Consider the following 60,948-nt stretch of genomic DNA (forward strand, 5'->3'; position numbering starts at 1 on the left):
ACTCCTTCTACATCCCCGATCGCAATACAAGAACGTCAAAAGTATGTTCGAAACTCCTATCAATTTTCTGAATTGAGCTGAGAGCAATATTCGATGCATTGATATGGATTTCTGAAAATTCCATCGAACGAGTTGCTATTCTGAGTGACCCTTTGAGTGCATTTCTGTCATTAAAAAAACATATTCGTGAAAATAATTGTATTACCAATCAAATATTAGAACTGACAGATCATCTCTTGCATGAAAGCAATAGAGACATTTCTTTTATACGGATTCCAGGACTCTGTGGTATACAAGGGAATGTATTCGCTGACCGACTTGCGAAAGAGGCTGCTGCCCATGACTTCAGTGACCAAAGTGTAGACCTTACATCTAGCGAGGTCAACTCATTGATTCTAAGTCACTGCAGGCAAGACTGGAACCAACATTTCATCGAAACCGCCGCTGGAGCACATTTCAAGCAGTTCTGCTCTGACATAGCCTATACACGAAACTAACAACTATAACCACGCCACGCCGTGCCGAAACCACCATCTTCAGATTGCGGACCGGACACTGTCGTCACAACTCCCATCTTAGCAACATTGGGTGTTCCGATACCCCTGATTGTACCACATGTCACGTTGAAGAAACTGCAGAGCACGTTATTATCGAGTGTGCGAAGTACGCCATCGAAAGTGGCCAGCTTAGAGCTGCCGTACTGGACTTCAGAGTAGCCTACCCTTCACCATGGAAAATATGCTAACTACCGATTATATATTACCTTTGCTGTGGGAATTCATAGCGAAGACAAAGAGACAGTACTAAATGTTTAGTTGACTGTATTTAATTATCGCAATATCTATTCGATTAGCAACTGTTTAGTCGCGACGCAAAAGACCATAGTTTTTATATGCGTCACTAATATTATAATGACAGCTATAGTACGTAGATATTTCGTCAAAGGAGTTTTGTTTACCCTATATTTTCTATTGCCAATGTCAATCCACAGTGACGTCACAATTGAATATTCGTGACGCCATGACTTTAAAAAACATGTTTTGAACAAGGGCCTTGTTTTAGACATGTTTGTTTTAAATGCAACCCTACTGCGAAGTATTCGAAACATCGATTACACTGGTCTACAAATTTCGAAAAAAAATTGGCGCCAAAAATGTTACTGATAGATTTAGGCTAATTTAAAGTTGCTGAATCCGAGTCTGTGCTCAGAATTTCTCCATCACGTCAGTTTTTTTTCGTATGAATTTTTCTCATTTTCATAAATTAATCAAATTTCGGCTTTCGTTAGTGACATTACGGTCAGCGTACAACAGCACCAGATCAAATATTGTTGTTGAGATCATCTATAATGATGAAACATGGGTTGTTGTAGAACAGAATAACATCACGGTAAGCATGCAGCAGCGACAGATCAAATGCTGTATTTGAAATCATCTATCATATGACCTGGGTTGTTGTAGTACAGAATGAGCGAGTTTTCGGTGAACTTGAATCCAGTGATTCTCTATCTTCGTTCAATCAGAAGCTTTTTTCGACCCATAAAATGGCACTGGTCTACAAATTTCAAAAATATTTTGCCCCAAAAATTTTAATGATTTATTTAGGCTAATTTTATGTTGCTGAATCCGATTCTGTCGTCAGAATTTCTCTATCACGTCAGATTTTTTCGGTATGTATTTTTCTCATTTTCATAAATTAATCAAATTTCGGCTTTCGTTAGTGACATTACGGTCACCGTACAACAGCATCAGATCAAATATTATTGTTGAGATCATCTATAATGATGAAACCTGGGTTGTTGTAGAACAGATAACTGAGTTTTTGGTGAAGTTGAATCCAGTGGTTCTCTATCTTTATTCGATCAGAACCTTTCGACCCATAAATTTATAAGTGGATAAAACTATTTCTAGTCGGTAGCAGTTATCATCTTTATATACAACTCTTCGTTTAGAGATTGTGATTAGTAGCTCCGTACCTAATTTAGTTCCATACGTTATCTATCTTGATACATCCGCCCTGCAGAATTAATCGCTCATTGTAAATAAACATTGTCTTTTTGGTATATTTTGTAGAAGAGAATTATTCACTCTGGTACATGCCCCGAATATGTGGCACATTAAGCTTGTTTTGAAACATTGAAAGAAACAGGATGTCTGCTTTTCCAAAGAAAAAAGTGCTTATCGTGATAACTTGAAAGAATTTATCATCATTAATCTCCACCTGTATTTATTATGCTAATTCTTCTTCTCCAGTCTCCATATATTGTCACATTTTATCGGAATCGAGGAAAGCTGTCTCTGAACTGTTTTTCTTTTGGTTTATTGCCATGATATAAAGGACTTCTTTTCCATTGTCTATTATGGACAACAGATGAATGGAGACTGCTTACTAACAGCTCAACACGAAACCTGAAGTGCGTGTTACTTCACAACAGAAATAGATACGTATCGGTTGTAGGACAGTTGATCCCTCTCGACATAGGGCATTCTGTGGCCTACACCAAATACCACGTGTTCTATGATGGTATTTTAATTGGCTAATTTCGAGGCTTTTTGTTATTGTTGTGCATGATTAAACGCCATTTCTAAATACAAAAATCTTTACATTTTTGGTGGTTTCTCATTTGCTGTGATATTTTACTATGAACCAGGGTCGATCGAAGGGATCAGCATTGCTACTCAAGTAGAACAAGCAACGCCTTACATTTCTTATCAATTACAAGTAGAAGTAGCCATTTCTAAGACATGTCAAAACGACTGGAAGACGAAATGAAAGGCCTGAGAATTGCTAAAAGTCAGTAAATATCTAAGCATATTTGGTCGGGGGGAGGGTGGTCGTATACTTTCAACAGTTAGTCGGAGGTGGCTACATACGAAATCGAAAGATGTATCGCCGCATGTAACGCAAAATGACTATACTGACATCGCCCATGGGTAGAATCTTTGAAAAATGATATTCAGGTACGGTGATTATGAGGCTATTCTACGCGTTTCTTATGACAATTTAACTCATGACAGTGGTGCAATATTATCCCTGAACTACTCTCTACTTTACAATAACCAAATTGCAAAAGTAATTAGTTCATCCCGAATACTATTCCTGTATATGTTGAAGTGGCTGTAAAACATTACCACTTCAGTAAGTACTGCAAGTAGACAAAATCTACTGAAGTAGCCTACCTTGAAAAAGTAGAAATATTCAACATAAATAATATCTCAAAAACGTGACGTGATTGAGCAAAAATAACGTCCGATTCGTATTCAGCGCCCCCAGATTAGGTTTGATTTGGGGTATTCATGGTGTTTGTCGACTACTATGGTCATTTACACCAGGCCGACATTCTTCTTATTTTCCGTAACTGCCGACTTATAGCACGTCCCACCTCTCGGCTTCTTGTAAGACACCGCTGACGCGATGAGGTGGCGAGAAGGAGCCTATAGGTAAACCTCCAACACTTAGATATCGGAATTCGGAAGTCGACCTCGGTCGGACTCGATTCCGCACCCATTGGTGTTGCAGCCGCGGATTATACCACTGCGCTATCTCGCCACGGCCCCTAAATTAGGTATAATGGACCCAAAGAAGTCCTGGCGCAAAAATCGTGTAGACCAGTGTTATTCATTTCATGGTCATGCGTAAAGGCGGGAAACTCATTGAAAATACTGTATTGTTGCGTAATTAATCAATTGCAGCTGTGGTATGCTGCGGACATTGTCTCTGATCGCATAGAACGCACACGATATATAGCTACTGGTTAGCTGTGTCGTGTGTTGTATTGTACCGTACGTCGAAACCAAACGATTCCAAGAATACTGTATATTGCTGTGTATGAAACACAAATGGAGTTAAGACAATACGGTAATTCTTCACATACAGTATTAAGCCATGCAGCAAGTACTGAAAAGGTAATTAAACATGATGAACGTACACCGCAGGACAGTAAGAACTAAAAACAAAAGGCTTTTATCCGGGAGGAAAATTATTTATGGAAATCTAGCAACGCTAACTGAAGTCTAAATCCCCGAACACAATGATTAGGTGGGCCTGTACGTTTGCGTCATAGTTGTGGCTTATTGAAGAACGCGTCAAATGAAGTTTAAATAACTGAGGATCACACGACTTGAAGCTGATACAGCCTTATATGAGTTCATTGTCGATTGCTACTGTATGAATCGTTGTTGTTTCACTAAAATCACTCAAAGTGCAATTGTATCTTGTATCAAAACTAGCGAATCGCTGTTTATTGTATCATGACGTAACGATAGGGATTTCCAACCGGTGTCTGAATTAAGCGGATAATTGTCCGAATTAGAGTTCAAATTGTCTAAACAAGATTTTTGTTACGTGCAATTTATACTTATACTTTATACTCGGCATATACAGGAGGCATGCAGAAGAATATATTTTGTTGAAGATCTTAATTCCTCTGAACTGAGATTATATATGATCGGGTTGATGGACTCAGTAACACTCAGAAGGCCACGCGATAGTAGATATATGATCGTGTGAACGCGGGGACTTTTGAAACCAACTAAATCCCAAATGAAATTCGTAAATCTTGGAATGTAGCCGATCAGAAAAGAGGCTATAATCAGAGATAGTTGAAACAACGCCTGTTTTTCCTCATTTTGAAGATCGTGCTGTCCTGTAAGTTCTTGTCTTTTCATTTTCTGCCGGAGAACATCAAAACCTATAGCGATACTAAGCATGGAAATCAAAAATATCGGAATCAAATTCAATATTACGACTTCTACGGAATAGTAAACATAAGCGACCCACATAGTCTGCTTTTTTGGGAAGCAAACCGTCTTTCCAGGATCCACATACGAATTAACAATATCCGAGAAGTACGCAGCTGGAGGCATGAGTGTTACCACCGATGTTACCCAAGCAAATGCCATGATTCGCTTAGCCCTCGTCAACGTCATGAAACCACGCGCTTTGTGAGGACGGCGAACAGCATAATATCTCCAAATCGACAATGCAAGCACAAGCTGAATTGTAACGGACCTTGCTGCTGACAGCATCGGGGTCACAGTCTTGCAGATGAAAATATTCCACGGGTAATCTTTCTTAGCATTGGAGTATATGAGTTGAGAGACAATGAACGGTGAGACGAGGGCTGGCAATATATCGGAACAGCATAAGCCAATAATGATCACATTGAGAGGAGTTTGTTTTGTTCTACCTAGGGCTGTAATCGTGAATACATTAGCAACCAATCCAAATCCCCAAGTAATGCCAAAGACTATCCAAATCACGAGAATTTCTCGCTCGCTTAAACTTTGTGAATGTTGCGAATCCGTGACGTCAAGTGGCATGGTTGTGCTGAGATTAGCTGCGTAAGATGTTGCGTTCATTTTTCATCTGATCCGCCACCATTGACAAACTGTAAATATAGAATACGTTTGGTGTAACCAATATGACGTTAGTTTTTACGATTTTAATTATCCGGTCTTCAAAACCATTCAAAACCATTTTCAAACAAGGGCTCGGCTTAGACCACGGTTCCTAAACTTTTCAGCTCGGATTTGTAGTGCAAATCCACGCACGTTAGTGGAAATGACATATCTGTGAATTCGTAATAAACTCACAGCATTGTCTGTTGGTCACAAATTACAATGAAATAGGCATGGTCGTAAAAAAGAAATTTATTGATCTGTACAACTGGCATTGTATTATATGTGATCGCAAGGATCATATTTGAACTTTACACACCTACCATGCTATTACGACGTCATATTGGGTGATACTCGAATACTCAACTCAAATTAAGAATCGAATCACTCAGGTTCTCGCTTTCGGTCAGCCCTGACGAGAACAGGTCCAATAACAGCCATAGAGATCCATACCTACGTTAATATAGATTTGGCCTGGCCAGGCAAATATACGTCGATCACAACGCTCCTCCTGAGGAGTATGCAGCATCAATATGTCTTACTGACGTGGCTGATTACTTCCCCGTTCATTATGAAATGGCGAGATAGCGTAGCGGCACGTTACACAGCTGCAACACCAATTAATTACGAGTTGGCGTCCGACCAAGGTCGATTCCATTATTCCTACCTAAGTGTTTGAGGTATATCCAGGCCCCTCCTCACCGCGTAAGCGATGTCTTACGAAAGCCTAGGACGAAAGTGGGCCGTGCTACGCTACGAATCGGCAGATCACGAATCATATTAAGAAATACCATACTTTAGCGATGCCATGGAACATTCGGTCTTCAGGACTGACATCCTTGTCCGATGATCTCATAGAGCAGGGGTGGAAAATTATTTTTCCTGACGGGGCAAATGAGAAACAGAAAATACGCTGGCGGATCTAGCCAAAAGTTTAAACCAAATTATGCAGCGAATTAATTTTGTTTCCAAATTCAAAGCAGTCAATTACATCGTTAAAACAAGCTGCTAAGTAGATGTGTTTTGTTAACATAAAATGATGAGAAAGTGAAAATTAATTGTAAAAACTATAATTTTTCAGTGTCATTATTTAAAACCATGGTAAACACAAAACGATTTTTACTCTTTTCAATTAGACTAGAGACACTTTTTACCCCATTAAGACACCAAAATGTATTTTGTGATATTACCATGATGGTCTTGGCATCCTAGCACGTCATCCGAAATTCACGCCCTTTATCACTCTAACCGCCAGCCGGGTGTCTGTATTTCATTGGGTGTCTTTCCTCATAATGCGCACTCAAATTACTCCTTTAAGCTCCACGACCTATACCCACTATAAACTAAAAAGACGGATTTACTTCTGACTTCAGTAAACAAATATTTGATGGTCCAAATTTTCTAGTTTCGACCTTTAACCTTTGTATTTGACAAACCTGTTTACCGTTTATGGGTGTCGATGACCGTTAATGCATTGCTCTGATTGAATTGTTTTCCAAATTGTAGATTTGAAAATGTCCGACGTCACGTTTGACAGACCACGTAATTCGTAACATAGCAATAGCAGCAACCAAGGTTTTTACTATACTACGGAAATAATTATTTGTGACTTCAATTATTACGACATATTTTGCTATATTGAATCACTCATAATTCGTAAGTCGGTTACGCATAGTCACTGCACGGTATACGATACATAAATACACAGCAGGCTTCAAATTAAACGTATTTCCGTTTCGATTTAGTCAGCGTATGGTTTTAGTCCAAACAATAATGTTTTAAATTACAAGCAACTTTTTTACGAGCTGGTCAGAATCGCACCGATGACCCTGACCCCATTTGGCACGCGGGCCGTACAATGACCAGGTCTGGCATAGAGGCTTTGGATTTTGACATACAAACACAGTTTCATGGTAATGGAGGTCATATAAGAAAGACTAAAGTGTGATATTGATTAGTAAAGGGGGTTTAAAAAGTTTATTGAACACGATGCGATGCCCATATTCACGGAAATACAGAGTATATTTCAAGACCCAAACTGGACGGTCTTACGATCCTAATTAAAATCGGAACCAGTTATGTGAGAACCAATGACTTGCTCTAACAATTTTGCATCCATTGCCTTTGAGACTCACATTGACATTCACAATTAACGGACATGACAAAACGTACCTAAACTTGAGTCGGGACAATATCCGTCCAATGATGGTTGTTGATACCTCACAAGGACATGCACATTTGTCTTTCGAGTTAGTGCACCGCCAGATGTAGATATTAACTTTTCTTGAGGGGACTGAGGTTTTTATAGGCTCTTATAATGTTAAATGGCATATATGAGCCTCAATAGTATATGCATGTATTAATTCATTTCTCGTAGACTGTGAACCGATTTCTCTGCGCCTAAGTATCGGCTTTACGTATACATTATGATATTTCATTCAACGGCTATGTATAAAAATAAATATTGATGATTATGAGATTGCAATTTTCTCTTCATTTTACTCTAATGGATTTGCAAGTGCGCTATTTATGTCGTCCTCTAAGACGATGAGTGCAATATTGATTCTACTCCACTCGAATAAATAGACGTGCTTGTGGAAAAGACAAATATATGTATTAATTTTTGTGACTGACCTAGCTTATCTTCGCAATATCTTGATAAAATTACACCCAATTTTACTGTAATGACTGCAAGTGTCCCTACTATTTCGTGCAACACCGCGTTGAGTGTACTATTGATTCCACTTCCGAGATTTACCGCAGATTCTCCGACAAATGAGCCAATGTGTGACAAACTACCAACACCGTGAGTGTAATCGCTTATGCAGTGATGGGCAGCCTTTTTGCTATTCACTGCCGCATTTCGAGCCTACGACCGCATTCCAGGATATAGTCGTAATGAACCAACTGATGGACACCAAATACCCATGTTAAACTGTCCAGGTCATGTCCATTTCCGGAGAAATCCGGACTAATCTACTTTTTCATATCGTCTGATTATACGCATCGATATCGCTAGTGGTCATGTAATGAATAGTTACTGGGGCGCTAAGGGTGAAGCCAGGCGCGAATTTTTTTTTCAAGTCACATTGAATCGCACGTGGCGCTACGAAATTCGTAAATTCAACTTTCATGTCGACGGCCGCCAACACATAATAATTGAATTACGTGTCGACGGGCAAGTTATATATTTCAACTTGTAACGAAATGCAGTAGTAGACATACAGTGTCGGGATAGGCATTATACTGCCTTCCGTGAATATACTTGATGTTGCAAACGAAAATGGGGGTGCATTCAGCTATGTGCATGTGCGTGCTGAAGGTACTAAATGTTGACTTCACACCAAGTATCTCAAATTCATTGCATCCTCGAAATAGAGAAAACAGATAACACAATGGTTCTCAACCTTTTTGTCTTCACAGACCACTTTATCACCGTCACGACTCTCGCGGACCCCCAAGTTTCAGTTCAAATTTAGCTCAATTATCGTGCAACCGTCATCTGTCTTGTCAAAATTATCTGTAAGATCAAGCAATCTATGGACAGATTATATTTTCATCTGCTCAAGACCAACAAACAATGTACAATGGGATATACAAGACACACAATGCGATAAAATGAACAGATAGGGGGATGCCGAACGACCAACCAGTTGGGGTCTCTTGAACTGGCATCCACCTCGACCTATAGTGCTCGATGTCACAGTATTCTTCGATTTTAATCGTCGGTCTTTTTTAGAAGCTATTGCTTGCTCTTTTTCTTTCTTTATCGGGGCTTTTTTCGGGGCTTTTCTGTTGCCGTAAGAACAACGACACGGGGGGACGAGGAGCCCGAAATAACCTCCGACGGCGGCAATCGAACCCATGCCGCCTGCTTGGATGGCGCAGACGCTCACCACTACGCTATCTCCCCCATGTAAAAATTGCGGACTATGGAGTTTCGGTGTCGGTGTGTAATCGGTGTCGGACTATGGAGTTTCTCGATCTGCCCACACTAGTTTCTCGATCTGCCCACACATATATTTATGTCTAATTTTACAAAGGCGTCTAGATTGCTGGAGCCAAATCGTCCTGTGCTAACAATCGGAACACGATAGGACCAATAGGCTATTTCGCGCCTCCTGCGATAAGCCTACAAAAACTCACTGGTTATACTGGTTCATCACCTTATGGGGGGCCCAAGACTAATGCTTTGTGAGGGTGATTTTTGGCCCTGAGTTTACTGGAATTTATTATAGGTTTCCCATCAAACGAATCGAATCAACTCAGAATTAGTGCCACTAAGAATCTGGTATAGAATCAATAGTTAACAACTTGAGTCAGTGCCGTGCACAATGCACAATACACCGTGTCAGTAATAATTTAAAGTACCCGCTCACAAGTGACATTGTCCGATAATTCGGGAATACGAGTGAGTCAGCAGACAAGAATGAATACACAAAACCCATGATTACAAACTGGAAATCGCGCATCCAATCACTAGTTTCCTTCTTATATCCAACACCAGGGGTCGGACATCGCATTGACTAGCTAGCATCGCGACAATTGCATGCGGACAATAGTGGCGTTGTGCCCTGTTTTTATGCATTTCCTTATTTACGTTCGGAAATATGTGTTGACCAGTGATATATATATTATACTTGCATGGATTTGGTTTTCCTCCCTATTCGCGATGACGTCGTACACATACTTCGTCAGGCTGAATACAGGCAATAACACGCTATCAATGTACTGTACATGTGGATATTAGTGACGCTGACAAATTTCTGCTACATGCAAATGTATTTCCAATATAGTACCGGCAGGCAACTAATACATTACTATCGTTGTCTCTTTTCACTTATGAAGCGAATTTGCAGGGAATCAAGTCCAGGGTTGTAATGAATCGAGTCATGACTCAACTCGAGTCCGACTTGAGTCACGATTTTCTGATGACTCGACTTGACTAGAGTCATTTTCTCAAAAAACGGAAATGACTCGACATGACTCAATTTAATTTGCGTATTGACTCGACTTGGACTCGAGTCATTGCACATGACTCGAACCAAGTCATATGGCTCGAGACTCAGACGGCCAAGACCGACACTTGTTGTAATTTCGAAAAAAGTAAGATAACGACACTATTGGGATTTGGTCTATTGGTACTGGGACTTGAAAATGCGACAGGAAACTGCTAAAAGTGAGGGAAATTAAAATACTATAAATGCGAACCATTCTATATCAGAGACTGGAATTTGGCATTGGCATTAGCATATGTATTCGGCCATGATTTGTGAACCTGGTTTTGCTCTCTTAAATTTCAACGATGCTTGCGACACACACTTATCCCGAATAGAATGATGGCGAACTTGACATTGAATGTTACGCGAACACGCCGCCTCGCCTTTGCTGAGTTGCTACACTCCACCTCGAAACTATATTCCCAACTTGATCACGGTAAATTTGGGGGCTACAGTTGACCCATAATAATCATACTATTTCCATAAAATCCTTCTTCCACACATTCGGTATTCTTAAACATTGTGCAAATTTCTTCCATTTGAACCGCAAAAGTTTCGTCAGAAGCCAAATATGCGGTGGACTACACATTCAAACTTATTCTCGCATAACTACCAACGATACCAAATTACGATACGCACAATTTCTCAAAATAACAAATTCCACGACCCCATAATACAATTATGACGTAACTATGCACCGATAAAGCTTCCAAATATTCCCAATTCCAATTTGGTTTTCTCTACATCCCCGGAATATAAAAATATCGGCTGGACTTGAATACTTGGAATTGGTTCGCTATATTTGTATCGCCGGTTGTGCGGTCAAAAGCTGGACACAATTATTCGAGCACTCGAATCTAAATCGAAGCTATTCATTCGAGTCGAGTGGTGATGATATTTGCGGGTATATTTCTCGGATTTATCAACAAAAATTATTGTTTCGATAGCGTCCACCACTGTGAAAACCTTGAAACCTCGATTGGTCGTGTCGCAGCATACCAAACATGTAGTACAAAGCTGCTCACGCTATTGGACATGTCATATCTGTAAATTCGGGATCAACCCGCAGCATTGTCACACAGTGCAAATTAGGCATGGTCGTATCGGAATCTTTCACATCTTCCATTCTGTTATGACGTTTGAGGAATGATACTGGAATATTCGACTTCATTAGAGACCTAATCATCTATTCGGTATCGAATCAATCTGGTAATTGATTTGCCCAGCCTAGTCGAGTTGCCATCTTCATATATCAACGAGTCTGGGTGGATGCAGCGGTCTACCTTGGATTACCCGTAATTGCGAAATCGTGTTGACGCCTAATGTAGACTTTGACAATAACACTCCGTCGAATATCGTAATGTGCCCGTCAATTCTATACTTTCCTGGCGCAGTAACCACGTTTGCTAATCCGCGAGAAGTTGTGAGCTTACAACGACAAGAATCATATTCACAAGAGACACTAGTAGTTAGTATGATCGCTCGCATGCGGCCATTGGCTCTTATGGGCGGGGTGGTGAGGTGCCTGAAAACCGGGGGTGGTGACTCGTACTTTCAGACCCCCCTCTCGGCCGTGATTCGTAATGGGTTCTTATGGACGCGGTCATGATTCGTACTTTTGGGTATAGGCTGCGGCGGTGACTCGTATTGAAAACTCGGGGTCGTGATTCGTACTTTTGGGTATAGGCATCTCTCGCGCTGTGTTGAATATGTATCAAATAAATAGTCATGTGAATGAACCTTTGTTAATGTGTATATCGTAAATTATTATATATGATGTAGCTCAGTCGTGACAAATGACCGATCGTGTTCTAAGTCTTTCCTCGCTATTGATTGCTAGCTGAATAATACTTCAGATCGGATTATTCGCACCTTCCGTATACCGCTGTTTCGCACCTACAGAATAGTCTGCTGTTCACAGTCGTGACTTCACCGCGATAGCGCAATTTTCGAATCAGTCGCATGGTAATGTTTTGCTATTTAGTTTACCACAGAGCCGGTGTAGACGACGATTCGAATACCAACAATAGCCGCGTTCACATACTAACACTCCAAAAAGGTGTGAAATATTTCCTACGACCACTCACAAGATAGCACATCAGAATAGTCATCTCTCGTGGTTTGATGTTACAAAGATAGGAATCACGCACAAGTAATATTTTGGTAATAAGTTTGTCACATAACCGGCGTAGACGGTGATACCAACAATAGCCGCGTTCACAAACTAACACTTCAAAAAGATGTGAAATAGGCTGCAAACCCCGCGATCGCTGACAAGATATTGTCTCGGACATAACCATCTTTCGCGACTTGCTGTTACATACATTCCAATCACTCACAAGATACTATTTTGGTACTTAGTTTGTCACAGAACCGGATTTCACTGGTAAAATTTAATAAGTAACGAATAACAGAGCCGGCGTAGACGGTGATTCGAATACCGACAAATTTTCACTTATTTCTGCCCCAACCCTAATCCTCTGTGAAGTTGACGCTTATTCAAAAAAGGTGTGAAATAATTGTAAAATCCTACGTCGGTGACGCGATAATGCATCAGACATAGCGATCTAGTTATAGTACGGTGTCGGAATCCATTCGCGAGATGTTCTATAGGTAAATTGAGATAATCCGAAACGAAATATTTTGACTTTGGCGTAGTGTGAATTGAAATAGGATTGACAAACATGACCATCAACTTTCCCACAGCCCCATATTGATATTATACTATTCTGTAAGACAGAGTATTTACTAATCGGTGCATATACGATTTGACTTGGGCATATTATATTTTGAGTATACGAGATTTGAGTGTCAGAACAATAACTGAGAATTAAATTATCACAATTGAATCCGTATACGACAGCGTAAAAGATATTGGGATGTCAGCATCTCTGTACGGTTATAGTTACTACCACTAATTTACCCGACCAACTCGTCATGATCATTCCTGAAATCAACACAAATATGACCACTGACTTGAGTTAACCACAAAACAGCATCAAGTTTTAAATCCACTCGTAGCTTACGGATTATTTGAATGCTGGTTATGTTTTGTTGTAATTGAGTTAACGAAATCGTATTACGTCTCGACATCTTACCATCTTACCATATTCAAAGAATCAACCACGAAAACATTGTCAATAAATCCGTTAACCGACCAACTCAAACAGTATCAATACGAAAAACAACCAAACATACACGAATCCATACAATCACTAAAACCTAAAATCCATAACAAACTCGGTTGTATTCATATCCCAACGCACCTTTTTTATTCAACTTGAAAAGTTGTCACTATTCTGTAAGATAGAGGAATTACTACGCGATATATTCTGCAAGACATACTAATTATTACTCGGTATATTTTGTAAGACAAAGTAAATACTACTCGGTGTGCGGTTTGGGATTAACATAATATGTTTGAGTAAACGAGATTTGTCAGTCTAACCGTCGTAGTTGAGAATTCATTTCTTACAATCGAACGCCGGTGCTACATTGAAAGTTATCATGTTGTAAACATCCTTATTGACACATTGATTTGACATATGTAATAGTTGCTCATGACTTGATTATTAAATTATTTGCATTAATTAGATCTGCATTGTGGTAAATGTTATGACAGCAACAAACTTTTCAGAAACATTGTTATTAACATATTGATTTGTAAAACTATGCGTGTCTGAAATGTTTTTGATTTGAAAGATATTCCGTGTTTGTACAAATCACTTTACGTATTACGGATATCAGAAAATATTTTTACAAATGTAGTTGTTTCCAGTAACCAACACTAAAGATGGCACAACAATTTCGTTATCCAAACATTGAACACCCGATGCAAAATGCTTTATTGGTCAAATTCGTGACGGCTATAATTGAAACGACTACGTATAGAGTCAGTATATTACAATTTCATGTCGTTACTATTGAATCCAGCAATTGATACAATTTGTTGTCGGAGTTGTGACAGCGCATTGAAACATACACAACTTACAGAGTGTGAAAATATCACTTTGGGTATGAGAATCCGAACAATCTTGCAAAATCAAGGTGTGAACCCGTGAAAGGGCTGTACTCGTGTGAGATTCATTTTTCGCGAGTTGGGTGGAGGTCGATTCATACTAAGATCGTGTTACGTCCAAATATGGCTGCTTGCCTGTCTCCAAGTCATCTATGCCCACATTGAATGTACAGAGTCGTCGCATGATGATACTTGAGAACATGAATTTGTTTTCCATGATGTTTGTACACCGACACATTGTATGTACACCTCGTTTACGTGAATACTTGTGAACAATCGTGACGTTACTTGTATGTGATGGTGTATGCATTGGTATTTTTCATGGAGACAAAAACACGGTCTGTAACATGTTTACTTGAATATTGGTCGTTGGTTCATGAGTGAATATCCGGATCAGGCCCACACACTTTCTCGTATTAGTGATCCGGTTTCAGCTGACTGGAGCGACATGTATTGACCAGTAAAGACACAATATAGTAAACAGACCTGAGGAAACCCACAAGTAACCCGGAGTTGTTAGCGCGATGGGGAACATAAATTCATCCGTTTTCCGAACATCATTATCCGTGTACCAACCAGTTACCAAAGTCGAGGAGGTGTTTTATTCAGACATTTTGACTCTGGAAAATCCAAAGCGCGAACCCGGACATCGCGGACATATCGGAAACCCCTTTATTCGCCAATTACGAAAACATACATATCGATGTACAACAGCACATTGTTATTGCATGCGAGTAACCAATGATTTTGATGGGATGCATCAGAGCAAGTGAATATTTGATTAGACAAATGTATCGGAGTCGTTGTTGGTGTATATTTTGTCACTGCCCGTTGTAACAATATACAAAAATATCAAATTGTGCGGTGTGGTTGTCAGTTTTCAAAATGGTATTGTTACCCAGGTGAAAGATAGATTTCCAAGTGAAAACTGTATTGGTACTCAGGCAAATGATAGTTTTCCAGACGAAAAGGGTTTGTTACCCAGGAGAAATGATTAGTTACTCTAGGTAAAAGTATTTTTCCAAGTGAAAATGTATTGTTACACTAGGTAAACGCCGGATCTCCAGAAGAAAATGATATTTTTACTCGGGTAAACGACGACCACCAAGTCAAAATGGTGTGTTGCTCAGGGAAAAAGGTTTGTTAACCAGAGAAAAAATATATATTTCCAAGTGAAAAAGGATCGTTACCCAGGGAAAAAATAGATTTCCAAGTGAAATAGGATTGTTGTTGAGGGAAAACATATATTTCCAAGTGAAAATGGTTTTGTTACACTGGGTAAACGATAAATCTCCAAAGGGAAATGGTAATTGTACACAAGTAACGACTGACCTCCTGGTTAAAATGTTATTTTTACTTGGGTAGGTATCGTATGTTCAGTGTCAGTGATGTTGTTAAACGTTGTTGCTTGACGTCGGTATCCCGTTAGTGTATTATTATGAGTATGAAAAGGATTTACACATCTTGTGCAGAGTATCAGAGTGTTGCGACAGTAAAGATATTTTTCGCGTGACGAACCAAGATCGTTGTTTAAATGTTAATGCATTTCGATTACCGAGTTGCTGTACAATAGAGATGAATCTACATTAGACCGTGCTGTGTACTTCGATTAAAACCACATGTAAATCTATTCGCACAACTCGATGATGTTGATGTAGTGTTACTAAAATAAATTATTACCTATTTACACAACATAAAAATAACAATTCATGTCGTAGTAAGTAAGCTTCTTGAACTCGTGCTTGATGAAAACGATTGGTGACAAGTATGCTTTTGTGTTTGAGTGAAAAAGAATTATTTAGAGTAGTGACAGTTTGTGACCAACGAATGCAAATCGATCATGGTATTACAATATACGCTTTCGTCGACATAACGACTTGGTGCAGGAGAAACACTTTAACGTTTTTCAATAACCAGAATCTTGAAACATGTTGCTTGTGTGATTTACAGCTGGTGCACAAAGGTTAGCGACGTTTTTTAATATAGTTCCACTTTCTAGTTGTTTTGATGTGAGGCTCGGCGCTTCTCGTTAGTAAAGTAAATTGTTTTGTGCGTTAGATTTGTGGTAAGTAATTCGAATACATACTCTTTTGTGGAAGTAACTGTATTACTGCAATATCATTGGTAGGTCTCTGAAGCAGTCACCGTGGTTTTAATTTCGAAAGATGTCGCGATGTCGGTATAATGTTTTCTAAAAGTCAAACTCGGACGGATATCATGGCTATGTAGGACTTACGATAAACATTATACTTATACAACTTTGTTACAAGAACTATGATATTTCTGTAAGTACTATAGTCGTGTGTTGGATTATTTGAATATTTAGATACGTAACCATTCGTATGAAAAAGTTCTTGTGACATCAGAACAGTTTGTAGAGTCAAACCAACCATTCAGTTTCGTAGTGTGAGGATATCGAGTAAAGTCGATTACTTTGTGTGATGTAAATATCCTTCGTACTTTTGTAAGAGTTCTGAGGATGATCATTCGTATCCTACGAAGTAGCTAGTTGATACTACAAAATATTGAATGATCGCTAACACACTGAGTTCATAACCCAAGATAATGAAAATTGTGTACTCTTAGACTAACATAATTCGTATCCAGCAAAACGATAGACACCAAAGGTTCGATGGAGTTTAAATCTAGATTGTATTAAGCGAAGTGATGAGTATCTCCAGTAATAAAGTCGAAACGACCATAACAAATTTTCTGTGTCTTGTAAATAACTATTTGGTATGATAATACTTGAGTGTGTGACAATTCGTATCCGTCGAGGTTGAATGTTTAGCCATATCGAAATGAATCCAGATCACATGAAGTATACATTAATCACAATAGAATCGACGAGAATGTTAACCACGTAGAGTGTGTTTGTTTAAAAGTTATTTCCAATACGGTTACTTCGATCGGTATTAATTCCATGTCACACAAAAAATATGAAACCATTGTACAGTTTCGTAGTACGGGAATATCGAGTGAAGTTGATTATTTTTGTGTGACGAAAATATCTTGTATTGATATTGGACACTGGTTTCGTTACCCAAGTGAGTGAAAATTGTTCTTGGGTGGACAGATATGATTAGTATTTGGAAAAAACGACTCACACCGATTAAGTGCCGCTGTTTCCTATCCAGTGACTGAGTGAAATTTCTCAGGGGTTTGATTTACCGAGTTAATTGTCGGCGATTCAATCACATACAAGTAAGGTATTTTAGTGACTGATTATTGTGACGACATTTACTTTGACGAATGACAATGGGAAAATTTCCAATTTCTTTGGTCGTGAGCGTTCTACAAATATTTCCGGCATACATTTAGCAAGCAACCTACAATATTCTTTTGTTATGGTAATGACTTTCGCAAGTTTGGTTTTATGATTACAATTACTTATTCAAATGATAATTTATGATCACTAACAACAATAGAAAAACATTTCGTAGATTTCAGTGTAGCGCCTATTGCGATTTTGTTAATGCTATGAGTTTTGTGTATTACTCAAGTCTAGTCGAATAGGATGCATCCAGTAAAGATATTCCAAATTGCATATGTATTGATCAAAGTCTTGAAGTGTAAATCTGTAGACTTCACAACGTCTTAGAGAGTGCGAACGGAATTATGTATTGATCGCACGCTTCAAACGGTACTCGATACCCAAAGTGATATTTTCACACTCTGTAAGTTGTGTATGTTTCAATGCGCTGTCACAACTCCGACAACAAATTGTATCAATTGCTGGATTCAATAGTAACGACATGAAATTGTAATATACTGACTCTATACGTAGTCGTTTCAATTATAGCCGTCACGAATTTGACCAATAAAGCATTTTGCATCGGGTGTTCAATGTTTGGATAACGAAATTGTTGTGCCATCTTTAGTGTTGGTTACTGGAAACAACTACATTTGTAAAAATATTTTCTGATATCCGTAATACGTAAAGTGATTTGTACAAACACGGAGGAATATCTTTCAAATCAAAAACATTTCAGACACGCATAGTTTTACAAATCAATATGTTAATAACAATGTTTCTGAAAAGTTTGTTGCTGTCATAACATTTACCACAATGCAGATCTAATTAATGCAAATAATTTAATAATCAAGTCATGAGCAACTATTACATATGTCAAATCAATGTGTCAATAAGGATGTTTACAACATGATAACTTTCAATGTAGCACCGGCGTTCGATTGTAAGAAATGAATTCTCAACTACGACGGTTAGACTGACAAATCTCGTTTACTCAAACATATTATGTTAATCCCAAACCGCACACCGAGTAGTATTTACTTTGTCTTACAAAATATACCGAGTAATAATTAGTTTGTCTTGCAGAATATATCGCGTAGTAATTCCTCTATCTTACAGAATAGTGACAACTTTTCAAGTTGAATAAAAAAGGTGCGTTGGGATATGAATACAACCGAGTTTGTTATGGATTTTAGGTTTTAGTGATTGTATGGATTCGTGTATGTTTGGTTGTTTTTCGTATTGATACTGTTTGAGTTGGTCGGTTAACGGATTTATTGACAATGTTTTCGTGGTTGATTCTTTGAATATGGTAAGATGGTAAGATGTCGAGACGTAATACGATTTCGTTAACTCAATTACAACAAAACATAACCAGCATTCAAATAATCCGTAAGCTACGAGTGGATTTAAAACTTGATGCTGTTTTGTGGTTAACTCAAGTCAGTGGTCATATTTGTGTTGATTTCAGGAATGATCATGACGAGTTGGTCGGGTAAATTAGTGGTAGTAACTATAACCGTACAGAGATGCTGACATCCCAATATCTTTTACGCTGTCGTATACGGATTCAATTGTGATAATTTAATTCTCAGTTGTTGTTCTGACACTCAAATCTCGTATACTCAAAATATAATATGCCCAAGTCAAATCGTATATGCACCGATTAGTAAATACTCTGTCTTACAGAATAGTATAACGACCTTTACAGTTGGATAAAAATTATCGGTCCTATGAATACAACCAGATGAATTAATTCAAGTTTGCGAGTTGCAGTGATATAATCAAGTAAGTGAAAACTAGATTTTGAACACTTGTTAATGTTGTGAATAATTCTTTTGAGTATGGTAAGATGTTAAAATGTCGCTTTGACAAACGGAAAGCTGGATCGGGAATAGAGTTGCAATGTTCCATTACTTGTTTCAAATCAATGTGCGTATAATATCAATATGGGGCTGTGGGAAAGTTGATGGTCATGTTTGTCAATCCTATTTCAATTCACACTACGCCAAAGTCAAAATATTTCGTTTCGGATTATCTCAATTTACCTATAGAACATCTCGCGAATGGATTCCGACACCGTACTATAACTAGATCGCTATGTCTGATGCATTATCGCGTCACCGACGTAGGATTTTACAATTATTTCACACCTTTTTTGAATAAGCGTCAACTTCACAGAGGATTAGGGTTGGGGCAGAAATAAGTGAAAATTTGTCGGTATTCGAATCACCGTCTACGCCGGCTCTGTTATTCGTTACTTATTAAATTTTACCAGTGAAATCCGGTTCTGTGACAAACTAAGTACCAAAATAGTATCTTGTGAGTGATTGGAATGTAGGTAACAGCAAGTCGCGAAAGATGGTTATGTCCGAGACAATATCTTGTCAGCGATCGCGGGGTTTGCAGCCTATTTCACATCTTTTTGAAGTGTTAGTTTGTGAACGCGGCTATTGTTGGTCTCACCGTCTACGCCGGTTATGTGACAAACTTATTACCAAAATATTACTTGTGCGTGATTCCTATCTTTGTAACATCAAACCACGAGAGATGACTATTCTGATGTGCTATCTTGTGAGTGGTCGTAGGAAATATTTCACACCTTTTTGGAGTGTTAGTATGTGAACGCGGCTATTGTTGGTATTCGAATCGTCGTCTACACCGGCTCTGTGGTAAACTAAATAGCAAAACATTACCATGCGACTGATTCGAAAATTGCGCTATCGCGGTGAAGTCACGACTGTGAACAGCAGACTATTCTGTAGGTGCGAAACAGCGGTATACGGAAGGTGCGAATAATCCGATCTGAAGTATTATTCAGCTAGCAATCAATAGCGAGGAAAGACTTAGAACACGATCGGTCATTTGTCACGACTGAGCTACATCATATATAATAATTTACGATATACACATTAACAAAGGTTCATTCACATGACTATTTATTTGATACATATTCAACACAGCGCGAGAGATGCCTATACCCAAAAGTACGAATCACGACCCCGAGTTTTCAATACGAGTCACCGCCGCAGCCTATACCCAAAAGTACGAATCACGACCCCGAGTTTTCAATACGAGTCACCGCCGCAGCCTATACCCAAAAGTACGAATCACGACCCCGAGTTTTCAATACGAGTCACCGCCGCAGCCTATACCCAAAAGTACGAATCACGACCCCGAGTTTTCAATACGAGTCACCGCCGCAGCCTATACCCAAAAGTACGAATCATGACCGCGTCCATAAGAACCCATTACGAATCACGGCCGAGAGGGGGGTCTGAAAGTACGAGTCACCACCCCCGGTTTTCAGGCACCTCACCACCCCGCCCATAAGAGCCAATGGCCGCATGCGAGCGATCATACTAACTACTGACACTGCGTGTATTGATCTATTTGTATTATTAAAAAATAGTAGGAACATAGGAAATTATTTAAGTAAAGTTTTGAATTTTCGAAAAGGAAGAGATATAAAACGAAAAATCTTTTTTGGTTTTAAAGGTAGACATTTGTTTTTTGTAGTAGGATTCGGTACAGCGCTTTCCCCGTACGTCAATTCGCTAGAATGAACCGTAGGTTTTTTGTCTGTCAAGATATCTCCGGAGACACTGTTCGTACATGAAGCATAGAGCTCGCTGCGACTTCGTTGAAAGAACCGTCGACGACGTGTACACCGTTCCTGACAAGGCTCAATTAGAATATTTGCTGCTCGAATACGTCTCTCTCGGTTAGCATAGTCATTTCGTATGAGGAACGGAAGACTTGTCTCCACCGTATCGCCTCTAATACAGTCTGACGAAGTTGACGAGTGAATAGGATTTTCTTCGTGTGATAGTCGTGTCTGCGCTCGTCGGAAAACCTCTTTCAGCATTTCATTCCAGGGATCGGCAGCATACACGTCGATTTCTCCGTGTCGATTCAACCTTTGCTCCGTTATAGACAGCCTGGGAGCTTCTTCATTTTTCTTATCAAACAATTTTCCTTGATGGAAGACTTTTCCAGTGAAAAATCTTTTAGGAAGTCTTGCAAAATATGTCACTTTTAGCAACCCGGAGTGAGAGGTTAGTACGGAATCCACGACGCCAGTCAATCGTCCGATTCTGATGCCAGTATTAGACGAAATCTCTGGAGCTCCAAACTTTTCCAATTCTAACGCCGCATTGTCCTTGTCGGCGTATGCCGCAGGAACAGATTTACATCCCTCAAGTTTGAGACTCGAGCATGGAACGACTGAAGCCGATGAAAATATAAATGCATGCTTGTCGGGAAGTTCATCGCCGAGGTCTTCCTGTGATTCTTGGATTGTAGTGGATTCACTGGAATTCGGGAAAATGTCTTCCCCATTGCATATGTTATTCAAAATACCGCTCAAGAAATATTCCACCACATTTCGACGCTCGATCTCCAGTTCACTTTGCATTTCGTGCAAACTCGAAGTATCGCCAGATACAACGCTACTTCCAAGTTCGCAACCCGAAATGTCACTGGTATCAGGTCGGTGGGTGTCTTCGTACATCATCGATGTGTCGTCACCATTATCGTTATCCTGGAACTCAGAAAGTGATTCGTAATACGACATGATAGCGATTTGCTTTGCCAAATATTCGTCTTCCTTCAAATAATGTTCATAATTGTCTTCATCATCGCTGTCATCACTATCGTCAATATATAAAAAGTCCCCCGTCCCTGGAATGGTCGAAGGCCTGTCGTCGTAGCAACCAGAGTATGACTTTTCATATGGCGGCTCACTGCGACACCGTTCTTCTCCAGGTAACTGACAATCGTGATCCAAGCAATCTTGCAAGAATTCGTTTCCTTCGCGATGCAATACCGACAATGCAAAATATAAAACAGGTTTTCCGTGCTGAGAGTTGGAGTCTCCGATACCGGCATCGCCATAATCGTCGTTAACGCCGTTAGCCTGTTCGGCTACGGGAGAGCAATGATGTCGAACATCGCGGTTCTTTGAACACTGTAGCTCTGTTACTCTGTGATCAACCTCGCTGCGTCCTTTAACATACGATCCGACTTCAAAATCCAGGCAATTTTGCAAAAAGTCATTACCTTCGTCATCTAAAACCGACAATGAGAACCAAAACCTCGATTTATGTTGGGCGTCTTCGTAAAAATCAAACGACAACTCGTCGGTGGCCGCAATGCAGGAAGCTATGTCAGAGTCAAAAGATGAGACGCTGCTTCCACTCTCGCTATCGATGTCGTCGTGGTACGGTGCATCCCGAACATAAGTACCGACGCCTCGAGGTAAAACTCCATCAACGACGGACTTCATGGCGCAAGCGACATGACTTTCATCAAGCCGATCGGCGCAAATGTCCATTTTCCTTCTCTTTCGCGTTGCACCAGCCCCGTCGTCAATTCTCTTTCGTTTGGGTGGAGAAGGCTTCGTTTTTGGAAACCCTACTGATATTTCGCTTTCGCGGCTCTTCCAAAAGTCCTCAGAAACTACTTTATTCTTTGTTGCCATCTCGAATTGTGTAGCGTTAGCGAGCATGTCCATCCTTCCGCGACGAAAACCAATAGCGAAATGCGATTTGCACAATTTTTGGAAAAAAGTGTATTTGCGATTTCATGATTTCGAGTGTGACGTAATAATCGCTAAAACTGGCCTCTCTCTCGTTTCTTATCTCTCTCGTTTCTCCGTGTTCGATCCAGATATTTCAACGCGCGCGCAGTCATGTAGCATCGACGCAATCACGATTTTGCATTCATTCGTCATTACATTTCAGTGACTGGAATTCGGCATTGGCATTAGCGTATGCATTCAGCCATGATATGTTAACCTGGTTTTGTTTTCTTAAGCTTCAACGATGCTTGCGACACACACTTAGCCCGAATAGGATGATAGCGTATTTCACATTTATGTTACGCGAACATTCCGCCTCGTCTTTGCTGAGTTACTACTATATTTCAGCTTGATCCCCCTAAATTTGGGGCTACAGTTGGCGCTTGGTATTCAAACTATCACCATAGAATCCCACCAACCCACATTCGGTAATCTCCGAGATTGTGCAAAATTCTTCCATTCGAATCGCTAAAGATTCGCAAGAAGCCAAATATGCGGTGGACTCCACATTCAAACTATTCTATTCTCGGGTAATGACCAACGATACCAAATAACGATTTGCACAATTTCTCAAAGTAACTAATTCCTCGACCCCATAATACAATTATGACGTAACTATGCACCGAGAAAGCTTCGGACTATTTCCAATTCTAATTTGGTTGTCGCTACATGATCCGAATATAAAAAAGCGGCTGCATTGAAATCGGCTACTTGGAATTAGTTCGACACAATTATTCGAGTACTCGAATCTGAATCGAAGCTATTCATTAGAGTAGGGTGGTGATGATTAGGGCGATTTTTTTGACATGTCAAAAAAAGTCAAAATTAGGCAAAATTGTAGCGTTAGGTTAAAAAATGTCAAAATTATTTACGAAGTTGAAACTTTTTTGCAACCTGCATTTCGTTTGTATCGTAGATTTTGCACTTTCGGTGAACTTATCATTCGGCATTTTGCAGCTTGTAGCCTAATTTATAGGCCTACCGTTGTAGAAGGCCCCTTGTCTGCTCATTGGGAATCATATTAAACATTCAAATGAAACAAATGGTGCGATGCTCAACGTACCGCAATATCCCAACTGAAGCAAGACTGCGTGGGCATTGCATGGTTTTTATATCAAGAAGCGCACGATGAAAAATTGTTATATAGACAACGTTGTGAGAATGAAGCAACACGCCGTGAAGTTCATCGCCGAGGACTTCCGGTGATTCTTAGATTATAGTGTATTCACTGGAATCCGGAAAAAGGTCTTCGCCATTTCAAATGTTATTTGAAATACCGCTCAAGAAATATTCCAGTACATTTCGACGCTCGATTTCCAGTTCACTTAGTATTTCGTGCAAATTCGAAGTATGGCCGGATACAACAAGTTTTCCACCCGAAATGTCACTGGTATTGGGTCGGTGGGTGTCTTTGTACATCGTCGATGCGTCGTAACCATCATCGTTTTCCTGGAACTCAGAAAGTGATTCGTAATACGACATGATAGCGATTTGCTTCCAATAATGTTCATAATTGTCTTCATCATTGCTGTCATCACTATCGTCAATATATAAAATGTCCCCCTTCCCTGGAATGGTCGAAGGCCTGTCGTCGTGGTAAACAGAGTATGGATTTTCATATGACGGTTCATATCGAAACTGTTCTTCTCCAGATAACTGACAATCGTGTTCCAAGCAATCTTGCAAGAATTTCTTTCCTTCGCGATGCAATACCGACTATGCAAAATATAAAACCGGTTTTCCGTGCTGAAAGTCGGAGTCTCCGATAGCATCGCCATAATCGTCGGTAATGCCGTTATCCTGTTCCGTTAGACAGAGCAATGATGTCGAACATCGCGTTTCTTTGAACACTGTAGCTCTGTTACTCCGTGATCATCCTCGCTGCGTCTTTTAACAGACGAACCGACTTCAAAATCCAGGCAATTCTGCAAAAACTCATTGCCTTCGTCATTCAAAATCGACAATGAGAACCAAAACCTCGAATTATGTTGAGTTTCTTCATAGAAATCTAACGACAACTCGTCGGTCGTTGCACTGCAGGAATCTATGCCAGCTTCAAGAGGTGAGACGCTGCTTCTACTCTCGTTGTCGCTATCGTCGTACTACGGCGGAGCCCGCGCAAAAACAACGACGCCTCGAGGTATAACACAATCACCATCGGATTTCACGAAAACAGTGACATGACTTTCCTCAAACTAGTCAGCGCAAATGTTCATTTTCTTTCGCTTTCGCTTCGCACCATCCTCGTCGTCAATTCTTTTTCGGGTTGGGTGAGAAGGATTCGTTTTTGGAAACTCTACTGATATCTTGTTTTTGCGGCTCTGCCAAAAGTCCGTAGTATTCTTTGTCAGCCACTCGAATTGTCCAGCGGTCGCAAGCATTTTCATCCTTCCTCGATGAATGCCAATAGCGAAATGCGATTTGCACAATTTTCGGAAAAAAGTGTATTTGCGATTTCAAGATATCGAGTGTGACGTAATAAGCGATAAAATTGGCATCCCTCTCGTTTTCTCGTGTTCGATCACTCTTCCAGATATTTCAACGCGCGCGCATGCAGTCATGCAGCTTCGACGCAATCACGATTTTGCATCCTTTCGTCATTATATTTCAGTTACTGGAATTTGGCATTGGCACTAGCATATGCATTCGGCCGTGATTTGTGAACCTGGTTTTGTTCTCAACGACGCTTGCGACATACACTTATTTCGAATAGAATGATGGCGAATTTGACATTGAATGTTACGCGAACACGCCGCCTGGCCTTTGCTGAGTTGCTACATTACACCTCGATTCTATATTTCAACTTGATCACCCTAAATTCGGGGGTCTCCACATTCAAGCATTTTTTTCTTGCCTGATAAGCAACGATACCAAATTAAGATACGCACAATATCTTTAAATAACAAATAACAAAACACGGAAAAGTGGTGGAGCTATGAAGGTTGCAAGCATGTTTGATTCAAATTATCGTTGTGAATCAGTCTTTGCGGACATGAACTTTATCAGAAACAAAACACAGGACACGCTTCAATGATACACATCTGGAAGACTCATTCGGAGTTGCAGTGTCAAGTTACATACCAGAGCACAGCGCACTAGTTGATAGCATGCAATGCCGGGCTTCCGACAGACTGATATAGAAACAGATAACATGATGTCCAATCCAGTCCAAATTGTCACATGATTCATTTAAAAATCCCGAGTTGACTGTTGTTGCATAATTTATACAAACATGGTGCAAAGTAATTCATGACTTCTTTAAAAAAATGTTAGTGGCTGGCTAGCGGAAATGAGATGTTTCGATTTCACAAGACTGTCTCCGAAGTCTTACCGCAATGTGATTCATGCCCAGTCCTATGAATATCAAAGCGGAAATTCAGTATGGAACGGGCAAACGGCGGGATTGAATGGTACCCCGTCGTTTGAATCAGAACCCAAGAAGTAGCTCTTGCAAAAAGGTTGGGGACCACTGCTGTATAGTTTCATAAGCTAAATTTCTTGGAAACTATCAGCAACGATGCTATGTCAGTATATCATTCAATATCTACCTTATATTCTCTCTATCGTATCTCGTACAAACAATACTTGTATGTTTCGAAATAATTCCGCTCTGTTGTGTATAATGTTTCTACTTCATTGGGCAATGAAGGTATGGATTTGTTTTCGTCTTGTTCTCCTTGCTGTCGACGCGAAGTATCAAGGAGCAATTCGAAACAGAAATGCAAAATATTTCAATCAAGGGTGATACAGGATTATGCTAAATATACTACAAATGTGTTGCCATGTGCGCTGCTATGACACAGTCAATTTTAAAACAATAGAGCTATCCCGTGTCTGTACCCATAAACCGCTTTAACACGGGTTTATTTAAATTCCGTCTTTCTGTTTGATCAGTACCAGTCTGTATGTCACATCATGGATCTCCAATATATATATAATGTCGCTAGTCACCACATTCTCATCTTGATCATAATGATGACGCGTCTACCGATAGTAATTTGAAGTGCCCTCAGCACAAAGACGCAATTAACTTATTTCTCAAAGCCTTTCAATGAAGGGAAGTGTCCTTTTCAAAACAATATGAACTGAAAACTGTCAAGTGCTCCTCAACACTTTCACGAATGGGAATCGATAGTCTATTTAAATATCTGCCATACAGAACTAACGTATCATGGTCATGTCTTCAATGTTATTTTGCGGTAAGCAGTCCGTAATGTGATTTGGTAAAACAGGATGGGAAGCGGTTCTTCTAAAAGATCCAAGAAGGAAAATGAGGAGAGACTGAAGCATAGAAAAATGCTGATGCGGCGTAAAGTTACGACAGACCTCTTAGAAAAGCTGGCACGGAGTTTGCCCAAAGTTTCAAATCCACTCAGTAAATCGCTGAGGTATGATTGATGTAATCCTGATACGGTCGTGTGCTACCATGGATGCCTCATCGGCTATCGCGGTATCCCCGTTGAACCTGATAAAAAGGCTGTCCTTGACTGTAAAATTTAATAATATATCTGCGTTCCAGCTGCAGCTGATATGAATTAGAGCAGTGGTTCTTAACCTTGCCCCCAGCGCCCCCCAAGGGGCGCTGGCGATGTTGAAGGGGGGCGGAAACGCTCAGGGGGCGATATGGGGGGCGCTGGGCTCAGGGGGGCGGTATGGGGGGCGCTGGAGAAAAAGGCTTCGCAGTAGATGATGTGGTGATAGGACATATCCTTAATGAGTATTCAGAGCAAATTAACACCGAAAACTTCGTTACATATAGCCTTCAAAATACATATATGGTTAATTGTCCATGGGCGCCTAAAAAACTGACACCGAATGTTCATGTCTTGGCAATCTGAACCCCAGAAGACGAATTCCATCTGGCAGGGAAAAATTATATGTCAGTGAAGAAATACCAATCTGAAATCGTGTGCGTCTTTTAGTTTAGTACGACTGGGGGACAGGGATATTCCTGTTGGGCGATTCTATATTTTTTGATATTGCAGACAGGGGGTCACGAAATAACATCATGCAACGAAGTCATACCAACGGGTTTGCCCGCCCGAATATGTTTAATTATTAGTAACGGGCCCTACAGTTTCCAAGAAACCTCACAATGTTCGCTTCAAGTTTTGATGAGTCTGCGCACACTCAACAACTCACTGCGCTGACCCCTGGACAACAGTGCGTATCGACTAAAAAAAGGTAATAACTTCGGATTTGTTGTGCGCAACGTAGATTTTCTGTGCGCAGAGACCGTGCCAGCACTGCGCACGTGCGCAGCTTAGAGGGAACATTGCACCTCCCTCAGCTCTACCGGTAAATGTGTTTACGTGAGCAGAGAGAGGATAAAAATTAATCTCAATTTACATGCAATTTCCGATGATATTGACCAATTCAATCATTAATTAGTGAAATTTTTCGCGCTTCGCGCGACTAGGCGACAATAACTGCCTCAGTAAATGGACACCCAATGTAGATACCTAACAGGCTTTTAGCAAATAGAGGACAGCCTACTGGGGGTCTGGGAGTGAAGTCCCCCGGAAGCTCGGTTTATCACCCGATGGGCGCCCTGGACCAACGTTTTTTGTTTGGGGGGGGGGCTGGCGAAGTGCTGTTACGGCCCTGGTGACGAATAATTGTGCCTGCGGGCACGCCCGAATATGTTTAATTATTAATTACGTGCCCTTTATCTTCCCATACAACAGCTCACTCAGTTTACCGCGACGTATATATGTAATTGCCACCTATTCATTCATGCATTATAGAAAATTTTGGTACCTAGGGTGACCAGGCCACACAAACTTTGCTGACCATCGAAATCACGATAGGGGTTCGTGGGGGCGAAGCCCTCAGAAGTTCGGTTTATCACGCTATGGGTGCGCAAGGCAATCGTTTTTAGGGGGTTGACGAAGTGCTGTTACAGCCCTCCCTCTTACTCATTGTCTTTATTACATTCCTTACATTATGAAGTTTGGGGGGGGCGCTGGAGCACGATAATTTTTGAAAGGGGGCGCTGGAGGAAAAAAGGTTAAGAACCACTGAATTAGAGTATGGGTTCCCAACTTTTTATTGACGCGAATCCAAATTTCGATTTGAAAATTTTCCTAGACCCCACCTCTCAATTTGACGTGCTGATTTCTACAAACGGTCAGCACCTTGATCCAAACCTACTTAAGGAACTCGTCAACCTTCGTCTATCACAGGGGTGGCCAAACTTTTCAGCCAAAGGGCCACATTCGATTGACGAACCATTGCGCGGACCACTAGCCGCGCCAAGCGCGAAAATTTTTCGAAGTTCATAGGTCAATAATATCGTCACTTGACTGTATTCCGGGCCTGCTGTATATCGCTGGGCTCCGTTTGCAAGGACTGGACTATTTGGCGCCTGAACATATAGATATCGAAAGCTTCGACCAACATGCGTCAATCGTTTTGTGCCTAGGTTTTATAGTCGACGGTCTTTCTGCAAGAGCAAACGTAAGGTCGCATATGCTGAACGACACTTTGTCTCGTAATCGCGAATATAGTTAGCCTCAATCTGATACATTAGGAGCTCTTTCATTTTAACAAAGGGGTAACAATATTAAAAGCAAGAAATCAAGTAACAACATGTTGCGAGAAGCGTGTAGAACATTTTTACTTTTGATACATCTATCGCAAATTATTCTGCTTTATTGTAGTGTACGAAGATCTACAAGTTCACAATCTGTGTAATCCATTTTTGATAATATTACTAATTTCGGAAATTACCTCGCGGGCCACTCAAAATCTTCTCGCGGGCCATATGTGGCCAGCGGGCCACGGGTTGGCCGGCCCTGGTCTATCAAGACTATGCCAATGTATTGCATATATAGGTCTTTAGGAATTATTTTAATTTATATCCAATCGAAGTAGGCTAGTGATGGCCAGACACCAGCCTTAACGTTATAGTAGGTGGCGCTTTAAAATGGCGCCTCGACTGATCTGATAATTAGTTTGCCAGGTTCACTTTCCTTAGAGGTCTTTTTTCTATTTTGAAAAAATGAACTCAAAATTTCAGATATGACCCGCCGATAGCATCCGCTTAATTTCCATTCTTGTAATAGTCATTGGATTTTAATTTTCGCCTCTGGGACCCCAGAGAATAGGACAACGACCCCATTTGGATCGCGACCCCGAGGTTGGGGAACCCTGGATTAGAGTATAGATTGTATGTCGAAGATTATGCACTTGGGTCTCGGGTCTGAGTGCAATTGAGGTATAGTTCCCATATCCTGTCCAAATGTTGGATGCCTATCTGAATTATGCATTGCCTCCGAAACATCGCGATTAGAGTTTTACGCCATCCCAGAACCAGCTCAAGCCATGCAAGCTTGTGCCGTGCTTAAATCTCAAGTACACGAATGAAATATTCTAATGGTTCCCAAAGTGAGCGATTTTTTCCGTATGGGGAGATTCGTTCGACACCGGGAATCGAAACCACGCAGTACGATTTCAGGGACAAAAACGTGCCAGTTGACGATGTGGGCTTAAATCCTAAAGCCTTCGGGGTCTGAGAGAACTCACAAAAATCCATACTGGCCTCTAAATTTAATTTCCTACAGTCACGATCACCACTCGGATTCAATTATTATTATTTTTTTCGTGATGTCTGGCATTACGAATTTTTAGTGATTTACACAATTTTATACGTAATATCCGTACTTCGTGCTTCGTTACTAATAATATATGGCTTTGATGGTAGAAAAATCACAAAGTTCGGAACACGGTGTGACTGCGAAACCAGTAATAACTAGTGTCGACATTTTGTCGCCTCCCACCTTTCTTAGATGTGACAATCGCGAATGATGGTCCTATATAATAAACATTATACTATACTAATCCGATTCAACAATATGGCGTAAAATATAAAGTGTAGGCTATCTCCTGTCAGGACAATGAATATTGATCTACTACCAGTTCGTAGGCTAAATTGCTTGAATTTAACTTTCGTGGAACTGAGTCTTACTCGTCGGGGAATTGCTTTTGCAGGCTTGAAAATAACAACGTTGCTGAAGTGGAGTGGGAGGCCAACCTTTTGTATCTAGAAAAATGGAAACTGTGGAAAAGGGATGAAGCTACAATCGGCAATCTGATCGCACTACTGAGAAAGGCCGGCTTCAAGTAAATCGCTCCCAACTCAAACTATATGCCTGTATTTTTAAAATGCAATATTTCAATTGGCAACAAATGGTCCGTGAACGCATTAGCAATGAAAATACAACACATGACCAAGTGTATTTTAAAGTCAGGTCAAGGCTTTAGGTATAGGGCTTGTGGTTACGGTATGGGCTTATTGTAGTCGGGGTTAGGGTTAGTTTGGGGGTTATAAAGTCACATGTGGACGTGTCGTTTGTTATTGTATCCCGTTCTCAAATGTCAGTCAGTCATAAAAATATTAAGCACGCTGTATAGATTGTACCACAGTGACCTACAGTGGCGTGGACGCAACCAAATCGCACGGTTCATTGAGATTTGATTATGGCATTCTCTACATCTGACCAAAGGCAATTTACGGTAATATTGAGACTGTCTTACCGAACGCGAAATTTGATAAAATATGTATAAATGAAAAGCTACTGCGGTACTGATCACTGCAATATAAATTTTATTCTGATCGCAGCCCTCGAACCCCCAAAATTAGTCATGGATCTTGTATTGTTATGGAGTTTAACTTTGTGACGCAATCGAAGCGCAATCGCATTGCAGAGATACGTTGCGCTGTTGATGGCGGGTGACGATACTTTCTATAGGGCTAGGCGCTTCAGTTAAGGAACGAGCACACATTGCCAAGTTACCCTTTACTTGTAAGGGTGCGACTTGAACCACAGAATGTATTATGGCCATGCGATTTATCACACATTCTATATAGCTATAAAGATTAAAAATGTAAGATTATGGGGTCGATTGGCTTAGTCCGGAGATAAATCCATGAATGACTGGGGATTGACAACGAAAATGAGGCAATGATATGTTCCGGACTCTCGGCCGGGTATACGCTACAGCAGCAGTAACCGCTATAGGAATGAGCGACAAAATTTCCACTCCATATGGCCATCAAACTGACGCGTCGCCGATTGAGGACTGTCACCCTTGCACGCCAAGCTCCCTTGCTCCTGAGCTGCGGTGTCGTAGTTCCATACGGTACCATTGTGTCACAATGCAAAACTCGGTCGCAATGCAGAGCCAAGAGCAGACTAAAATTTACAGTTTCGTAATCAGTACCGTTCGTCTGTTTGAGGTAGACATGGTGTTTGTCGACTACTGTGGTCATTTACACCAGGCCAATTTGCTTCATCTTTATTTCGTAGCTGCCGACTTGTAGCACGACGCACTGTCGGAATTAAACCCAGTTTGTTTAAAAGTCTCCATATCTTTCTCATATAACTTTTCCGTAACGAGTTCTAGGCTACGTTTAGACAATTTCTTATAGCACTTGCACCATTGTGAAGCACGTCCAAAGTAGACCATAAAATCTCAATTGCGACAACATACAAAAATACGTTCTAAACGTCTAAATACATTTAAAAATGTGATTCTCTATTCCTCTAATTAGTGGAAAAGCGTCCAACTTCTTGCATTCTGGAATTGATATATAAAATTCTAATATATATGACGGACCGCCAAGACACTTGCCACGGGCCGACGGTTGGGAACCACTGCTACCGAGTATTTTCCATCAACAGACCGGACGTTTGGGAATGCCTATTCAACATAAGCCGTGAGCCGAAGAACGCCACGACGACCATGGACGTTTCAGACGAATTTCTCACCAGCGCTTCCGCGAACGAGTACGAATGCATGCGACGGCACTACCCGCTTTATAGAGTTTCACCTATGTCATTCCAAAGTGAGTAGATCGAATGCGGCCACAGTTTTGACACCTGTGCCTACGAGTGCGTATTTGAATCAGATGATTGCTTCCGAAATTCACGCACTTCATCGATCCATCAGCAACAATCAGCGACTCCGGCGTTGGACGGTGATCAGGTACTGACAGCCAGCAATAACAATAATAATCAACATTCCCTGATCGGTGTTCCGCGCGAGCTGATGCATCAGAGAATGGATCGATATCCTCAAGAGTCAATGATGGATGATGTACTGCGTTACCATGACAACAGGTCGCATATTGACGGTGAGCTGAGACGTTTGATTGTTATTCATTGCCACGGTCTTTCACAGTGCGATAAATTGACATGAGATTAGCGCCAATAGCGCCCTAGAATTCCTATGTTTAAGACTGCATTGTCTCTGACGATGCTAGTGCGGTGATATGATGTTTGATAGAATGAAGAAGGTTTGCGTTAGCCTCGGGTAGAGCATTTGCAATGCAATTAGGTTCATTCATTATCTGCATTGTACACAGTGATACAAAAATTACTAATATAAGCAATTGGGGAGTATTTTGGGGTTAACATTTGGTATGAAATCGACTAAAACATAAGGAATTCTGTTTCACGATACAACTAATATACAGTTATTATCAAAGTATAACCAGATGTGTTGGTCACCAAACATAAAATATAAATTAGTTACACTACTACTAATGGAAATGTATATCTGTTCAAGACACACTACGGGCAATGCGATATAATGTCACGTTCTACTAACAAAATACGTCGCTTAACCATTTCTGTCATTATGTGCTTATGTTCAGGTCACAACAGTGCAGTAACAAAGTCCTCGTCGTTCAGCAAAACGCCAAATGTCCATTCGGTCGTGAGTGATCCTTAAGCCCTTTCGTAATTCACCGACTGTTTTACTAGAAGAACTATATATAAATCAGATATAGGCTTATTTACGTCTAACCGCCGTCACACTTGTTTTTCACTACTTGAATTTTTATATAGGCTACTAAAGCAATAAATTGTGATTTGAATTGTGATCGTCACGTTCATAGTTGAGATTTCTATTTTGTTAGCGAAACCCGTTCATTACCAGCGAGCGAGAGAGGTATTTAGGTTTTGGTGGTAGCTTAATAAATTCTTGAGAAGTCTAACCGAGGGTTGAATTTTATGAAGTCCATGGGCTACGAAAAACATACCGGTAAGGGCTGTTCAGATTTGACCGACTTTCGAAAAGTCATGGTTTTCAGTCCGTTTCCCATGCCTTATGCCTTAAAAACATATTTTAGCAACTTTTTTCTGTAACTCATCCCTTGCATCTGTGTGCATGTTGAGCTGGAAGAAAATCGGCTGAGAATGGGAGATTCCCCTAAAATATGAGTGCCGCGATTTTACTTAACCTACTAAAATGACCTATATGTCAGGTTTTAAGCAGCTGTTGTGGTTTGGGGTGATGCAAAGGGCAAAGCCACACAGCAGATTTTTTTCCGAGTTCAGGACACTGTTTTCATATTGCACACTGCATTGGAAATCCTCAAACTTACCTTAAACAGAGCATCATTTTGCACAATTCACCATGTAAAAGACTACAACTGTAAATGCATCATCCAATCACCCAGCGACATCATATATATATTATTATTCAATGAAAAGTGAGAAGAAATGGAAAACGAAGCGAAACAACATAACAAATGGATTAATTTGACAAAAATCCAATACCAATCAGATTGATGGGTTGATTTTTTGAAATTTTGAACTCATTGCCCGAGATCTTCCACGGCTTGTTGTTTTCTATCGTCTGGTATGTACTACTAGGGATGGTGTGAACGTGAGGTTCACGTTCGCATTCTGTGTGTGAACCTCCGAAATTTAGAGGTTCACGTTCACAAACGAACCTTGGTAGGTTCTGCACTGTGAACCTTTTTCATATTTTACGGTTTTCACTTCATTATAACATCTTTGGTAGAGATTTATTGCATTTCAACTGTGTGCCACTCTATATATGTATTGCGCTGGCACCGGCAGCATAAACAATCAGCAACAAACGAGCATGCATCTAGACAATCTCAAAAATTTTACTTGCTTTGTTACAAAAATATGCTCGAAATATCCAGCTTTCCGTTTGTGAATATTTAGTGACTCTCTGCTGTGAGCTTGACCCTCAATGACACAACATCAAGAGCGAAATACACTACATGTAGTCAGCGATTGATCCTTATTCAACCAATCAATGGAATTAATATCGTTGTCTGATATTTAAAAAATCTAGCAAATGTACGGGGTCGATCATGACTTCATATGTTTATTCTATCATAAAAACAAAGTCCGTGCGATTGGGGTGTTGGCTACTGCTGTATAACTTGTAAATGGGGTAATATCGGTAGCAAGTATAGAAACCCGTTTTACACTCTGCTCAATATCACCGTCGCAATACTCAGACGCCGAATGCATTGTCCGATCTGGCCTAGACCGTTAAGGCTTAAGCTTACATTCCCTTGCAAGCCCTCACCGAAATTGTTGGTAAAGCGACGGAAGATATTGATTTTATTTATTTCATTATCATATGATTGTCCCTGTTGATACATTTGGCGACGTTTAAAACGTCAATATGTGCTTCAGCATTGTGGTATTATGTGGTCCGAGTGTCGCCAGGTATCGTCTACTAGGGATGGTGTGAACCTCTGAAAGGTTCGGGTTCGTGTGAACGCGAACCTTTTTGGAAGGTTCTGTGTGAACACGAACGTGAACCTCGTGACGTCATATTGCTAATTCCAACCCTATCTTTCAATGAAGTGATAGCCTATATTAATGTACACGATACCTAGCGAAGACTCGGGCCACATAATGTCACATTGCTGAAGTACATATTGGCGTTTTAAACGTCGCTAAATGTATCAACCGCGGTTATCAAAGGATATAATAATCTCATAAAATCAATACATTCCGTCGCTTTGCCAACAATTTCGACGAGGACTTACCAGGTAATAGAAGCTTACGCCTTTACGGTCTTAGCCAGACCGGACAATGTGTTCGGAGTCTGAGTATTGCGACATTTATATTGAGCAGAGTGTAAAACGGGTTTCTATACTCGCTACTGATACCATAAACACAAGTTATATAGCAGTAGCCAGCACCTTAATCGCACGGATTTGGTTTTAATGATACAGTAAAGATATGAAGTCAAGATTGACCCCGTACGCTCGCTCGATTTTTTACATCAGAAAACGATATCAATGTCATTGATTGATTGAATAAGCATCATTCGCTGACTACGTATATCGCTCGTGATGTTGTGTGATTGCGGGTCAAGCGCACATCAGAGAGTCACTAAATATTCACAAACGGAAAGCTGGATATTTCGAGAAATTTTTTGCAACAAAAAAGCAAGTAAAACTTTTAAGGTTGTCATGGTGCATGCTCGTTTAGCGTTAATTTTTTTATGCCAAAGATTTATAATGAAGTGCAAATTACAATTTATTGAAAAGGTTCACAGTGCAGAACCTACCAAGGTTCTGTTGTGAACGCGAACCTCCAAATTTCCGAGGTTCACACACAGAACGCGAACGTGAACCTCACGTTCACACCATCCCTATCGTCTACATTAATATAGGCTATGTCTTCACTGAAATGTAGGGTTTGAATAAGCAATATGACGTCACGTGACGTCACGAGGTTCACGTTCGCGTTCACACAGAACCTTTCAAAAAGGTTCGCGTTCACACGAACCTGAACCTTTCAGAGGTTCACACCATTCCTACATACTTCATAGCGTGGTCGGTATTTAATTTTATCATACATTCTGCCGGATCTTTAAGTACTTGACCATTATTCATGAATTCCCGAGCACTCATGAAATGCGGATACCTATGCCATTCTGAAACTGGAAGACTCGTCCAATGGTGTTTTACCACCATACCGTCAAGGATATCACCAAGGATATGTGGCAACATCGCAAAGTGACTTTATAGCTGTACTGCGTAAGCTATGGGATATAGGAAAGGCACGCCTGAAGTTATTTCGAAAATTGATGCAAAAATGCTGATTTGAGACGATTAAAGACCTATAAGACATAACCTCCTACCCTGATTATAGGGAGGTCCCAGATTAGGAACGATTGGCGGCAAAGATGAAGTGTTGAAGGTTAAAATCAGACAAAGGGAATAAGACTGAACATAACCAGAAGACAACCTGCAGCAGCATGAAGTAACGAAGGTGAACTTACAGCTAGAGCACATCTATATCTTATTCATATAGGCATCTGACACCCCCCATAGCAGGGAATAAGATGTGATCTGATCATCCATCTGCATTTGTGACTCCAGTAAACCTATTCAATGACAGAGACATATATCATGTTTTTGATTGGGAATCGTGTTTCATATTGATGCTATCGCTATGGAACACCATCAGGTCGAGTCTTCCAGTGTCAGAATAGCATAGTGATCCGCGTTTCATGAGTGCTCTGGAATTCGTGAATAGTGGTCAAGAACTTAACGATACAGCAGTGCATATGATGAAATTAAATACCGATCACGCTATGTGCTATACAATGTACATACCTGACGACAGAAAACACAAGCCAGTTTCTTACAAGCCGTGGAAGATTTCCGGCAAAGATATCAAAATCCCAAAAAATCAGCCCATTCATCTGATTGGTATTGGATATTTGCCAAATTAATCCATTTCTTTGTTATATTGTTTCGTTTCGTAATCCATTTCCCCGTTATGTTCTTACGTTTCATTGAATAATAATATATTTACAATGTCGCTATGCAATTGGATGGTGCATGGACAGTTACTGTATATTCTTTTACATGGTGTATCGGTATTGTGCCAAATTATGGTAAGTTTTAAGTAAGTTTGAGGTTTCCAAGGCATAAAAATGGTGTCCTGAACTCAGAAAAATATATACAGTGAGGTTTCACATCATTCCAAACCACAACAGCTGCTTAAACCCTGACATATATGCAGTGGCGGCTCGTGGCAATATCGGGTGGTGGGGCAAGGGCTGCAAGCGACTTTTTATTAACATGGCGTCACAATGGCGTTTCCCAACGTAAAAAAAGTAACTATATGATGGTCACATGAATTTCCCGACAGCAGTGATTTTAACGTAGGTGCCGCGAGAGGTTTGCCGGTGAGCCGTGACTTGAAGTGTAGCAACAAATGTTTTATTCATTTTCTTTTATTCGAAGGATTATTTTACAAAATGTACGCAAACATCAGGGCATCCTTAGTTGCATGCGTTATGATTTCGTGGTGGAGATTACGCAAATCGATTGGCCCTAGTTTTTGTAAGCCCGTCCAAAAGTGTTTCGTACACGATCCTGGTGTGTTACGACCAGGTGATAGGCAACCAACGCGGTGGCACCCGGCGTACGATTGGATCAATGGACATTGGACAATTGGACATTGGACAATTTCTAGGCTGATAAGGACCTAGTGTCCTAGTCGCTTTACCTCTAATTTTCGCTCCAAAGGCAACTACGTAAATGGCATACGGAGCTAGAACTCGACAGATTGCGAAAGCCTAACTGGAAAGGTCAACGAGTTCGGACACATACGCAATTGTTATCTCATATATTGGGCCTGTCATATTGAATCAAAAACCTCATTTTGAATGGTCTTTGAAGAACTAAGGATAGCAGCATCGGAAATTCGGTCTCGGAACAACATAGGAGGTTTTGGGCTTGAAACTGGAGACTGTGACACAACACATACGGCTTACTGTCTATAAGTCTACTGCGAAATCGCCGTAGGAAAATATATTATCGAATAAATACGTAAATGAAAGCCGTAAACTTAGTACACTATTACATGACATCATCGTGAAGTAACATACGCAATCTCATGACTAGGGCAATTTTTTTTGACCTAAAAAACAGAAGATTTTGACCTAAAAAATCTAAATTTTGACCTTTTTTGACCTAAAAAAACTGAAATTTGACCAAATTTTGACCTCGCGTATGCAAATTAGGTGTTTTCGCATATAGTGTTAAAATTGTACTACTTATCTTCATTTCTGGTTGGAACTGTCTGTCCTTACAAAGTAGATTGACCTGAAAAAACGTTTTTGGCTCAAAAACTGACAGATATTTACATGAAAAACTAGTATTTTAACGAAATCTGGCCCTGTGAAGAATTCCAGTAGTTACATTACGTATTCTGGTAGAAATAATTAAAATTTGTTGTAGTACAACGAAAGATCCTTTCCTACATTCTCGGTTAGAAAGTGTCTGTCCTTACTACGTAGCTTGCCAAGAACGGAGAAAGAACGTTCAAAAGCAGCATTTGTTGGCTGACAACACTCAAGTTGTGTGCACACTGCTGGTGACAAACCGTGTTGCTTCATTCTGACAATGTTGTCTATATCACAATTTTTCAGCTTGCGCTTCTTGATATAAGAACCATGCAATGTCCAAGCAGTCTTGCTTCAGCTAGGATATTGCGGTACGTTGACCATAAAACCATGTCACTATTTGTTTCATTTGACCATTTATGATTCACAATGAGCAGACGATGGTCCGTTTACAACGGTAGGCCTATAAAGTAAGGCTACAAGCTGTAAAATATCAAATGATAAGTTCACCGACAGTGCAAAATCTACGATACAAACGAAATGCAGAGGTCAAAAAATGTTTGACTTTGTAAACAATTTTGACAAATTTTGTAAACAATTTTGACAAATTTTGACCTAACGCTACAATTTTGACCTAATTTTGACTTTTTTTGACATGTCAAAAAAAAATTGCCCTACTCATGACCCATTCCGGCATGGTACACTGTCAAAATCAATACAGACAGACGAACACCCAACTTTGAGTAAAATAGATTGAGGACTAGGGTGATCGAGTGATCAGATGTTAGCCGACATCGAAAGTGAAATAGCTATCGCATCTGACAGGGGATTGTAAGGAAATGGTTCGAAGGCCACAATTTCACAATGAAATGAACATTGGAGAACATAAAATTATGTGAATATTATATACCGAGAATCTTAGTAAGCTGTTTCATGCAATCATCGAGATATACCATTGGAAATATCATCACCGATCTCGTTATGGAACGCAGACTAAATTAGCACAGACCGACACCGGCTTTTGCGTGAAATCCACGATGATGCAGGTAAGTATCAGATCAGCGCACTTCTCTATTATACTCGACCTCGATAACGAAATAACTGCCTCAATCATTGTCAACGTTAAGACTTGGCGCGCGTCCGTCAACGCACGTGACTAGGAATGATGTGAACCTCTGATAGATTCAGGTTCGTGAGAACGCGAAGGTCGCGAACCTTTTGGAAAGGTTCTGTGTGAACGCAAACGTGAACCTCATGACGTCACGTGACGTCATTTTGCTAATTCCAACCCTACATTTCAGTGAAGTGATATATTAATGAACATGATATTTAGCGACAGTAGCGACGACTCGGGCAACATAATGCCACAATGCTGAAGTACATACTGACTTTTTAAATGTCGCCGAATGTATCAACCGGGGCAATCAAATGATATAATAATCCCATAAAATAGGGGAAAATAAGGGAATATAAGCTTACGCCTTAACGGTCTAGACCAGACCGGACAATGTATTCGGCATCTGAGTGTTGCTACATTGGTATTCAGCAGAGTGTTAAACGGGTTTCTATACTTGCTACCGACATTACCCCATTATCAAGTTATACAGCCAACACCCCAATCGCACGGATTTGGTTTTTATGATACAATAAACTTTGATTGAAATTGATTGATTGAAATCAAGATGGACCCCCTACGCCTGCTAGATTTTTCACACAAGACTACGATACCAATTTCATTGATTGGTTGAATAAGCATCATTCATTCACTGACTACCTACAATCCTACATGTAGCGTATTTCTCTCTTCGTGTTGTGTAATTGCGGGTCAAGCTCACAACAGAGAGTCACTAAATATTCACAAACGGAAACTTTTGTAATAAAGCAAGTAACAGTTTTGAGATTGTCAAGGTGCATGCTTGTTTAGTGTTTATTTTTATGCTGCCAGAGACATGCATAGAGTGGCCCGCAGTTGAAATGCAATAGATTTCAACCAAAGATGTTATGATGACGCGAAAATTGTAATATATGAAGAAGGTTCACAGTGAAGAACCTACCAAGGTTCGTTTGTGAACGTGAACCTATAAATTTCTGAGGTTCACACACAGAACGCGAACGTGAACCTCACGTTCACACCATCCCTATATATGACGTTAACCAAGTTCAGATATAGATACGATTGTTACATCACACCTTAGGGCAGAGGTCTCAAACACGCGGCCCTCGAGAACATTTTGTGCGGTCCGCGAAGGCATTTTTCAATTTCAAGTATTCGACAATATATTCTGGTGTCATATATCTTTTTTTAGATTTAGGAACTTAAAGTTCACTCTAAAACTACTACAAAAACCTGAAATCTAAACAAACTCCACTATCCCATCACTTCCTAAAATCTATCATGCAGTGGAAGATCGCTATTACGTCACATTTCAGGTTCGAGATGACAAAACATGAACCGTGGACGATTCGTGACTGAAAATTGTGATTTTGTTTGGTGCGATCTTTCGTCAAATTACTCGATTTTGGATTAACTGGGTGATAAATTAAAAATGACTCGAGTTGAGTAGGGTCGAACGTTAAAATCAGAGAAGGACTTGCCTCTCGGAATAGTGACTTGACAATCCTACGGACGCAAAAATCTAGGAAGCTGTCGTGGGGAATAGTAATATATCAAAAGCCCGTAGCTTGCGTTGCGTAGGGTATATAGAATATAGAAATCTAATCAGGTCTGCATGGAAACCATTGGCATTCTGTGGCCCCCCGTGACGTATATTTGGTTACATCCTGGATGTTGTTTGTTCTCCCTGTCCATGTTATTATCGGTGACGAGTAAGGTAGTGGTACGCTCCACAGCTGTAACACCAATGGATTCTTCGGCGATTAGTCATTTCTATTCCAGGGGTTCTTAACCAGGGGTCAGTATCCCCTTCGTGGTACAAAGCACCACATCAGAGGTACCAGATGCATTGTAGTAATTGGCTTATATGCTGTGGAATATTGTCTGGGCTAATTTATTCAACTGGAAAATATTGTTCGCGCTACGCGCGATTTTATGTGAATGGGCTTTCTGATTTTTATAGGTCCCATCAGAAATTGTGTTGAAAATCGACAGGGGTCACTGGAAATCTAATTGAAAGTACAAGGGGTACGATCGCTAAAACGGTTAAGAAACAATGCTATTACTATGGAACAATAATGATTACATTCAAGTTGTTATTGATCTGTTCCAATTTTAATCGAAGAAAACCTATCGCTGGTTTAATTTGACTTTGGCAATGACAGTAACAATAGCCTATACTTATCACGTGTATATCAGAAACCCCGATTAGGCTACACCGCTCACATGCTCTGATATCAGATCAATCTTTGGTGAATTCTAAAATATTCTACATAAAATTGTGGCATTTCAAAGGTCCAATAGCTGCAATATTACAACCCGACAGCTTTTACGATATCATCATGCGTCTTCTCGCATGATGTCTAAACTCATTATTTCTAACAAATTATGCCCGGCACAAAAACTATTTTATTCAAATATTTGAAAATGTAATTTGTTCGTGCCAAGCGTGAATAGTATAGTAGTAAATAACATTTTGTCGATGGTTGTGGAATGCCTGTCTGCAAGGTGCCGTTAAATAAGGCCTAGTTGGATATTATAGATTGAATACCCCTATTTATTGATGCTGCGGCCCGCGGATCATCACAAATTAAGAAATTGGCCCGCGAGCACATTTGAGTTTGAGACCTCTGCCTTAGGGGCAACAAGGCAAGGTTGCCCCACTTGCTCGGAAATTTTGTGAATAGGAGAGAGTACATCACCGTTTCTTTATTGTGCGCGGCTGTGAGAGAACAGACAGTGAAAGCTTGTTATGAGCGTTACTGAGGCAAGCCCCGGCTAGGCATTCACACAGCGAAAACACCGAAGAGAACTCGATTTTCGCAGAGACTTCGCTATGTATGGGCAATTGGGCATGGGCATTGGGAAATTTGGGCATTACAAGCGAAAGCACAAAAAGAATGCGGGTTTCGCTATGATTTCGGTATATATTGATTGCTGTGCGTCTATATATGGTAAATAATTGTTATTGAACAGAATTTTAGGTGGGACAATGCCCCAGTTGCCTTATAGGACGAGCCGCCACTGCATATATGGCATTTTAGTAGGCTAGGTGAAATCGCGGCACTCAAATTTTAGGGGAATCCCACATTTTCAGCCGATATTCTTCCAGCTCAAAATGCGCACAGATGCACGGGATGAGTTAAGGCATAGGGCATGGGAAACGGAATGAAAACCACGACTTTTCGAAAGTCGGTCAATTCTGAACAACCCTAATACCGGTACATCAATACAGGTCTTACATGCCTTCATTCAGGCGTTACGATGAACCAGGACGTGAATATCGCTATGCCAGAAGCCGAGAGATAGACATCAAGTCCAGCGAGTTTTCGAAAAAATGTTAAAGTGGCACTGCGCTGCAGCTATATATCCAGGGTTGCCATCGACACGGACTCAAAAATAAGGACAGTCGAAACATAAGATTAGCTTTAGAGTAGCGTTTTTGAACATACGTTGTATTTATACGAGCCGTGCCACATCACATTCCATAGTTTTCGCCAGAAACAATCTGGTTTACTAGGTTTACCTTTACTCAGGGCCTAAACAGCGATCCGTCAGTCCCCCCCCCCCCCCCCCCCAAAAAAAAAAAAAACAGTTGGTCTAGGATGATAAACCAAACTTCTTCACCTCGTTGTGGTTAGAGTCGTCAACAAAGATGAAAAAAGGCTGTACGTGTACATCACGTTCAGACAAAATTATTTCTGAGCGTATGGAGCAAGAACTCCAGTAGCAATGCTTGTAGTCTTGGTCCTGGCCAAAGTAAACTTCTTATTTGCGATGTTGGAATCGGGGAATATTGCATTGAACAATTGCGATGTGCAATCGTTGGTGAGGAATGATTGCTTGTGTTTGACAGCATGGAATGCCCAGGTACCCTCAGCAGCAGCAGCCTTGTAGTCTGTGGTCGTTGGTGCTGATGGACCTGTGAAAAAATTATTCATCAACTGGCTCGAATTAATCATTATGACACACTTCTCGTGTTTTGGGGTATCAATATGAGTTGAAATAGCGATCTTTCCTATGGCCTCTAGGTTAATGTCCCGATTGCAGATATTGCAATGTGCGAAACACTCGCCCTTTGAGCTTTATTTGAGACCTTTGAATTCTCTCTCATAATCGTCACGAAAAACGTTTTTACGCTTAACTAATCATGTTTAGCCTTATTAGTAGCTAAATATATTTGTGCAATATAATTTAGATGAATTTATCAATGATTTATAGCTTTACTACTTTATAACCCAAGTTTCGACTGCATTGCGCCCTTTTTCACTACGCAATAAACGCTGCCTTCCCCACAGCTTATTCTGCTGTAGTCTAAACAGCAGAAACCTGGTACTGCTGTTTACTGCTAAAATGACGTACGCTGTGATAGCTTGGTATCGCCGAAACTGCTATACCACTCACTGTCCTAGCTATCTCACCACTTAGATGTCAAATCCTGTGGTGTGTACGCCATGGGAGTTCCTTTCATTTATGATGTCATAAAATCTCCACGCAAAAGCATAATTTTAGAATACTATGCAAAGCAGATACCAGAGGAAAACGATCGAAGTTCTGTAGTTGTTGAAAATAAGACAAAATAAGGACGCAAGTCGAAAATAAGGACATTTCTTAGAAATAAGGACAGTTGAGTTTTCCAAGACCTGGCCCTTCAAAATAAGGACAAATCTTAGAAATAAGGAGGATAAGACAACCCTGTATATATCTCTGTAACATGGTGAACACTCGTCATTCATTTCTTCATTCGCCCAGTCCCGACACGACCTCGGACTTGAACCCATTTCTACAGCATTTACGTGGAAATATGTAATGCGTCACCCACTTTGCTTTTACTGGATGTAGCACCACATAGGCCTACTCTCATTGCAACTTTCAACATATATAATCATTTGATCACTACACTGGCCGATGCTCGGCTGTACTCGTTTATCTTTAGTTTGAGACCACTTCACTTTAGAGCGCAGTGCCGCAATAACATATTATCGGAAAGGATAGGACTGAATTGCAAGTAACTAGGCACAAAATTAACCAGCGTACATATGTCTAAATATATAAGGAAATCGACTTATTTCGTGCAATAGCTGACGAGCTCACAAACTTGAGCAACCTTACAAAATTGATGCATCCGAGATATACGAAAACAACATCGAGTAACAAATTCTATTTCACCTGTTTATATCTTAACGAATAGTCCCGTTCGGAATGTTTCGGCAAGTTTAATTATAATTACACGGTGCCAATTTATCAAATTGCTTGTCTTGCGAGCTTACGCAATACGTGGTGAGATCGACTACAGCTTCTTAGACCTTACCGAGATCGACTGCAGAATTTCTACTCAGGTGTTGGAGATTGATTCTCGCCATGATCCGCGTAAATGGTGTATTAGAAAAAGCCTATAACTAAATTTGGCCGTTCTACAAGTTTACAGGTCAGAAATCATACCAGATGATATCGCTCTTGACAGCATGGTGACGTCACAAATCACGTACAATGCAAGGGCCATACCAATGCCGAAAGAGTACATCAGAGAAATCGAAAGAATATGCTTCCGATTCCTTTGGTACCCCGAGAAAATTGAAAACATTGCCAGAAAAACCCTGATAGCGGATCAAAAAGAGGGGGGGATGGGCATCCCAGATATAGAGACACGAGTGCGAGCATGCGGAATGGAAAAAATATCAGTACTGAAAAAATTGGCCGAGCCAACAGAAATATGGCAGCAATTCGCAATTTACGAACTTGGAACAAAAATAAAGAAAATAAACCCAAAATTATACTCGAACTCGGAACCGCACAAGTACCCAACCCCTAAGTGGTGGACGGACACCATAGACCTGGCAGAACAACTTGAATGGAGCGAAGAAGACTGGCAAGACGCCACCCACAACGCAATGTATAAAAGAATAAAACGCCTGAAAGAGAACAAAAGCAGTAAAAGAACTGAAAATGGAAAAAAAATCAACTGGAATAAGATCGCCAGGCAAAGATCCTTCGGGAGGAAAATGATAAAAAATACCGAACGAATCATAAACTATAAAACCGCGCATGACTCGTATATGTTCGGAGAAAAAAAGCGCCAAAGAAACATAACCAAAGACAAGCACGGGAAAAACTTAGACCTAACGTGCAAATTTTGCGGCGAAAAAAATGACAACGTCAAGCACATCTTGACATCATGCACATACGCCCAAAAAATCAAAAAAAAACATCGAAGAAATACTAGAGAAAACCATAACTAATGACGCCATTCTTTACAACGAAGGCACAACAAAAACAGACTGGATTATCTTGTCAATATATAAAAAAGCTATTATAAACCTGAAAATAAGCCTGGATATAGAAAACCAAAAAATCGGAGATCAAAAACTGGAAAATAAAATACTACGAAAAGCTAAGAAACGGCTGGAAAGCGTGAAAGAAAGCAAACAGATATCCAGCTTAGTCAAAAAAATAGAGAGACAACTTGATAAATTATGAACACAACAAAGAGAGGAAAAAAACGGGCTAAAAATGGGGAGGAGGAGTGGAACAAAAACCCACCAAACACTCGCGACAGATGGGCAGCGTTTCAAACGCAAACGCAAACACCGCACCCCTACACCCACCTCAGATAACAAAAAAATATTGGAGTATTCGCTTGTAGTAAGATAGCCACAGTGAATAGGAAGAAAGAGGTGAAAGGAGAATAAATAAAAGTACAGCTGCCCTGAAACAGCGAAAAACCAAGAAGAAGAAAGAAGAACGCGTTACATTAATTTGAAATACCGTTTAAACCCTTAGTTAGAAAACATGGAAATAAAAAAAAAAAAAAAAAAAAAAAAAAAAAAATATTAAAATGACGAACCTTAAAAAACCCCCAGACTGGAGCAGGTGCCTACATCAGCTGAGAGAGGTCCTGCAAAAGTCTGGGTCTTCGGAGAGCCGCATAAAAAAAAAAATAAAAAAAAAATATGAAATGACCATTGCAGCTGAAACACCATCAATGCCAAAACAACAACAATATCGCGGTAGATATACATGAAACACGTCTGTGAACTGTACAATATCTACTATATATAGCAAAGCAACATATTCAGAGACACGACTCTAACTCAAACTCAAGGCGCGCTCAGCGGAGCAAAGGCTGAGTCTAGCTCGATTCTAGAGAGCGTTTGGTATTCTGTTAGGATTTCGAGCGTTTCTCGGTTTTGAGACTTAACTCGATAGATTTGACAACTTGATGACTGCTTGCAGACGTATGCGGTTTTGTTAATTGCTTGCGATCTGGCAATACGCGGGTTCAATTGTGATGTTGGTTGCGTAGTATTGCCTTCAATTACGTCAGTACATTGTATTAGGATTATACGCAGGATGTGTAGACGGAATAACACCGCTCAATAACAATTTAAGGACTATTTCTCATACTGTAGTAGCCAAAGCAAATATTTTCCAAAAATGAAACATCAGACTTCATCCTGAAGGCATAAGCACAAGCTATTTATTGGATTACTGATGATGGGTAATGGTACCGCGTTGTTGATATTTCCACCATACACAGGAACGGACGGTTTTATAACCTGCATTGCGATGATCTAACACGGTGGTTCTTGACCTTGCCTCCAGCGCCCCCCAAGGAGCGCTGGCGATTTTGAAGGGGGCGGAAACGCTCATGGGGCGATATGGGGGACGCTAGGATCAGGGGGCGATACGGGGAGCGCTTAATAAAAACGGCTTCGCAGTAGATGATGTAGTAGTAGGACATATCCCTAATGAGTATTCAGGGCAAATTAACATCCCACAAAATATGTCAAATCCCGAAATTTTTGGTCGCGCTACGCGACGATGTTTGATAGTTATGTTTTCATAAATGTAGTGGGTTATTGCAGATCGCCAATTTCCCGTTAAAACACTGCTGTCACGCTTTCTAAAGTTATTTTCAAAAAAATGTTTCGAACTAGGTATTATGTCCCGCAGCGCACAGCGTGTGGAAATCGAAGAAGGATAGGCACTGTGTATCACTTTTGAGAATGAGAGCCCCTTGTACATAAATACTCGTGTATTGCATTTGTTCGCATCGCCGCGGATTCGGTTCTTTTTAGGATTGGAAGATCGCTATCGTAGACAACAGCTTGTTTGCACTTTTCCAGTAACATTCATCCTCCATTCGTTTCTACACATCCTGATGCTGCTACGTTTTATAAAAATGATTTCCTTCTTATAACAGTGGCATATATTACAGTTGAAATTGTGAATTAAGGCACCAAACATGCTCACAGCGCAATTTCCACAATATATTCACGGCCAAACCGTAAAAAAGGGAATGCGTAAAGCCTTGAGTCTGCCCACGGCCTGACTCGGAAAACGCTTGCTTAAAGGCCACATTTTGAGATCGCCTCCAACCTCAGATCGTCATTGAATACCATAACCACAAAAGTACAACTCATTGAATACCATAACCACAAAAGTACAACTCGAAAGAGCGCCAATTTCGACTCCAGTTGAACTCAAACTCGTTCTCTCGCTTCGCTTTCTAAATACCGATTCTTACGCAATGTGGACGCAAAATGAGTTTGAGCACTGAGTAAGGTTTCTTGAATACGGGCCATGAAGTGTAAAAAATGATAGTTTCGATCCCCATGCTTTAATGCTCTCTTAGACTTGCAATTGCAATGCAGTGGTTTGGTTTTAATTATTCCCGTTTGACAAATGCATTTCCGATTTTTTTTCGATGTTGCAAATGCCAGCTCAACAAGGCTGCGAAATCACTTTAGCTGACTCTGTGAAACAAAAGCTGGTTTGGCCATCACTTTTATCAATATCGTTTAGCGTGACGCTTCAGCAGTCTCATGCTTTTCTTGCAAATGTGGAAGCGTATCCTGAACCATTTGACTGGCCGGAAGAGGTAATTAAGTTACTACCAGGAAAACTGATTACAGTGACCTCATATATATATTCGAAGATTTTCCTGCAGTGCGATTTGCATAAGCCATCATTAAATCATCCACGGATGTGAATTTGCGCTATCATGTGCACCAATCAACGGTACACATGTCACAGCAATATGTATACTTAATTCCTAATAGCGGCAACGTGAAAATTCTTAATGGAATAATGACACAGATAATTTTCGAAAACATAAACATCAACATCAGAAATATGCCAGAAATACGAAATTTCAGAAGAAAAGGAGTACCTGAATGGTAAGAGGAGAAGTTTCGGGTACCAATGAGTCATTCATGATTCATGAAAATGACTTTTCCGATTTGGATATGTAATTCACGAAAAATGATAGATTTCATAATGCTCAAGAATTCCGCGTAAACGAAATCTGATCCACGACATACGTGTAACTTCATAAATACAATTTTATAAGAGTGATTTTCTGCTTTTTATTCTTAGGGGTTAAGCCTGTGCGACGGTACGTACCTTATTTGCAGTGGTTATTAACCGGGGTACGTCTATATTCAAGGAGCCGCGTGTCCTGGTGGTGCCTCTGTGGTTTGCATGCGTTGTATGTGCACCGGACCGCGAGAGGCACTGGTGGGGGGAGAACGAGGAGAGCGGCGGCGGGTGTATGTCGGACTAAGTTCGCCTGTACTAATTCTGTTAATACAATTACTATCTACAAGCTCAGTATAGTGCCGAACGGATCGACAAATTCTTTGGTTCCACTACGATCCTGGTTTTTAAAGTTCTGCAAGGTCCGACTCCGGTCCGACTCCTAGGCCGCATTCTAGAAATGACTGTGATCCGGTCGGAAAAACTCCGATGATAAATATCTACTGAAAGATGGTATTGAATATTGATTGAAACAATGCAAACAGAAAATTAAAAACGCAAAGATGAAGCAAACCCTTATCTGCAGTAATTATGCCAACTTGGATATAACATGTTGTTCATTTCCATGAACGTTTCACTTCAACTATTGATTCTAGGGTGGAATATTGATTTTAGGGTGCAAGAGGGTAAGGCTGTCCACTTCTTAGTGAACAATACTGGTCCGGCTCCGATCCACCTCCGGCCGTATCAGAAAAGTATCTGATGAGAAAATTTGGCCGGATATCCAATCCGGCTCCGGTTAATGCCCAGCTTTAGTGCTCAGTTACGATGTTCTTAAACGTTTACGGAGTGCTCAAGTAGTTTTTAACTACTTGCATCCATTAGTCAAGTGCATGGTTATGATTTAAGGTAATACTCCCACTTCTATCTAACAGTAGTCATTTATTCAGCAAAAATAGTCCTAGAATAGTTATTCGCAGAGGTGGTCAGTAACGAAGTACTTCTACTTTTTCGAAGTATTCAAGTAGTTTTCCTCTACTTCTGGTACTTACTCAAGTAGATCTGATTTTCGCTACTTCGTAATATGTTGTGATCTACTTACTTACTTTTCGCTATTTCCAGTTTGTCAAGTAGAAGTAGTTTAGTCTTCCAATCAGAAAGATAGCCTGAGGAATTTCGGGGCTGTTTTCACGGAGTATCAACAATTAATTTTCATAAAAGTTGAGTAAAGCCCAGAATTTTCGTCGCGCTTCCCGCTCAGTGGATACGGAGTCACCAGTATGATTTCACGAAAGTATCGGTGAATATAATTTAGGTAGCGGGTTGGCGTGGTTCCGTTCACACCGCATTGTCGCCCTTCGCCCATATGAAATATTTCATCACAGTATATATGGTTCATCATAACATTTGAAACTGATGTTTCGCAATCTAGCATTTACTTATCATATCTTAATCTAGCAGTCCACGGCGTGTCTTAATCTGGAAAGTGGACTCTGAATTTTTTAGCGTTAGAGCTGTTTTAGCATACCACCTTTGAAACTTCCTGGACTAAAGACATGAAATACATTCTCCGCTTTTAGAAGCTGTATTTATATTTCACTTTCAATTCCCAGTATCATATACTTTGAGTTCTAATTCATATCAGTTCTTTTGTCAGGATAACTTACATGTTGAAGTATTAAAGCAAGCGTAGTAATGCCTTTAATTTCCGGAAATAAAGCTACAAAATATGGCATTTTTACAATCCACCATTTTTTTATTAACGTTTACTAATCGCGCAAAGTTTTTACACCGTATCCTATACAACTTCGCCGTATTGCTTTCGACTAAACTATACGGGCCTTATAATATGGGGGAGTGCGTCATACCATGATATTTTCCAAAACTTGCTGTTCGAGTAAACAGAGGATTAGTATCGCATTTCCATATCAATGCTATCATTTTCACCCTATGATGCGGACGAATGCTTATGCTGTCGAAAATTGGATACCTCTTGGTATGCACCAACATGAATCAAGCTCGGCACCTTTCGCATAGCTCAATTTGCACCTTGTGACAATCCATGCGAACGAATTACGATCGTTTTCACAACTACTTACTTACTTGAGTAGATTTGTAGTCAGTCAATTCTACTTCTACTTCAAGTAGTTTAGGTTGCTTATGGAAGAAGTAATTCTACTCGTAATTGAGTAATTTTTTTCGTCGCTACTTCTACGTCTACTTGAGTAGCTTTCTTGACTACTTGACCACCTCTGCTTACTCGATACTAGTCCTAGAATACTAATCGATTACCAACGAGGGCTACTTCGACCACCTCAGGAGTCAACTCCCCCACCAGACTCTCAATGCAGAATTCATGTCATAATTCCAACAATATTAATATCAATTATGACTTTCCATATTGGTGTAAATAATTCTACGCGTCCGATGAAAGATTGTAAAATGGCAATCAGATTTTGTTCATCATGCCTGAGCATCATCAAGGTTTAGATTTGAATGGATGGGGATAATTGATGCGCTCTCTTTCCATACACCGCTCCCTTCCTTGCTGGAGAGACAGCGTAGTGGTATAATCCACGGCTGCAACATCTCCAATGGGTTGCAGGTTCGAATCCGAGCGAGGTCGACTCCAGAATTCCTACTTAAGTGTTGACGATTCATCTCGGCTCCTCCTTGTTATCTCATCCGTGTAAGCCGTGTCTTATAAAAGGCTAGAAGTGGGCCGTGCTACCAGCCAGCATCTATGGAATAAAAATGAAGAAAATTGACCTGGTGTAAATGACCATAGTAGTCGACAAACACCATGAATACCACAAACAATAACAACAACCTGTGGAGTTCGGAAGCTCGCTCAGCGGCGGATTCTTCATTTATAAACGAAACATGAGAAACTAAGCGTGACATTATTCATATCTTCTAATGATCACTCGTTACCTTCGTATCTCGAGTCATACTCATTGGATCATGATATTCCACAATACGCTTTTGGTATTCAGTTAAATTCATGGACGTCGTAAAGCAACATACAGATAGTTAAGCGGGTGCCCAAGAAAAAATGATGACATGCAATAAAATATCCAAGTGCATGAAAGAACAAGTACGCGTCGTCCACTGTAGTACTCATTTCAAGCGTAAGAGCATGTCAATGGCAATAGCAAGTCGAATTGATCACAGCATATAGACACGGTGCAAGTCGGGATATTGGCAGATTGAGCGTGATCAATCCTGATCCTTCGTGTCTTACATCATTATGACGTCACCTGCGCCGGTTCGTGTCGAGCCACCCGAAAGGATGACTGAATTCTTCGTACGGCAATTGATGCGTGCTATTGCTAAACTGCATGCATATAGTAGTTTCATCTTGGTCTCGCAATGCGGTCTTGGCGCATCTACTTTCCATAGTTGCTAGTTGCTAGCACTACAACGCCCAAAAAAGGTCATTAAATTACTTTTTGGGCGTTATATAAAAAGTTTTACCATTACCCAACCCGTTCAGTCTGGAGTGAATGCGCATTGCGCAATTGAATAACGTATTAAAACTGTACTCTATAGCGGCGCCAATTAGTGAAACTGTACGTCAAAGTATTCAACAACATCTTACCGTCTCAGACTAATGTCATCGTGGTTTGTAATTCACGTCATTAAAAGGACATTTGCGGACAAATCATGTTATTTTGAACAACGAACTATTTTTACTATTGATTGTGAGCCTCGGGCACAGATAGGCCTATAGTCACTCATCACAAACTTATTATGGATTTATGCTCTAGTCAACACGAAAATGAATGTATTATGTTTATGGATGTCGCATTCCGTATTTTACACGCGTAGATAATATTGATGGCATTGAGTCGGCCATCAACATCATCCGCTGAATTATAACAACTTTTCAGCAACGCCGGAATGATGTATCAAGCCTGTATGTTAGTGCTAGTTTTGTTTACTTGTTCCAAGTTAGTCTCACCCAGCGAATTCAAGTGCAAGCCACGTCCTGGCTGTCAGCTATGGAGTTGCGACGCAGCTCCACATCTTTCCGAAGCTGTTTTAGATAGAAATGAATTTCCGATTATATGCGTGGAAATGGGATCATCATCAAACGGTTCACGAGATGGAGGTAAGAACTATAAGAATGCGTAGACCGTGACCAATGGTTGAATGGTCACTGACCATCTAAACCCAAAAATGGTAGATCCGATTTTGTCCATCCCAATTTAAAGCAGACTGAAAATGAGATGGAAATGCGAAAATTGATTCAGCGTTCCATCAATTGTATTTCAAAATGTAATCCGGGTTTGCCAGCAATTACAAATCAACGCTCAATTGCTCATGCTCATAAGTGTGAAGGTGCTGGTGAGCTTCAATGTCAAGCATCTATACCCTGTAAGCTCAATGATGTATAAAAACCATTGGTAAGCTTGACAATTTTTGAAAGGGTCCGTGAATATATAAAAAGAATGTCTGCGAATCATCAAAATAGATTAAGGATCCAAATCCGAAAATGTAGGTCCAAAATGCTCTGATTAGATTGTGTAGCTCACTGATAACGTTTAGTAGCCTTGTTTGGTAGCAGAAGATAACTGGTTCAAACCGCTAATGTTTATGTGGTGACATGTATCCAACGAAAGCCCTTCAATATACTACTGGTTATGTAGTTGAAACTGACGAGCGCTTCATGTACAACATTGGAATTCCAATCTACTCTCAGAAAAATATGTTATCTTTTATATCTCACAAAGGAATTACACATTTTCTTGCTCTAGCATATAGCAGGCGCTAGCTTACTCCGTGTATTCTCCATAATTAAAATCTGCGGACGGAAGTTTCAAGAGTCAATAGCCTCACATATAATAGCGTCACCATTACGTCGAAACATACATTAGAACAATGGTTCTAACCTGGTTCCTTATGGAACTCCAGAGGCTCATGGAGTCAGTATCAGTGCTTCCACTGGAGGTCAGGATACACACTCCGCTCATACATATTATTAGTGATCCCGTCTTAAACGTTATGGATTACAGGCAATTAGGAGCAATCAGTAGTCGAATTGTAAGTGTTGAGGGGGGGCACTTCTTGTGCAGTGGCCTACGCAGGTGAGGTCGTGGTTCTAAATCGAAACCACATCCTTCTGAAATGTCGATTCTATCTCTAATTGGACTAGTTATTAGATACCTTTCAATCGGTATCACGCTGTTACCTTTCGACCGAACAACACGATGACAATTTCTATGGCGAAGTCTCGCCTTTCTGAAATGGTCTCTGAAATGGAACAGCAAATTATTTTACAATAAATTTGCAATAAATATTGTATTCAATGGTAAGGTTTATTTAGATGTGTAACGTCATAGATTTTAATTTTTGTGACTCAGCGAAAATTTGAGCTTCCCCGAATGCTTGCTGATTTAGCATGCAGATTCTCCAGGTTATTAAATATTACGAACCACTGCACTAGAATTGAATGTCGATCATCTTATACGGCGAGTTCTCTTACGCCAACCAGTTCAGACCCTCACCGGTTGATCAATCATGCGCCCTGTTTACGACCGTCCATGGCATAATGAAAATGACGAAGCAGCAGTCCTGCTCTACCAACATTGCTCAAATCTTCATGTGGCTGTATCGAATTATCAGCTTAGATAGTATCATAGTATGAAAATCGCATGACACATACCAATATATTTGTACCAACACCGCACACTGATTATTCCGGATAATCCCCAACTCTTCCAAAAACTTTCGGGTGCTAGGATAGTGTACGAGACGTTGAATTCTATGTTCCGCCGACGACTCACGCCCAGAAAACTATAGTCGTCGGCAACGGCATACTCTAGTCGTCTACAGTATTTATTTTTGTAATTCGATTTCAGGGATGAGCCTAGAACATGTGGACGTTCGAGATATCGTTAAAGCGGCAGCATCAGACGTGGTAAACCGACCGTTACTATATGTGAAGTTATACTGCAGTATGTAAGAATGGTATCGATATGTGGGGGGTACTGGGGATACGTATGTCTGTCTGCCTGTATGTGTGTGTGTCTGCCTGTATGTGTGTGTGTGTGTGTGTGTGTGTGTGTGTGTGTGTGTGTGTGTGTGTGTGTGTGTGTGTGTGTGTGTGTGTGTGTGTGTATGTGTGTGTGTGTGTGTGTGCGTGTGTGTATTTATTTATGTGTGTATGCGTGTGTGATTCGAATCGTAAACTAATTTCACTGCTTTAGGTGCCAATGGTTCCACTAGTGATAATATCAGAATCTATGAGTCGCTTCCACATATGGCTTACTCATTACCCAGGATAGCGTAATGATGTAAGTAGTGTATAATGTTCTCAGTACAAACTGAGGATTTTGCAGCTCAAAGAAGTTGTCAGACAGACTACCGAAAAGGTCTACGAATTGCACGGATGGGTGAGATCTGGTGACTATCTCTTCCGAAGATTCGGGGTACGACTGAGTGTTAATGCTGCAAGGGAAAAGTGTAAAGAATTCGGGGGGAAGCTGGCTGCAGAGATTCTGAGGCATCCTGACGCTGTGAGGTATAAAATGTTAGTTGTTGAAGTGTTGGGTAGACGGTATCGCGTTGGTCCCATTTGACCTGTCCGTCTAATAAACTGAGGTATTCAAAGATATGTATTGCGTGATATAGGAGAGTCTACGCGAGAAATATGGCCTACTTTACGTCTTTTCATTTTATCGCATTCGTGTGGTGCTTTGAAAGAGTGAAAAACTGATCTGGAAGTTGTAACGAAGACTCTTGCATGTATTTAGGCGTCACCACTAAATATAAATGAACCTAACATTTTAACATAGACTAAACTAACATGATAGTTTGGCTACACCGTAACATCAGAAATGAAATTAAGGCACAATGTTGATAACGGGATTAAATATGAGCGTCATCGATGAATGACACCAGCATCTATTGTGGACTTGCAGTCGACCATTCAACATCGTTATTAACGACTTTTATTCGATAATACGCCTTCCATTGGTAGTGCAATGATTATATGATTTTATTCATGATTGATATTTGAGCAAAAGGTATGATTCGATTCGCGTGAATTTTGAGTCATTTCATGTTGTATACTATATATAGGGTTGCCATATTCTCAGATCCGAAAAAGGGGACACTTTTAACAAGTCACAAAAGTTGATGTAGCATAGTAACAGAGGTGGTCAGTAACGAAGTACTTCTACTTTTTCGAAGTACTCAAGTAGTTTTCCTCTACTTCTGGTACTTACTCAAGTAGATCTTTTTTCCGCTACTTCTACTTCTACTTCGTAATATTTTGTGAACTACTTACTTATTTTTCGCTATTTTCAGTTTGTCAAGTAGAAGTAGTTCATCCCTCAATAAGAAAGATAGCCTAAGGAATTTCGGGGCTGTTTTTATGTAGTATCAACATTTGATTTTCATAAAAGTCGTGCAATACTCAGAATTTTCGTTGCGCTTCGCGCACAGTAGAAATGTACTGTCAGATATGTTTCAACGAAAGTATCACTGAATATAATTTAGATATCGGGTTGCGTGGTTCCGTTCACACCGCATTGTCGCCTATACAAAATATTTTGTCACAGTAAGAATGGCCCTACCATAACGTTTGAAACCGCCACTTCGCACTCTAGCAATTACCTATTATACCTAGCAGCCCATGACGTGTCCTAATCTGGAACAGTGGAATTTGATTTTTTTAACGTTAGACCTATTTTAGCAGACCGCCGTTGAAACTTTCTGGACAAAAGATATTAAATATATCTTCCGCTTCTTAGAAGTAGTATTTGTATTTTTCCTTCAATTACGAGCATTATACGTTGAGTTCTAATTATAGTTTCAGTTCTTTTGTCTGGATAACATGCATGTTGAAGCATAAAAGCAAGTGCAGTAATGCCTTATACTTTCCGATAATAAAGCTATACACTATATAGCATTTTTACGATCTGCCATATTTTTAATAAACGTATACTAATATATCTATATTAGTACTATACTAAAGTGTTAAAGCCGTATACGACACAACTTCTAGGTATTGTTCTTCGACTGAACTAAGAGGCCTTATAATATGGAGGAAGGCGCCATGCCATGATATTCTCTAAAACGGGGTGTTCGAATAAACAAAGGATTAGTAACGCATTTCCAATTTTCCATATCAATACTATCATTTACATCTCATGATGTGGACGACTGCTTATTCTGTCCAAAATTGACACCTCCTGCGATGCAAAAATACGAATCAAGCTCTCTACACCTTCCGCATATCTCCATTTGCAGCTTTTGACACTCCATGCGAACGAATTACGATCGTTTTCACAACTACTTACTTACTTGAGTAGATTTAAAGTCAGTCAAACTACTTCTAATTCAAGTAGTTTTAGGTCGCTTATGTAAGAAGTACTTCTACTCGTACTTGAGTAGATTTTTTCGTCGCTACTTCTACTTCTACTTGAGTAGCTTTCTTGACTACTTTGACCACCTCTGCATAGTAATGAGGGAAATTTTGACATTTGAATGCTAATCTTGATGACCCGTCCTCGCGTATTTATTCGGTTAGAGTTGACCTTCTTCTTAGTCAACCTGGCCGTCACAATACAGATTCCACGTCTATTATGGCATTTTTAGTTGTCTCTGTACGATCGCCTGACTCTCAAAGCTATAAACGAGGAGGTATTGCGAGAAAGGAGGATATTTGGGCGTCCTCGGAGGACATTTCAGATTTCGTGAAAAGAGACACAAATTATCCTAATGGAGGACATATGGTAACCCTATACCATATATGACTTCCAGCATAGACGATTACTGGAGATAGGAAACCACATAACGTGCTGCCATTTTAGGCATAACGCATCATCAGAGTACTCTACAAATATTTAATAATACAACTATAATTACTATGGCGTAGTGTATGGATATGCAACTTCTAACTCAAGTTCTGTGTTTATTTGCTTCAGATACATCATTGCCAATAACTATGTCCCGAATGATAAGAGTAGATTTCCCTGGGTTGGATTGGATGATGAAGAAAACGAGGGTATATGGATATGGTCTGACGGAGGAGTCACGAACAAGAACACTATACAGTGGCGCGACGGTGAACCTAATAGTTACCGTGGTAACGAAGATTGCGCAAATGTCGCGTCTACCAAGGGCGGGAAACTTTGGCTCAATGACGCACCATGCCATGCTGCATTTCCTTACATATGCGAAGTGAAAGTCAACGACATAAGATGAGCCCACGTGTGTATTTCAGGACTCATTTACTGTCGCAAATGTTCAAGCGTGAGCACGCGATGAGTTCGAGGACAATTTAATGCATGCCATATTCTTACTCGTATAGGCTAATGTGCACTTGAATGCATTGATTTATTCCTGTCGATATTTTATCAATGGTCCGCAAATGACGAATTGATGCAGCGTCGTATTTCGGTCGGCACTATTTAAAGTTTGTATGAATAGAATCAGTTCGGCAAAACGTTTCATTACTGAAGTGAAACCAAGTATGTGATTCATTCAGCAAAAAAAATCTGTCATCGTCCACCGATGTGGCCTGGCGGATTTTATCGCTTTTTGCGGAAAAAATCAATCGTGTGAGGTCTGTGTAGCATAACTTGCTAGCTGGTGTTTATCTGAGTGAAACCTCGATTACATAGAGAAGTCTTCAGATTCATGAAATGTGGCAGGTCTACCTACATTTTAGGGCAATGTCTGCACCATGGTTCATTTAGCTACTTTGAAGGATGAAGTTATAGTGTCAATTTTATCTCAATGTGAAAAATTATATCATTTAATCTTGTGTCAAAGTGAATGGATTGACAATTTGGATGAGCATTTCCAATTATTGATTCTGACATTTAACAGTGTCCAGGAAAATGTCATGTGTAAATCGATTCAGCCCGAACGTCCCAGCTGAATTTAGCCTCTCACGAGTCAACTATAGATAATGGTATTGGAATTGGTATTGGTATTGGTTAGCAATGAAACTTTAACACAAAAAGATAGACGCATGTTGGCCGACAATTTCAATATTGATATGTCCAGGTGCGGAATACTACTGTCCTTGCAAACTGAGCCCAGCCGCATACAGAGACGACACCGCAATATAAGCAAGTAAAATATGATTGACGGAATTTATTTATCACTCTTTCATAGTCAGCACAGTTCTAGCGCAGTCGCCTGGGGACTTAGCTGCAAAACGTATACTATTCGAAAATTGAAGTACTCCAAAATCTAGCAATTAGATACATTAGTAGTATGACAGAACGGGTAAGACTCTCCCCAAAATATAAATGCCTAAACATCTTGAAAGTAAAAGATCTTTGCAGTCTAAAGGCTGCTAAATTAATGTATAAGTATGATCGAGGGGATCTCCCAAGTTTGTTTAGTGAAATGTTCACGCCATCTAGTGCCGTGCACACACACTTTAGTTCGTCTTCGACATTAGCCTCGGAGGAAATGTATTTTTCAGCCTCTTGTCGAGAATTTAAATCCCATTTACTTATGTCATATTGAATATTTTCTTTGCATTGTAATTGCCGTTTATTCGATTGGATATTCTTACCTTGACAACTTTTTTGTAGATTTTGTACTGACAGCTCCGTACATTTATTTATCTCCCATTCATCTCCTGTTTTGTTTGTATTTAATTCTTTCGTTAATTCTTTATTATTGTTGCATATTATTCCGTTGATGCTCCAACTTACCATTGTGTAATGTGTTACGGTAGAAGAGACGAATTCGGTTATATATATATAATATTGCAGTAGTGCTGTGTTGTTACTCGGCTATTTTATAGCCGAATTCGTCTCCGTAACTGTAAGTTTGTTGGCGGCTCTTTTTTATTGCCGTTCGCGACTCTGTGTACTTGTCAATATTACGTCACATCGACAACATCCTTTTATATTTCGAATTTGGTTTATCTCATTTACTGACGTTCGGCCTTGATGAGAGTCAGTCGAAAAGCTTAGACTGGAATAAATTTGGCAATAAGAATATATTGTTTGCTGTTGCATTTTATATCGTTACGCGATGAGCCCTAATACCGAAATGCTATGTGCACAATTTCTGAAAATATCAAATTCCGTGATTCCGTAATACAATTGTGACGCACCTATTCTCTAGGAACGCGTCTTCATATATTCCCGATTCAAATTTGTATTCTGCTTATCTGTTCTGAGATTGGGATGTCGGGATAAAACTTGCATTCTCAGGATCGGGACTGCTGTATAGCCTACTACTTCTTAATCCTGGTATTTTTCGGGATTAGCGAAGTAGGAACATACACATGCAACCAACAGAAGCTACAGTTATTTATAGTAATATTGACGCAAAAACACGAGATACGACCATCGAGAGTATCATTGTTAGGACGGATTTTGATTTTGGTAGCAAAATATCCAAAACTGAAAATGCACAT

At 40.2% G+C, this 60,948-nt stretch overlaps 2 protein-coding genes across 2 annotated transcripts; both read left to right on the forward strand.

Annotated features, from left to right (window-relative positions):
* Positions 1-27,413: 27,413 nt before the first annotated feature.
* On the forward strand, positions 27,414-34,268 carry LOC145456285 (uncharacterized). Its single transcript, XM_080334364.1, has 5 exons — positions 27,414-27,639; positions 31,244-31,375; positions 32,938-33,101; positions 33,165-33,389; positions 33,912-34,268. The coding sequence occupies exons 1-5, from the start codon at positions 27,485-27,487 to the stop codon at positions 33,986-33,988; spliced, it is 753 nt and encodes a 250-aa protein (XP_080190490.1). The 5' UTR covers positions 27,414-27,484; the 3' UTR covers positions 33,989-34,268.
* An 18,831-nt stretch (positions 34,269-53,099) lies between these two features.
* LOC145456571 (C-type lectin mannose-binding isoform-like) lies at positions 53,100-58,954 on the forward strand. Its single transcript, XM_080334707.1, has 4 exons — positions 53,100-53,664; positions 55,415-55,473; positions 55,895-56,076; positions 58,487-58,954. Exons 1-4 carry the CDS (start codon positions 53,454-53,456, stop codon positions 58,764-58,766), a joined length of 732 nt encoding a protein of 243 aa, XP_080190833.1. The 5' UTR covers positions 53,100-53,453; the 3' UTR covers positions 58,767-58,954.
* The last annotated feature ends 1,994 nt before the right edge of the window (positions 58,955-60,948 follow it).

Source organism: Botryllus schlosseri, chromosome 14, assembly GCF_051294905.1.
Source record: "Botryllus schlosseri isolate E-star chromosome 14, Bs_hap1, whole genome shotgun sequence".
Lineage (NCBI taxonomy): Eukaryota > Metazoa > Chordata > Ascidiacea > Stolidobranchia > Styelidae > Botryllus > Botryllus schlosseri.

Coding starts and splice junctions, on each gene's coding strand:
- LOC145456285 (XM_080334364.1), top strand. CDS start 27,485: ATGGGAAGCGGTTCTTCTAAAAGATCCAAGAAGGAAAATGAGGAGAGA. Junction 31,376..32,937: donor CTGAGAAAGGCCGGCTTCAA/GTAAATCGCTCC, acceptor TTCCATCAACAG/ACCGGACGTTTGGGAATGCC. Junction 33,390..33,911: donor CAACAGGTCGCATATTGACG/GTGAGCTGAGAC, acceptor GCTTATGTTCAG/GTCACAACAGTGCAGTAACA.
- LOC145456571 (XM_080334707.1), top strand. CDS start 53,454: ATGATGTATCAAGCCTGTATGTTAGTGCTAGTTTTGTTTACTTGTTCC. Junction 53,665..55,414: donor AAACGGTTCACGAGATGGAG/GTAAGAACTATA, acceptor ATTCGATTTCAG/GGATGAGCCTAGAACATGTG. Junction 55,474..55,894: donor AAGCGGCAGCATCAGACGTG/GTAAACCGACCG, acceptor AGGATTTTGCAG/CTCAAAGAAGTTGTCAGACA.